Genomic DNA, 72,089 nt, shown 5'->3' on the forward strand with positions numbered 1-72,089 from the left:
AGAAGATTTGACGTATGGGTGATGACAGAATATGGTACTGAGAATTCTTGAGTTGAACAGGCAACTGCACGAGACCTTTAAGGGGTGTGCTGAAATGTGCTAGGACTAGGGGAGAATTGTTGGCTTCTTGAAAAAGATCCTATTGTTCTCTGAAAACAAAAGTGAATTCTGCAACCAGAATCTGAATAGTTGGTCCTGTTGGATGTTTTACTTGTTTTCTGCCTTCTTGGTATTGTTCATTTCTTTTCTTTTTTCCTCTTTTTTCTGTGTCTAACAGGGAATTAAATTCTATATTAAAGAAACCTTTCAAGGAGATGATTAGTTGTCTTATTCTGTAACTTAATAATTCAAAGGAAACAATACGACTGATAATCAGGAATACGAAGAAAAAGCATCCAGTTACATCTTACCATGTCATGTAATGCAAAAATAAACAACAAAGATCCCACAAAAGCAGAAGATGCTGATAGTTTGACATTTGAATGTAAGTAGTTATCTAACCATTCACTATGGAACATTTCTTCCTAATCTCTCCTTCTGATCTAGTCTTGACATTTATCTGACTTAGTTTCTCCATGGACTTTGCAAACTCAGAATAGAATTCGTCAAGTGAACCGTGAAGCAACTGTTTGACAAGAGAAAATGTAACCGGGCTCATAGTTAAAGCAGCGTCTGACTCAAAAAGGCCTCGTCTCTTGACAAGAAGACTATAGTAGCTGAGATCAAATGTGTTGCGACTGCCAGGATCCATCTCAACTATTGTGCTAGTATCAGTAGGAGTTGTGCACTTCCTGGCCTTCAGATTTGTAACATACTCGCTGTCCATAGAAGGGTCTTGATCGCCTACTCCAGTGAAGTTGAACAGGCGAGTAGAGAACGATGAACAATGAGCAACACCAATAGTGTGAGCACCTGGAAAATTTCACTCAGAAAATTGTAACACAAATCAAACTTTGCAGGTACAGATATTAAAGACAGTCTTTGAGATACCATGCAAACAACCAATTGTTATTAGATAATGACATTTCCGGTTTTACCAGAAAGCAAGGTGAGGTCCTTCAGATCAAGCCCCTGCCTGGAAAAGAAGGCCAGAAGACTAGTGATGTTTGAAAACGGCGGAGGGATGTTAGCTAAGGCTTCTGATGTTCTCGAGATTTTTCCATCTCTGCGTCCCACTGGAACTCTCCAGTAAGGTCCTCCCTGTCAAAATTAAAGTGTGTATATGTATTAAAGTTGAACTATTCCTCTTCAACTTGTGGATTTTCTGATAATGAAGCGACTCTTTTTCAGGTAAAGGAAAGGTAGTCAGCTTCTAGGACTTACAATCGACACGATTGAATCTCTAGCAACCAAAGCAATAATGTCAGCACAGGAAACAACACCAGGACATTCTTGTTCCAATAGAGTTTTTACTCTGTCAATGAAATCATAGCCTCTTACTGTCAAATTTGGAGGGGAATCCTTTTCTGCTTGGTTTTCTGAAGTTGAGTTTAGCAGCAGAGATGCATCACAGCCCTGATAATTTATTGAATAATATATCTTCAAAAAGAAAGAAAGATAGATAGATAGATGATCTAGTCTTAGGAAATTTACTAACCCCAGGAATGGGAATCATACATTCAGTATTTGGTCTATTTAGGACAATTTACATATTCTATCTGTTTTCTTAAACTTACAGAAAATCACTCAACTTATTGATTTTAGAATTTAATAATTAAATAGAATACCAGTTGTAAGTAGAATCAAAATCTTTTTATCTTTGGGCTAATTGTATTTTTGTTTTAATCTCTTAGAGAGGGATTTCAAATCTCATTTAAATATACTAGGAAAATTGATTCAAGTATAAACTTTCTAATTAAAATTCTACATGCTAATGATATTTTAACCTGATAATAACAAAAAATAAAATAAAATGAAAACTTAAGGAAGAATTGAACCAAATTGATGGTAGCAATTACTTTTTCACTCGAGTATAGAAAACTGATAATAAAAGAAAAAGTTGCCATTAACCCAACTACTAGTCTACTCTGAACAAAATATGGGTTCACACAAAAACTATTTGGTGCTTCAAAACTACATTGTGATTAATATATTTTAAATTTTATTTTTTAATTTTGAAAAATATTTAAAAACAAACTAATTATCACTTCTCCATTTAAACAAAGATTAGAATTTACAAACCCTAACAAAGCAATCATGAAAATGCAATCTTAAGAGAGCTGCTGCAAGAGATGGTGCATTATGGATGTGGGTCTGAACAAATTCCTCCACAATCTTCTCAGCTTTTGGGCAACTCTCACCATAAAAACCCATCTTGAGTTGACCTTGGACTAACCCTAAAACTCCTAAACCACATATGATTATGAAACCTAGACAATGAAACCATCCCATTTTTCCCTTAACAAAACCCTTTATTCTCCCTGAATATTGACTAAGTTTTCTGTATGGATCATAAGCCACGATTAGAATATAAAGGCAGTTGTTATATAGAGCTTTGCCATGGATTAAGTCTACAAGATTACAAGGAGAAGAGCACAAGAGCAAAGCTATCAGCTAACTAACACGTTTTATCATGGCTTATAAGTATACACATATACACACACACACTAGCAGTACAATCATAGACAAGCAAAGGTTAGGTTTCCTTTTCATTATAATAACTTTATGCTTTATCCTGGATTATGTCCATATTAAGTGTCTTATATTACTTTTAGTTGTAGTCTTGCTCTTCTTAAACAACTATTGGTTCATAATACGTATTACTACAAAAATCAAATAAGTTTACATCTTTAAAAATTTTGAGCAAAGTAGTTCGTTGATTTATCCTTACATGGTGCCTTGATGGCTGAAAAATATAAGTTTGAGAAAAGGAAAAAATATATAAGGTGCTTTCCAAGTAAAAAAAGAAGTTGTTTTTGACTTTTAATAAAGATGAAATCAAAAGTTGAGAATAGAAGTCGTTAAGTAATTATTTGTATTGTTGAAAGTGATTAATAATTTTAATAATTGTATTTATTAATGTTATGTTTCATTTGATAATTAATTTAATATTTGTTTCAAAATAAAAATATAACATTCATTTATTATCAATAATTCGTTATGTATTATAAATTATCTAAATTAATATTTATTTTCAAGTTAAACAATAATTATTATGTTGAATAAATAAATAAATAATAATCTAAAATAATTTGAATTATTAAAATTACATAACAATATTTATTATCAATCATTTAATAAATATTGTTATGTAATTTTTATGGTTTTAATATTTATTATTAATTTTATAATTTTTTTAAAAATGAATTTTACCAAATACTATATTGTTTATCACCTTAAAATTATTTTTCCTGCACTCTATTTTCAGAACAATGTTTCCTAACTCATAATATAAGTATCGGTTAGGCAAATGGTTTGTTGCAGGTTAAAATTACTAAAACAAAAGTTACATGTTTCTAAAAAACTACTTCTCCTTTCAATATTGCCCTTAAACAAATATTGCACATATAATATATATATACATATTAGTTAATGGACCAATATTATACATATTGGTTATATAATATATACATTATATAGTTAATTAAATTTTTATATATTAAAATTATTAAGAATTTTAGAAATATTATTTTATATCATTACAGTATACACCAAACATAATGATTTTTACTTTTTGAAGAAATTTTCATTAATACATAATAATTTCTTTGTTGAAAATACTTTCACTTATCAATCATTTCAACTGAAGCATCAGTTACACCAAACATGATGAGTTTATTAATAGCTTTGAGTCATTTTAATTTCTCACCTACTCCTTGGCTCATTCTTCCTCCTTTCTTATATCAATGTTTGTAAGAGATGTAGCTCTTTCTTTATGTCATAGGATGAATTCATTGATAAGACCAAACTATTTTAAAAATTAGACTTAACATATTAATTAAACCTAAATATGTTTAATATGAATTAGGGACTTTATTTTAGTGACTGCATAATTGAATAGTTTATACATTTGTTTTCCTTATAAGATCTTATGTATTCGAGTCGAATTATATTTCAATATATTCTTATTTAAATATTATTTTTTATTGTACTATAATTGATATTTATGTATCAACTAATTTATGTTAAAAAATTAATAGATAAAATTTAATGCTGATATTAATCCAAGAAGTAAACATAAAAGATTTGATATGTAATTAACTTTTGTTTCGTGTGTAAAAGTACTTTTAAAAATATTTAAGTATATATCACTTATAAAAATATATAAGGATTATGTAATTTGTTAGATAACTAAAGCAAAAAGGAAAATAAATTTCTATAAATTAATACTTTTTTTAACTTCATAATCATTTATTTTATAAATAAAAATATATATAATTTAGAAAATAAAAATATTTTCATTTACTATACGGAGCCTAAATCTTTCAATAAAGAAATAAAACATTTAATATAAATAAAAGATTTCCAAAGAAGTTAATTATAAAAAGAAAGGTCTGGAAATGTATAGGTGGTGCCTGCTACAAGGTTAATAGTCGCCTTTCAGAAAAGAACCATTCTAAAAATGAAGAACATCTTTTTTATTGATCTTTCAGAATTTATATATATGTACATATGTATAGATATATATGACCTTTTTTTTGGTGGGATAAAGCAAATAATGAAATTCCACTTGAAGAATATATATACATATTTAGATGGTATATGTGGTAACGAATACATACAATTTGAAGATATAAAAGAATAAAAAGTTGATTATATTATTAATCTTTTTAAATGTACGAATAAGAATATTATTAGATATTAAAAAACATACAATAAACCCAGCAAGACAAGGGCAAAAGTCAACTTACAATAAAGCCACCTTATATAGCCACAGTATGAATCTAAATATTAAACAATCTTACCATCCACTCTTTCATATAAGAAGAACAATAATCATATGATAGATGATCCTACACATGAAAACGAAAGAAAAACTGCAACAATACATGCACATAGATAGTAAAAAGTTAAATAATAGAAGAAACACGAAAATAAAAGAGGAACAAGTAATAGACTACCCAAATCCAACTATGATAAGTAGACGACATAATCTGCAAAGATAAGAATGTTGACTCAACACTTAGAGTGGAAAAAAAATATGTTCACTGAATCTCGTTCTCTCTCTTCACTTTACTTCTATTTTTTGCTTTTGATTTTTTCCCTTTCTAATTTTTGTTCAATTTTTTTCTTTACCTAGGTGTGTGTCAACCTTTCTCGATACATTATTACTTAATCTTGATAATCGATATTACATCTCCAATCATATTGGTCAATCCTTGATAATGTTGATTTAGAAATTTGCAATCTCAATTGCTCTTTCTTGATTTTCCTTGTTTTTGAATTTTGTCTTCTCTAATGCTTTTACTTCTGATCTTTGATAAATGTTTTTAGTCTTGAAATTTGCTTTTTCAAAGTTCCATCACATCAATAATTGAGAATATTGCTACTTGATTTTAAATATCTTCCACAAAACCTAATTATCAACCGATCCCTAGTGTTTACGTCTTTTTGAGTATGTTCTCATTGTGATCTGAGTAATTACAGTAGACATTTTCTCTTTGCTTTTTGAAACTTCTTCATTTCTTTCTGTTTTTGCTTTGTTTTGGGGTAAGCTGCGTGAAAATGGAATTCTCAATCTATCTTTATTTTCCACTAAGATAGACTGTTTTTTAGAGTTTTTTAATCTATCTTATTTTTTCCATTTAGTTCATATTTCTCTTTTCATTTTTTATTTATTTTTTGATTTTTTTATTTTGATTATCTTGTTTGTAAAACTACATTATCTAGTATGCAAAAGAATGTTTTATCAAAATGAAATATAACATGATTGCAAAAATTCAATAACGGCAACATTGAAAATCAAAGTTTTCATTTTGCAAGTTTTACTCTACAACATTTACTCCCTTAGTCTCTTAGTCTGGCAACATATTTGTGGTTACATTTGTCCTAATGTCACTATGTTGATAAAATTGAAGTATACCAAGATCCTTCATATCCTAAATTTTATGTTTTATCTTAAGACAATTATCTATGGTTTGACCTAATGCTCCCATATAATATTCACATTTAAATTAAGGTCAAATCACTTAGGTAGAATTTGGCATCGACTGAGGAACTTCTGGTTGAATTTTTCTCATGTCAATAATTAATGGTAAATCTCTATCAACAAAACATTAAGTTTATCAAAATCTATATTCTTCTTCATGGCAGGCTCTAGGTTCACATTACGAGGTTAACTTGAATTAATATTCCTTTTTATATAAGATACTGCATGTTGTGTACACAAGCTAACACGAAAGTGGATAATGGCTACGATAATAAGTTGTCATGCTTGAGTTTCCTACTTGATGGTGTATATGCCACCATATGTTTACCATATGGAACTAATCTCCATTATTTTTGTTATAATTGGGCTTCTTGTTTGATGTTAGTTCACCATGTTTTGTAAAGTATTATAATCGATTAACCTACCACTTCTCACAACATCATGAATATTTTCACTAATTAGATGTGAATTCTTAGTAACTAACATTACATGCCCAATAATTTCTTTGCATATATCTTTCTCAGCAAAAAGTATTAGTCATTTTTTTTTGTTTTTAGTGTTAATTCCAGCCAATAAATCATGGGATCTTAGCTAATGATGAAGAAGAGATCGAGTGATGGAGAATTTCCTAAGCGATGAGGAATTTTAATATAATGGAGATCAGATCGCGAGATATCAGTGATGGAAAATATCGTGATGAGTGGGGCGGATTCTCTACAACAAGATGGAGAAAAATTAGCTTTGAATTTATAAATCTTTGATTGCATTGATGAAATAGATTTTCCAACCAGAATCTATGGATCGTAACAGGCTTCCTTACCTATAAAAAAGGAGCCTAGAACAAGAGGTAAGCCAAGAGGAGTAAAAACCAAAGAAAGAGAGAGAGAGAGAGATGTTCTATTATGTGTGTGTTAAATAAAGAAAAGAAAAAGAAGAAAAGATAAAGAGAAAGAGAGAGGTTGAATAAATATATATATACATATATATACAAAGCTTGTGGCCGACTCGTGCAAAAAGAAAAAGGGCCATTTTGTTTTTATTTTATTATTCTTTTCTCTCTCATATGATGATGGTGATATCATCTATTTGGTTTTTTTAAGAAAAACAAAAAAGATTAGTCATTTATTTTTTTATTATCTCTCTACTCACTCACAGAACAAGAAAAGATATAGTTTTCTCTTGTTCTGGATTTACCTTTCGGTGGATCATCTTGTATTATTGTATATTAGTAGTGATTTTTATTCGAAGTTTTCTCCATAATTTTTTCTTTTATACTGAAGGATTTTTCACATAAAATTTTATGTCCACTATTATTTTGTGATTATTCTTTGCTTATTATTTTTCTTTGTTGTCATTAATTTGGCTTGATAATTTTATCATTTGTTCATGCGAATTAATTTGAGAACTACTCTAATTTAACAATTAATTATATTTCCTATTTTTGAACCCAACAAATATTATTAGAGCTAAGTTGATATGTGGTCCATAATTAATTGTGTGAATTAGGATGGAGGAATTCATAGGTACAATGATTAAATTAGCACCTTCAAATTATCCAATTTGAAAGTCAAAGATGGAGGATCTGCTTTATAACAAAGATTTGTATGATCTTATTGAATTAGGAACTGTTAAGCCAGCTGGGAAATTAGAAAATGACTGGGAGAAAATGCATAGGAAAATTGTTAGAACTATCCGACATTAGGTACATATTAATGTCTACCACCATATAAGTAAAGAAGTTAATTCGCAGGACTTATGGAAGAAATTGGAGGCTATGTACAAGAGGAAAGGTGTCTAGAATAAAGCATTTGTGATTAGAAAGTTGGCGAACCTAAAGTTGTAAAACAGTCAATAATAGAATACTTGAGTGAGTTCTATAATATGGCGAATCAACTAAACACCATGAAAATAACTCTAGATGATAAAGTACAAGTATTATTGCTCTTGAGTTTGTTGCTAGATAGTTGGGAGACCTTGGAGGTGCCTCGTAGCAACTCTACTTCAAACGGTGTTTTATCTCTATCCTTAATAAATGATAGTCTCTATAATGAGGAAACTAGAAAAAATAATATAGGCATTGATACTTCACAAGCCCTTGTCATAGAAGCAAGGGTAGAAGTAACAACAGAGATCCTAAAGCAAAATTTTCCTGTTATCATTACGGTAAGGAAGAACATATAAAATGAAACTGTAGAGCCTGGAAAAAGGAATAGAATAATCAGAGAAAGGTGGACGATCAGAATACCACGACAACTGTAGCCAATGATGAAAAGCTGGTTGTACTTTCTTTTATTGAGGATCATGACCTTGTTACTAATCCTAATATTGACTAGGTTGTTGATTCAACAGTCTCCTACCATACAACTCCCAGAAGGGATATCTTTACTGTCTATAAAGTAGGAGATTTTGGTAAAGTGAAGATGGGGAACACCAACTATACAGATATAGTGGGTAATGGCAATATTTGTATGCAAGCAAATGTTGGTTGCATATTAACCTTAAAAAATGTGCGACATATGTCTAGCTTACGCTTGAATCTAATTTTTACTCATGCCTGCGATTTATATTGTTATTATAACTTTTTCTGTCATGGTTGCTAGAGGTAGATTGTGCCACATACTCTACAAGACTCAAGTGAAGTTAGTCAAAGATGTCACTTGTGAAGAAGATTTGATTGATGATGTGCTAATGCTAGTAGAGGTTAATGATGATGTTGAGTCGGGGGAGCAGCCCGATCCACCTCAGATGGCAGAAGGCCCTCAGTTTAGAAGATCCAAAACATATAATTCATCTGTTAGACATCCCAGTTCTGAGTATGTGTTAGTTGCTAAAAAAGGGGAGCTGAAGAACTTCCAAGAAGTACATAATAAAAAGAGAAAAGTTTAGTAGATGTGTTTTTTGAAGAAGAATATTCACACTGATTAGCATGACATATCGACCAAGATGGTGATTCGTGACAATTATCTGTCCTATGCTAAGATGATGTGACTGAGTGACAATTGAGTAATTGATGTACAAATATTCCCCAAGGGCTAGAGGCAGAGATTGTTAATTCTAGCCCATAAATCATGGAATCTCAATTGATGATGATGAAAAGATCGTGTGATGGAGGATATCCCCAGCAATGAGCAATTTTAATAGAATAGAGATCATATCGCGAGATATCAGTGACGAAAAAATATTGTGATGAACTGGGCAGATTCTCTGCAACAGGATGGAGAAAAATCAGCTTTAAATTTCTAAATCTTCGATTGCATTGACGAAGTAGATTTTTTAACCAGAATATATGGATCATAACAAGCTTCATCACTTATAAAATGAGGAGCCTAGAACAAGGAAAGGGCAAGCCAAGAGGAGTAAAAACTAAAAAAAAAAGATGGTGAACTATGTGTGTGTGAAAGAAAGAAAAGAAAAAAGAGAGAAAATAAAGAGAAAGAGGAGGTTGAATATATATACATATATATATATACACAAAGCTTGTGGTCGACTCCTAAAAAATGTCATTTTTCTTTTATTTTATTATTCTTTTCTCTTTAATCATGATGATGGTGATGTCATCTATCGTTTTTCTAAGAAAAACAAAAAAAATTAGTCATTTAATTTTTTATTGCCTCTCTACTCACTCACGGAACAAGAAAATATATAGTTTTCTTCTTCTTCTGGATTTATCTTTTAGTGGATTATCTTGTACTCTTTTTATTATTAGTGAATTTTTTTCGGAGTTTGCCATGTGGTTTTTCCTTTACAATAAAGGGTTTTCCACGTAAAATTTTGTGTCCACTTTTATTTTGCAATTATTCATTACTTATTATTTTTCTTTGTTGTCATTAATTTGGCTTGATAATTTTATCATTTGTTCCTATGAATTCGTTTGAGAATTATCCTAATTTACACAATTAATTATATTCCCTATTTTTGGACCATATACGTAATATCATAGCCAAGTTGATGGTCCGAAATTAATTTTGTGAATTAGAATGGAGGAATTCGAAGGTACAATGATTAAATTGACGGCTTCAAATTATTCAATTTAGAAGTCAAAGATGGAGGATCTTCTTTATTGCAGAGATTTGTATGATCCTATTGAATTAAGAACTGCCAAGCTAGTTGGGAATTAGAAGATGACTCGGAGAAAATATACAAGTAAATTGTTGGAACTATCCAACAGTGGGTAAATATTAGTGTCTACCTCTACATAAGCAAAGAAGTTAATGCGCAAGACTTGTGAAAGAAATTGGAGACTATGTATGAGAGGAGAAATGCCTAGAATAAAGCTTTTGTGATCAAAAAGTTGGTGAACCTAAAGTTGTAAGATGGGCAGTCAATAGCGAAAAACTTGAGTGAGTTTTAAAATCTAGTAAATCAACTAAACACCATGAAAATAACTCTAGATGATTAAACGCAGGCATTATTGCTCTTGAATTTGTTGTCAGACTGTTGAGAGATCTTGGTGGTGTCTCTTAGCAACTATGCTCCAAACGGTGTTTTGTCTCTGATAGTCTCTATAATAAAGAGACTAGAAAGAAGGATATGGACATTGATACTTCACAAGCACTTATCACAGAAAGTAGGGGTAGAAGTAACAATAGAGATCCTAAAGCAAAATTTAACTAATATCATTGCGGTAAGGAAGAACATATGAAACGAAACTAAAGAGCTTAGAAAAAGCAACATAATAATTAGAGAAAGGCAAATGATTAGAAAACCACGAAAACTGTAGCCGATTATGAAGAGCTGATTGTACTTTCTTTTGTTGAGGATCATGATCTTGTTTGTTACTGATCCTAATATTGAGTGGGTTATTGATTCAACAGCATCCTACCATGCAACTCCTGGAAGGGATATCTTTACTGTGTACAAAATAGGAGATTTTGGCAAAGTAAAGATGGAGAACACCAGCTATGTAGATGTAGTGAGTATTGATGATATTTGTGTGAACACAAATGTTGGTTGCACATTAACCTTAAAAAATGTGCGACATGTACCCGACTTACACATGAATCTAATTTCTACTTATGTCTTAGATTTAGATGGTTATTATAACTTCTTTGGAAATAAAAAATAAAAATTAACGAAAGATTTAGTTGTGGGTACTAGAGGTAAATTATGCCACACACTTTATAAGACTCAAATGAAGTTAATCAAAGATGTCACGCGTGAAGAAGATGTGATCGATGATGTGTTAGCACCAATAGAGGTTAATAATGATATTGAGTAAGGGGAGCAGCCCCTTCCACCTCATATTACAGAAGACCATTAGGTTAGAAGATCCAAAATATATAATTCATCTATCAAGTATCTCAGTTCTGAGTATGTCTCAGTTGCTGAAAAGGGGGAGCCAAAGAGCTTTCAAGAAGTACATAATAAAAAAAGAAAATTTTAGAAGATGAGTTTTTTGAAGAAGAATATTCACACTGATCATGCTGACATGTTGATCAAGATGGTAATTCATGATATTAATCAGTCCTACACTAAGACAGTGGGACTGAGTGACAATTGAGTAATGGATGTATAAATATCCCCCAAGGGCTAGAGGGGAAGATTGTTAATTCCAGTCCATAAATCATGGGATCTCAACTGATGATGAAAAAGAGATCGCATGATGGAGGATTTCCTGAGCGATGAGGGATTTTAATAGAATAAAGATCATATTGTGAGATATAGGTGACAAAAAATATTGTGATGAGTTGGTAAAATTCTCTACAACAGGATGGAGAAAAATCAGCTTTGAATTTCTGAATCTTTGATTGCATTGACAAAACATATTTTTCAACTGTAATATATGGATCATAACAGGCTTCTTCGCCTATAAAAAGATGAGCCTGGAGCAAGGAAGGGATAAGCCAAGAGGAGTAAAAACCAAAAAAAAAAAAAAGAGATGATGCATTGTATGTGCGTGAAAGAAAAAAAAAGAGAAAGAGAGAGATTGAATATATATATAAATGTGTGTATATATACAAAGCTTCTGGTCGACTCGTGCAGAAAGAAAAAGGGCCATTTTTTTTATTTTATTATTCCTTTCTCTCTCATCATGATGATTGTGATGTCATCTTTTTTTTTAAGAAAAACAAAAAAAAATTAATCATTTGTTTTTATTATCTCTTTACTCACTGAGAGAGCAAGGAAAGATGTAGTTTTCTTCTTTTTATGGATTTACCTTTTGATGGATTATCTTGTACTCTTTTATATTAATAGTAGATTTTATTCGAAGTTTGTCACGTGATTTTTTCCTTTATGCTGAACGGTTTTCCTAAAATTTTGTGTCCAGTTTTATTTTGCAATTATTCGTTGCTTATTATTTTATTCTATTATGTATTAATTTGGTTTGATAACTTTATTATTTGCTTTCACGAATTAATTTGATAATTACCTTAATTTATACAATTAATTATATCCTCTATTTTTGGACTCAACAAGTAGTATCAGAGCCAAGTTGATATGTGATCTCGAATTAATTGTGTAAATTAGGAAGGAGGACTTCATAGGTATAATGATTAAATTGACGGATTCAAATTATTCAATTTGAAAATTGAAGATGGAGGATCTTCTTTATTGTAGAGATCTATATGATCCTACTAAATTAAAAACTGCCAAGCTAACTGGAAAATCAAAAGATGACTGGGAGAAAATGCACATGAAAATTGTTAGAACTATCCTACAGTGGGTAGATATTAGTGTTTACCACTACATAAGCAAAAAGGTTAATGTGCAGGACTTGTGGAAGAAATTAGAGACTATGTATGAGAGGAGAAGGGCTCAAAATAAAGCTTTTTTGATCAAATAGCTAGTGAACTTGAAGTTACAAGATGGACAATCAAGAAGGGAACACTTGAGTGAGTTTTAAAATCTAGTAAATGAACTAAACACCATTAAAATAACTCTAGATGATTAAATGCAAACATTATTGCTCTTGAGTTTGTTGTCAGATAGTTGGAAGACCTTAGTGATGTCTCTTAGTAACTCTGCTCTAGACAACATTTTGTCTCTATCCTTAATAAAGGATAGTCTCTATAATGATGAGGGAGAATATGGGAAGATCGAATCAACTCTTATAACCCACTCAACGTAGACAATAATAAAACTTTAACCGCCTAGATAAACATATCCCTCTGATTGAATCTACAATCCTAAAAGGAATATAAAACAGAGACTAGAGGAATAAAACAAGAAAAAGAAAAACACCATGGACTTACCGATAAGTTAATCCATGCTCTTTGGCTCAACAAGACTTCTGAAGACTCTTGCTTCCCGCAAAACTTAAAGAAGCTAAATTAGCAAAAATTCTAATAGAAGAAAAATTTAAGCTTTCAAGAATTCTCTCAAATTGGTTGTAATTGGTGTGTATAACTTATGGAAAAATTCCTATTTATAGCATTTCTCGGGTAATCTACATAAGTACAAACTCTTAGGCTAATTAAATAAAATAATACCATAAATAAAATTTTATCTAAATCTAGGATAATTACATAATAAAATAATTAGTTTATCCCATCTAAATACAAAAAAATTAATTAAATAATTTTAAGGGATAAACTTACGTAATAAAATAATATTAAAATAACATAATACTTATCCATGTCATTCCCATGTAAAACACAACGAGAAAATAATTTAGACATGTGAGATTTTAATTTAAAACATGAGTAATTTAAAAAGTGGGTCCTAAAGCCTTTTAAAAATAAAAATAAAAAATAAAATAACATTATTATTTAAAAGGTACATAATGGGCCAACCAGGTTTGGGCAACCCAAGCGGGCTGATCTGCATGGGTCATAGACAAACGGGCCTACGGGTTAGACTGCAGGTCACGCGCTAGGCCAATTGGGCTGGTTCTGAGTCTGTTTGTGGGGGGCAGGCACGTTTGGCCCTTTGGGCCTCGTGCACATGTAGGCTACACACGTTTGGTTTGCGTGGGCCATCTTCTTCGGACGTGGGCTTTCTTACAATTCTTCAAGCTCATTAATCTTACTTAGGTCTTAAGTCTTTTGACTTTAACAAACTTGGTGTATCTCTTTGAATAATCCTAATTACGAAAGCAGTCAGGGATGAAATTATTTTCTTGTTCTGGGTGTTCCTGTTTAGGAAACTGGAACTTACTTTGTTGTTTGAATCAGGACCTGCTGAATTCCTTTTTGATGTAGATTGACATCCTTAACATCAACTTTTGGCTATCCAATATCACATCATTCCCCCTTCTTAAAAAAGATTCATCCTCGAATCTTGACTTTAACTAAAAAGAGAATGGTTTGTGATAATAATAAAAAACACACCATACTTTTCTAGTATGTTTACTTTATTGATACATGTCATGATTTGATTTATAATTCCTCTAGGATCTAGATCAAATCTTCATAGCCCACTTGCCATGGTAATTACCTGTAAGAGAAAAATAGTATGACTATATAAAGAGTAATTAAGGTCAAAATGAATCTCCCTATAGGTAAGTATAATCAAACTTCCTTTTTCACAAGAGATATTTCTTAACATTCTATTCTTATCATTAGGAGACTCCCTTATTTTCTCTTTCTGTTTTTCTCTTAATGGACTATCTTTAGCTGTCTGCTGGGAAGCCTTTATGCTCAATAGGCTATTAACTTTCTCTATAGCCTTTTTTTTCTCTTCTACTCTTCTTGAATACTTATCAAAAGACTGTTTAATTTTGATTTGATCTTCATGTGCCTCTTTTAGTGATAAAGGCGTAAAGACATAATTCAAACTGTTCTTTCATAATGAATATCGGTTGGTGCAGCCGTAATGTTGTATCTATCTATCAAACTGTCAAGGTCTCCGAAGCATCAAATGACTTGGATGTATTGGTACAATATCACAACATACCTCATCGTGATATTCTCTGATTGAGAACGGCACTATGACTTGCTTGGTAACTTAGGCTTCAACACACTCATACAACCACCGTAATCAGTAAAGAGACATATACTTGATGTTTATCAACCCTGCTCTTTGCACAAATAGAATATTTGCCAAATTAGCACAACTACTATTTTCAATGATCATTCCACATACCTTACCATTGACAAGACATCGCATGTGGAAAATGTTCTCTCTCGATTTGTTGTCTTCATCCCTAACTTGTATGTTGAGAGCTCTTCGGACAACAAGGACATTATTCCCAAGTGGAGTATCTTTGATGGATTGAGATATGGTGTAGTACCTGCAAGAAAGATTAGTAAAAAGAATACATTATCTCCCTCACCTTCCCTCATGTTTACTTGACAATCTCTTAATTGATAGGTTCATCTATCGAGTTGAGTGTTCAAAATCAAAATCGCTTAAATCGGGTCTACACGTTAGTCCTTATAACACAACAAAGAACCCTAAAAGGATCTAATTTCTACGGAAACTCAGAAACAAACACACAGAAAAAGGAACAGTGTGTCTCTTGTGTGTTAAGCAACTAGTAATAATTAGTCACTTACTTTTATAGCAGAACAAACGTAAAAAATAAAAGAAAAAAATTGACACAAGAGGGTACAGAGAGGATTAAATCAACTCCTGAAGCCCACTCAACGTATGCAATACCGAAACTATAATCACTAGAATAACCCTTCCCTCTAATTGAATTTACAATCCTAAAATAAAAGCAAAATCAAATACTTGGAAAAATAAACAAGGGAATGAAAAATATCATGGACTTATCGATAAGTTAATCTTTATTCCTTGGCTTAACAAGACTTTTTAAGACTCATGTTTTCCGAAGAACTTGAAGAAGCTAATTTTAGCAAGGATGCTAAAGGAAGAAAAGCCGAAGCTCTCAATTATTCTCTCAAATTTATTGTTAAATGGTTGTGTTTACATCGTAAGGGCAAATGCCTATTTATAGTCTTTCCTGGACAAACTAGATGAGTAGAAAATCTTAAGATAATTAATAAAATAATACGTTAGATAAAATTCTATCTTAATCTAGGATAAATACATAATAAAATAATTATTATATTCCAAATAAATTAATTAAATAATCCTAAAGGATAGACTTATATTAAAATAATAATTAATTTAAATCCACATTTATCCCATGTGAAATCCATTTAAAACACATGCGGAAATTAATTTTAACATATGAGTATTTTGAAAATAGGTCCCAAGCTTTTTTAAAAGGTTTTAAAATAAAATAAAATAAATATTTAAATAATTTAAAAAGGGAAAAAGGGGGTCGACCGATTTGGGCTACCCAGATGGGTCGGGCCGGCCAATCCGTACGGGCTACGCAGGAAAAGGCCTACGAGAGTTGCGAGCTTGTGAGCTTGGGCCATACGCGAGCCCATTCATGCAGGGTCCAAGCGTTCAACCCATTGATTCTGTGCACGTGCGATCGGTTCAACACGGCCAAGAGGGTCGTGTACGTGGGCGCTCTCAAGCGCTCGTGCACGTGGTCTGTGCAGGCACGCGTGTGTGTTTGTGGGTTGTGAGGGCGTATGTCTGACGCACATGTGGGCCTCCTCCTCGAGTATAAGCTTCCTTATAATCTTCAAGCCCATTAATCATACATGGGCCTTAAGTCTTTTAGCTTGGATAAACTTGGCCCATCTCTTGGAATAATCCCAATTAAGAAAGCATTCAGGGATGAAATTACTCTTATATTCTGGGTGTTCCTCATTTATGCAAGGTTGCATCTTTGGAACTAATTCTAGGCTGTCTAGGATCACATCATCTCCCCCTTCTTCAAAAAATTCATCCTCGAATCTGGATCTTCATCATAAAGGAAAAGATTAGTGATTACAATAGAAAACATTCCATACTTCCCTATCATGTTTACTCTATTATTGGTGTATGTCATGGCTTGATTTAAAATTCCTCCAAGATCTAGATCAAATCTTCGTAGCCACTTGTCATGGTAATTATCTGTATGAGGAAAACAGTACGACTTTGCAAAGAGTGGTTAAGGCCAAAATAAATCTCCCTATAGGTAAGTACAATCGAACTTCCTTTTTCATAAGAGTATTCCTCAACATTCTGTCCCAGTCATTAGGACAATCCCCTATTTTCTCTCTTTGTTTTTCTTGCAGTGAACCATCTTTAGATGTCCACTGGGCATCCTTTATGCTTAATGGTTCATTGACTTTCTATGTGGTCTTTTTTCTCTCTCCTACCCTTCTTGAGTATTCATCAAAGGATCATTTAATTTTGACATGATCTTCATGTGCCTCTTTTGGTGATAAAGGTGTAAAGACATGATTCAGACGTCTTTTTATAATAAATATCGATTGGTGCAGCCGTAATGTTGTAGCTGTCTATCAAACTGTTAAGGTCTCCCAAGTATCAAGTGACTAGCATGCATAGGTACAATATCACAATATACCTCATCGTGATATTTTCTAATGAAGAATGGTACAATAACTTGCTCGGTAACTTGAGTTTCACCACACTCATTCAACCATCGTAATTGGTGGGGATTTGGATGTTTGATGCATGTTAATCCTATTCTTTCCACGAATAGAGTGCTTGCAATATTAGGTTAGCTTGAATGCACTATTCAAACATTGGAAGACATGTTGCATGTTTGCGTCTTCAACTTTAGCGATAACTAGTATGAGTATCTTTTCCGGTATGAATTTTCTTATAATAATAGTTATCATTCTAGCATCTGCATGGCTCCGTACGAAACCTTATATGGTATGCATTGTTGTTCTCCCACTTACTGGAGTGAAGTTCGAAACCAGCATCATTTAGGACCAGACTTCATCTAGGCGACAATTAAGAAGGTTGCAATCATCTATATGAACTTGACTACCACCTAGAGTCGCTAGAAAAGTTATGCTGATAATCGTAGAAGACCTCTGAAATTCATCGTTAGAGACTAAACCTTCCTTAAGATTTTTTCCTACAAGGAAAAAATGCGATTCAGGAAGAGAAGGAAGTTGAGCCCCTGTTATGTGGGAGATTTTTGGATCATGGAGCGTATTGGACTCATAGTGTACTACCTTACTCTACCTCAAGAGTTTACACGTCTACATGATATTTTCCACGTCTCCATGCTCAAAAGGTACCACCTTGACCCTTCTCATATTATTCCTAACGATGAAACGCATATACAAGCCGATATGACTTACGAAGAAGTCCCCATGGAAATTCTTGGTTGGAACAATAAAGTTTTGCATAACAAGACGATCCCCATGGTGAACGTGTAGTGGCAGCAGCACACTCCGAAAGAGACGACGTGAGAATTGGAAAGTGAGATGAGGGATAAAATTTTATTTGAAAACTCCTATTTATTCGGACCTGAAGGCCACTCGAACTCATTTAAATTTATCTCGTGGGGGGGAATGTAACACCCTGCTCACCACCACACTAAATTTTGTATTTGAAAATTCCTATTTATTCGAGTCTTAAGGCCACTTGAATTCATTTAAATTTATCTCGTACTTTATATCTTTCATAATTTAAATTCATAATTTTAATTTATTCACATTTTGTTATTTTATTTATTATTATTATTTTATTTTTGTTACATTTTTACTTAAAAATAATTTTCAGAAGAAAAATGGGAAAATGGGGAAAAATCCCGCGAGAAAACGCCACAAGAAAGGCTTATCTACGCGGGCAAAGCCCGTTGTGTGCGCGCGTGCACGTGCAGCCAGCACAGGACGTGAGCGTTGTGCGCATGTCCCATCCACGCAAGGTGCAAAACTAGTCTATGCACGCATCCCATCATGCGCAGACAAAGTATGCACGTGCGTCACATCGCCTGCGGATAAGGCTAGGCACCGTGCCCCTTATGCACGCATTGTTTGCGTAGTAGACCTGCGTGGATAGATGTGTCTGGGCCTATGCGTGGGCTATCTACAGCATGCGGCAGGATAGGCCAGTGCTTGCAGGCGGTGCTTGCAGGCTAGGCCTGCAACATGTAGCCTGCCTAGTGAGGTACACAGTTGCCTCAGGTAGTGTGTCACCGTCCTTTGGGCATCGTGCGCCGCCTTGGGCAATAGGCCCCGTCACCTTGGGTTGAGAGCCATCGCCGATGGAGGATTCTTCCTCCATTTTTTGCGTTGTCGCCGCATTGCATCAAATCACTCATCTTCCACTCAATTTTTTCTCTCCTCACCGAATTTTGCCACTTGGCTTAAATCCAACTGTCCCCATTTTCTATAAAAAGGTACCCTTTTCTTCCATTGTTCTCATCACTTCCATTTCATTCTTCCATCTTCTAAGTACTTAGAGAGATAAGGAGTTATCCAGAGAAAGAAGAAGAGGAGAAGAAGAAGAAATGTGTAGGAAAACTCCAAGGTTTTGGTAAGGAATTTTATACTTTCTTAAATATCTTAAGGAGTATTTCTAGAAAATAAAAAATTATGAAGTTTGTATTTTGTGTTTTGCATAATTTATGTTTAATAGTTCCAATAAAGTGATTTTTTCTTGATTTCAAGCATGCTATATGATTTTATAGACATTTGATGATTTACATATAAATTAAATAATATAAATCTGGTGATAATTGCCTGAAAAATATATAAAAGAAAAAAAAAAGAATGAGCCTGAAATGGTTCAACAAATAAATGTATCTATATTGATATGCATAATGTATCAAGTGTCTTATTAGGCTTTTTATCTCTGAGAGGTTTCTGTTTTTCCCTCCCCTATCTTGTCTGGAAAGACGTAAGAGGATTGCTCCTTGTGAATGATGACATACTATCTGATGAGAGCGGTGACGCGAATATCTATTAGGGGTCATTTTTAGATAAGTATTGTCATGGCTATAGAATATCTGATAGGACCATTGTGGTTAGTACGATCGTAGTCATAGATCGTACTATTGTTTGGAAGTCATAAATATGTTTGAGTAAATTACTGTTATATATCTAATCTAGTTATTCCACATAGATAATCAGAAATCCGTATATGCCCTCATATATAGAAGTCGGAACGACTTCGCAAAGTATGACATGAAAATCTGAACATTTCATTATTGTTACTGTGACATAATATTTCTTTTAATAAATAAAATTATTTTCATAAAATAAGATAAGGCTCTGACGTATCCTGATCGTAAGTATTAATGACATAATTATTCACTTTTAAAATCTTATGATGTTATTTAAATTCTGTTTTCCTTATTGAGTATATGGAACTTACCATTTCCATGCCCCTCCCCCCCCCCCCCCAAGTAAGGAAGATATTGAAGAATTGATCGCTGACTTACCCCTTAAAGTCTATGAGGATCTCGTAGATCTACAAACCTTGAATGCATGACTTATCCCATACTCTGATGTGTCCAATTGCATAGTGAAAGATGGTCCTTTGTATTTTGATATTTTGTACTTTATTGCCACTTCTGCCCTCAGTTATATATACGTGTAATTGGAACTCATATATTTTGATAAAAGATTTGTAATAATTTGCTCTGCTGTATAAAATTTTTATCATACACTCATAATCTGTTTTTGTATCTGCCACCTTTATGTCTTAATTTGCATTGGGGATGTCACATGAGTTGTATGAAACTTGGTAAAGAAAGCAGTATTAGATCCATACTATCAACATTTTAAAAAGGTTATTAATATAGTTAGTGAAACACATATTTATCATCTTAAAATATTTGTTTGCATAATAGAGACTGCTGAAAATTTCATGCAGTTGTAATTGATTTTAAAAACTATTGAAAATTTTATAGTAAAATTTTTAATTTGAATTCATTTAAAATAGTACTTTTAAATATGTCCCTAACTATAGAGTCCAATACAAGAACAATCAAGCTATTCAAGATAATCACAACTGATTATCATCATGACAATTTAGACATTCTTTCATAGTCTTACCTATTCTAGTTATTTTGGCTCAATTAGGTTTTTACTAGTTGCAGACCTTCTCGCAAAGCCGTTTAGAGCTATGTCAACAAAGAGCAAAGGGGATTCTCGACTACTGCCATAAATGGGGAAACAATTTGATTCACAATACAATAAATCTATGACCATGGAAATACTTCACCACTATGACCTTTAACAATCAATCGCGATCCACTCTCGTTAAAGGGATGCCAATATGGTATCCATTTACAGGGAGTGGTTCACCAACGGTTGGTAAGCAGACATAAAACAGTAACTCCTCTATGATAACGATTAAAAGGATTTATAAATTTCTTTGTTGATTAACTTTTTAAGATAATAATAATAATTTAATCCTAAAGCTACCCCTGAAACCCATCGTTCGTTTATCTTTCTAACAGATAAAACATGTACATTCACTATCCGACCCATCGGGCTCATTAAATGCATTGGATTACTAAGGCCCATTAGACACATTTCGGCCTATCAATGAACAATAAGCATACTTCGGCCATTAAGACCCATTAAACCCATTTTAGCCCACTAAGTAAACCTGGGCACAACAAGGCCCATTAGGTAGACCGAGGCCCATGAAGGGGGAAGCCCTTCCTACACCCAACAACCAAGTGATATAGAGATCACCCACATGGCCCAAAAATTGAAATTTTTATTTTTGATTGGCAAAATCCTAGAACATAGATAAGACGATGCAAAAAGTATTTTTATGTTTTTAACATTCCAGAAGATAGTAAAGTGGAAACAAGCTCTTTGTATCTTGGGAACAAGGCAGAGATCTTGTTCAATGGATTAAAAATGACTCAAATATGTTTGAATGGAAAATTTTTTAGGTGGAACTTTGTAAAAGGTTTGGAGGATTAATCGAAGTTAATATCATTGAGGAGTTCAACAAATTGATCCAAGAAGATATTGTCTTATAATATCAAGAAAGATTTGAAAAAATGAGATCTTTTCTATTAACAGAGAATCTAGGATTTTTCAAAAAATATTTCATCTCTAGTTTTATTAGTGGTCTAAATGAGGATGCACAGACCACACACCTTGACTCAAGCATTTGAGTTGGTTTTATGGTAAGAACAAGTAATTGATGCTATCAACCGCCACAATAAGTCGAATCACTCTACAACTTCTTCTACAAAAAGTGTTCCCATAATTGAAAATTGTTCTAAAATTCAAAATTTTCAAGAAACATCACCCTTAAAGAGTCCAAAACATATAAAATTGAGAAGAAACAATCTTTGCTAAAAATATAGGAAAAAATACTCTCCAAGAAATTAATGTAAAGAAAAAGTAGTCATGACAGTTGAGACATGTGAGGAAGAAGAATAAGAAAGTGAAGAGAATCAACCTTCATATGACAAGCAAAAGAATAATGTAAAAGATCCATAGGGAGTTCTTCGATAATATGGTAAAAAATATATACATATATATAATATAAAGATATAAATATATAATATAATATAATAAATAGTGATAATAATATCCTTTGACACCAAATATTTGAAAGTTGAATCATAACCTTAAGGGCAAGTTTAATGTCTAAGGTGAGGGAATTATTAAGAAACCCAACAGTTGCAATGGTTAATAAGTTATGTACCCAAACAGTTGCAATAGTTGGTAAGGATTCTCATTTATCTGGGTGGTAAAAATTTTATGTATCCTTTCATGTTTATAAATATTAATTGTAAATCAAATCTAATACATGTAACTTTTGGAACAAAATAGCATATTATTTCTTTTTTTCTCTCTTCTATCTCTCTATATTTCACTCTCTCTCTCAAACAACTCTCTCTATATATATTTTTCTCTTTTTCTCTCTCTAACAGTCTCTCTCTCTTTTTAAAATATTTTTCTGTTTTCCTCTAAAATCTCCACACGTACACACACACACACACACTCACTCACTCTCTCTCTCTCTCTCTCTCTCTCTCTCTCTCTCTCTCTCTCTCTCTCTCTCTCTCTCTCTTTTTCTCAAACTCTTTTCTTCTCTCTCCCCGACTTCCTCTCTTTTCTCATTCTAGAACTCCTCTCTTTTCTTCTAAATTCTTGTTCTATTCCAATCTTTTAAATTTTTTAAAATTACCTCAAACTTGTTTCAACTTTAATATTTTTTCCTAAATTAAGGTTCTGGTGAATTACATGTCAAAGTCAGATCCTAACATAATGATTTAGTCACTAATCCCCAAATATGTGATTTAGAGTATTTAACTAAATCTGAATTATTTGTTTAATTCTAAATATAGAGATTGTAGATCTATAACCCCGTATGTTAGGAACATGAAATCCTATTTGTAAAGTTAATTACATTGATAAACGATGATGTTAGGATTAATGAGAGTATGACCCAGTGAATAAAGGCTTAAAGGAGAGAAAAGAGTATGAATAAATAAATGTATTCAAAAGTGCTCAAAGGAGCCAAAACAAAAATATTAAATTGGTTGACTAAGTAGTGTTGGGCTACTAGCCTAAATAAAAGTAGAACTGTGTAAATAATTAATTGAATTAAGAAATATGGTAATGGGCCAATATAAAATTCTTAAATGGACTAAATATTAGTGGAATAAATAGTGTTGAGTTACTGGGCCAAAGAAAGAGAATTCTTAAATGGGGTAAAATGAGGTGGAATAGTAGTGTTGGGCTACTGGCCCAAATAAGAGCAGAACTAAGTAAATAATTAATTAAACTAAGAAAGGTGGTAATTAGCCGAAATAAAATTCTTAAATGGGTGGGCTAAAATAAGGTGGAATAGTAGCGTTGGGCTTCACCTAGAGTGTAAATAGTTAATTCAATTTCGAAATGTTGTAATAGGCCAATAAAAGATTCTTGAACAGGTCTAAACAAAAGTGAAATAGTAGTGTTGAGCTCTTAGCCCAGAGTAAGGGAAGAATTTTATAAAATAATTAATTATATATTAAGAAATGTTATGATGGGCCAATTATAAAATATTTAAATAGGCTAAATATGGGTATTGGACTATTATTGTTATTGTGTTCACAGATGAGTGTATTTTTGTATGACTGAAATTCAATCGATTAGTAAACCACATCCTGTGAATAGAAAAATCAACTATACTATTACTGTTGTTGTGTTTATAGAGGAGTGTGTGTGCGTGTGGCTAGAATTCAGTCGATTGGTGAACTCCATCCCGTGAACAAAAAAAATCGATTGTACTGTTACTGTTACTGTTACTGTGTTCACAAAAAGGTAGGTGTGTGTGGGGCCAAAACTCGATCGATTAATGAACTTCATCTTTGTGGACGTAAATAATCAACCATAATATATTGTATTGTTCTACTGTTATTGTTACTGTGTCCACGTAATAGTGTGAATTTCTACTACTCTCATTAATAGTAATTAATACAACATCATACGATGAAATATCAGTATCTAAGGTGTAAAAGTATAAACTTATTGTTATTATGTACTGAAAAAATATAAATTGTACTATTATTATGAACTATGAAAGTAAACTGTACTATTATCTTGTATTGTAAAAGTAAATTATATTGTTACTAAAAATCATGAAAGTAAAATATAGATACAAGTGTAACTATAAACCGTATTGTTAGTTGTATCGTTATTATAAAAGACTGAAATCATTTAAAAATAAATAAAAGGTGGGTAATATTGTTAAAATAAATTAAACATATAATAGATAAACATCTAGACTCGAGAATTAAAGTTAAGAAAGAAAACATAACTTCACACGTGCGTAATTCTTCTAAATTATGGGAAAGAAAGTAAGAATAGATAAATATCTAGACTCAAGAATTAAAGTTGAGAAAGAAAACATAATTTCACACTTATGTAATTCATCTAGATTATGGGAAAGAAAGTAAAAAATAGATTGTAGTTACAATGTTTTGGTTTATGAGATAACACCTATCATAGATGCATTAGTCGTAATCCCTAATAAGTAATTGAAACAAATCCAGTAAAAATTAAATTAAATTAAAGAATTATTACCTTATATTATTTTCAGTTTTGTAGATTATATTATTATTTTGTTCTTATTGAACACTTATAACTCATCCCACTCTATTTTTTTATATAAGAAAAATTAAGAGCAATTCCAAAACCAACAAAAATAACGAAAAACTTCTCAATTTCTACAAAAGTTGTATTATCTTGAAAAATGTTGATTTAATCTCCGAACTCTATATCTATTATTTGGTTTTTGAATTAGATAATGTCTCATATAACATATCGAATATTTGGACTTTTCATATCGTTGCAAGTGATGGAAATATAGAAAATTTTAATTTACTGCACTTTTATATTAATTTGTCATGATATCTATCAATGGATGAAATGCATGGAGTTTCATGAGTTTATCTAAAGCATAAGTCATCACATCTATTCATTTTAGCATAAAATTAATTTAGAAATATTCAGTTATATTAGATAATATTTTTAAAATTTATAGATATCAAAATTTTTCAATCCAAAGTTGACTAAATCTATTAAAAATTTTATGTATACAAATCATAATTCTTGTAAATACATAGTAAATTTAAACCAAAAATATTTGTTTTTATTTAAATATATAAATTATTATTGACTTGTCTTTAAAAAGATATTCAGAAAAGCTTTACGTCAAGAACTTATTTAAGAAATTAAAATGTTTATTTTACATAATTTTTAATTATAAATTTATTATATATGTTAGAATAACTCATAATTTGTCATGATTCATAATAAATTAATGTAATTTATTTTTATAAAAGTATATATTTTTAATAAAAAAATAACTGGGAAGGAATATACGCATAAATATATATATATATATAGCAATAAAATTTGAAAATGCACAAAATAAAAAAACCACTAAATCAAATAAAAACAAAAGGTAAAGAACCTTTTCTTTTTTCTTTTTCTTTCTGATTTCACCTGAGCAAAGAAAACCATACTCTCTCTCTCTCTCTCTCTCTCTCTCTCTCTCTCTCTCTCTCTCGCTCGCTCGCTCGCGCCATGAGTCTCTTTGGGCTGGGCAGGCAAGTGACATCTTCATCTGTTTTTTTTCTTTGGGGTAAAAACTATATATTTTTTAAGATTTTGCATTCAGTTATTGTGAATTAACTTTCTGTGATAAGTTCATATCAGATCTGTTATTATAAATTAGCCTTTTCGTTGGATCTTTTCGGCTTATTTATTGATTGCATGCGCATACGTATACGTGTAGGTATACGTATTTTTCGTGTTCGTCATTTTCTATTCGTGGAATTTTCTGGTTATATTTTGATTATTCTTTCTTTAAATTATGGAGCTTGGAATTTCTTTGGTTTGTGCAAATTATGCGGTTGAGCCTTTAGGATTGTTCAGATTGTGTTCGTTTGATACTCATGCCTGCTCCTCTGTTTAAGTGATTTGTTTGTCTTATTTACCGATCAATTTTCTGATGATGGATAGCTTTAGACTAGATTCAAGGGTTTAAGCAGTTACTAAGGCAATCATGGTTGATTTGCAGCACAAATGTTATTATAATGTGAATAAAATACTTTTTAATGGTGGTTATTTTTGAGTTCTTGGATTACTGTAGAAATGTAATGGAAAAAGGACCTTATGGGTTAACTTCTAACAGGGAATATTGATTGATTCTGACCTTGAGCAAAGGGATATAATTAACCATGTAATTAGATTCTGAATATGATGGACTAAGCTCTACTTTTTGAAGCAAATAAGCTGTGAAAAGAGCCATGGGATGTCCCTTTGTGTGGTCTTGGAATTAAGTTAACTCCATAAGATTTGACAATCCAGATATCATATAAGATTCAAAATGGTTAGATTTTGATTATACATATTCAGAATAATTTTGAGGTTAATGTACTTTTAGTAAGATGCTAGATTCTTGACAGATATTCAATACTCATTGGTCAAGCACAAAAGATAGTGGAAAGAAAATAATCTTGCAGATTAAATTAAAGCTTTTGGGACGTTGATCATATCTATTTGTGAAAGTTGCTATTTCGAGTTTGATTTGGAACTGCATGTACAATCAGCTACCTGAATGCTTGCAAAAACCAAACTTTATATTTCTCACTCTCTCTCTCTTTGTCACATGTTTTTATCCATATTGCATGTAGCGCAATAGTTTGTTTTCCATGGAGCAGGAAAAGAACAATCTGCATTTCAAACATGATGTCCTTTATGATGTGAAGAAAATTGGGAGAAAAAATATTTTTCTTCTATTTCTTAATGAATGATTTACACATATATATATATAAATTTACTACTTCTAACAGCCTAACAAATTCTGGATAAATCTTAATAAAATTCTGGTTTGAAGAAGAAATTTGTTGGTGATACCCTCCATGTACAACACATAATAACTGTAAATAAACATATTTAATCTTAATTTATTATTCTAATTATTTTATTTTCTACACTCCCCCTCAATCTAGTTTACGTATATGTTGAGTAAAGCTAGATTGGATATTATGTCATCAAAGGTTCTCTTGGGAAGAGTTTTAGTTAGAATATCTGCGATCTATTGATTCGTTGGAATGTGCATCAGAGTTATAGTCCCATCTTCCAATTTCTCTCTAATGAAATGACGATCAATCTCCACATATTTGGTTCTATCATGACATACTGGATTTTTGGTCATAATAATTGTTGATTGGTTGTCGCACCATACTTTCATAGGCATATTGTTGAGTACTTTTAATTTTTCAAGTATTCTCTTCAACCATACACCTTCACAAATACCATGAGCAAGTGCTTTAAATTCAAATTCTGTACTGCTGCGAGACACAACAGACTGTTTCTTGCTTCTCCAGGTAACCAGGTTACCCCAAACATAGGAACAATATCCTGATGTAAATTTTCTGTCATCTGTATAACCTGCCCAATCCGCGTCCGTGTAGATTTCAACATCCCTTCTGTCTGTCTTCTGAAAGAATAAATCTTGTCTTGGAGTCTGTAACGACCCCGGAAATAAAAATGAAGATGTATGTATTAAAAATTCTAAGTGCGGAAGCGAAATAAAAATTCTGATTTACATCCCTTACACAATAACCATAAACGTATTCAAACGTATGAAAGAATAAGCTAATTAAAGAAAATACTCGAAATGAAAACTATAAATAAAACTATAAAATCTTTAGGCGTCTAACTTGCCGTATTCCTGCGGAACGGGTTCGGGAACCACGTCTTCCTGATATGAAATGGTTAAGTAAGGAATGAGCTACACTAACCCAGTAAAGACATCACACTATCTCACTGCCACAGAATTAAAGGTTGGTAGAAAACAAAAACGACCAATGGAGCATAATTTATAACAAATTCATTTATTAATAATAAAAACTTTTACTGTCCATTTATCTCGGTGAAATTCGTGAAAATAACATATGAAAACAATAACATTATAACCATCATAAAATCATATACACTTTGTAACGTAATACATGTTATACTTTTGTACGTCAATAATCAGATAACAAATTTCTTCTTTTACCAGCCTACTAGTTTTCATGGGGATCCATAGGGGGTCCCCGCTACACGTGAACCATTAACATTAATAACTTATTCCAGGGTTGTCCCCATACCCCGTCCGGTATGGGCGCCTAAAAACCATGAACCTCAATATCCCGTCCGGTATGAGGGTGAAACGGGCCGTCCCCATACTCCGTCCGGTATGGGCGCCAAATCATAAAGTCTCCATACCCCGTCCGGTATGAGAGATCACGTTCCCGGTAGGGTTCCCTACGGACCCGGTCCGTCCACCATCTCCCAGGATATCTAGTTAGACTGTCGACATTATCCATTTATCAATTCACATACATTTTTTCATTTTTTTTGGTCTCAATTATCCAATCATACACAAACACGTAAACCAGTTATGAACACCAAACAAAATAACACAACATCGGGTTCACCATAATTCAAATTATAATAAATGAAATTGGGATTCATGCATACGAAACCATAAAATAAACACATCAAGTACCATACTGCATTTAAAACTGTAAAATAGATCAAACAACAATTGACCGACAAATAAACCAGATTCGGGCTGCATTAGCAACCTTAAGCAATTATACACATCTATTAATTTATGAAATACCGTTTTATCATTTATTGAGCTTTAATACCGTGATAGAAAATAGAGTGAGAGATCTTTACTTGTTTCGGGGTCTGAAATCGGCTTTATACTGCGCCTACGGGCAGTCCTTAGATTCCCTGAATTTTCTCCTGGGAACTGAAACACGCTTCCGGTACCTGCACGTGTCCCCAAAAAACCCCAAATCAGACCCAAGGCCCTTTCGGCCAATATCGAAATTCCGGCACGGCGGCTCCGCCGTGCTCCGGCGACGGCACCGCCACTTGCGGCGGCAATCTGCCTCGGGTTGGCCGTTTTCGGCCAAACTTGCATTAGTTCTTGCGATAAAACAACCCTAGGGCCCTCGGTGGACCAAAAAATACAAAAAATCGAGACTTACCGGCGGCGGAGCTTTCGGGTGCGGCGGCTTCTCCGGCGTGAATCGTGATTTGATGTTTTGCTCCGATCAACCTGTAGAGAAAAGGACGGCGATCACAGTGGTGTAAAAATTGCATCGAACGGGAACCGGGAAGGGCCTCATCAGAGGCAAAAACCGAGGGAAGCTGCGGCGGCGCCGCTGGACTTCGGCGGTGTTTACCGGCCGATTGACCGGTAGTTTGGCCATAGGCGGATTCAACATCGAAAAACGAGCCAAGAAGAGAAAATTTACCTCGTTTGGCGGTCGAAAAATCCTCCGGTGCGGCGGTGGGTAGCGGCGACCGGCTCATCCGGTGACTGGTTCTTCTTCTCCGGCGAGGGTACTGGCGGCTAGGGTTTGGGGTTGGGTGTGGGTGAGGTTATTTATAACCTTCCCTTTTTAATCTGGGCCGTCCGATCGCGATTAAAATGGGAATAAATCTGGGCCGTCCATTACGATGAGATCTGGGCCGTCCGTGTGTGATTCAATCTGGGCTGTCCGCACGCGTGAGATCTGGGCCGTCTGTGCGCGTGAGATCTGGGCTGTCTGCATGCGTGAGATCTGGACCGTTTGATTGCGTGCACGCAGATCGCCCACGTGGCTTCCCGCGTCAGTGTCCTTGCCACGCGGTGTGTTCTGGTTGGTCGGGGCTGCTGACTGGGCTGCTGACTGGGTTGCTGACATGACAACTTTTCTAAATTGCGTTTTGACCTCACAGTTTTCGATTTTCTTTTCAAAAACACCCCCAGAATTCAAATTTTCACCCATTTTTTTCAAAATCAATTTCAATTAAATTCTAACAATAATTTTACCCTATTTTATTATTATTATTATTATTTTTATTTCTATTAAATTAAATTAAAATCTTATAAATTAAATATTAAAATAGAATAAAATTGAACAAAAATTTCTAATAAAAATTAAAATAAATTAAAAAATAAAAATACAAATTTTGGGTGTTGCAGAGTCTGCTTGAGATACCTCAGAATCCGATACATAGCACTTATGTGATCTTCAGTTGGTTGATGCATGAACTAACTTACTGTACTTACTGCAAAACTGATGTCTGGTCTTGTGTGAGCCAAGTAAATAAGTTTCCCAACAAGCATTTGGTATCTCCCTTTGCAACCATTTTATCACTGATTTTGGATCCAAAGTTGATGACTGAATCCATAGGGGTGTCAGTAGACTTGCTTCCTAGCATTCCAGTCTCTTTTAGGAGATCCAAAATGTATTTTCATTGAGAAACTGAAATCCTTTTTTTTGATTTAGCTACTTCCATACCGAGGAAGTACTTTAGTACCCCAAGATCTTTTATTTCAAATTTTTTGGTCAGGAATTCTTTAAGTCTTTGAATCTCCTCAAGGTGATCTCTTGTAAGAATGATATCATCAACATATACAATCAAAATAGATTTCTTACCTGATATGCAGTGTTTGACAAACAATGTATGGTCGGATTGACATTGTTCATATCTTTTATGTTTTACAGCTCTTGTGAATCTGTCAAACCATGCCCTTGGAGATTGTTTTAAGGCATAGAGTGATTTCTTTAATTTATACACTTTCTGAGAATTGTCAGTTAATTCAAACCTTGATGGTATATTCATATACACATCTTTTTTCAAATCGTCATTAAGAAATGCATTCTTTACATCTAATTGACACAGTGGCCAGTCAAGGTTATATGCAATGGAGAGGAGTACCCGAATGGTATTGTATTTGGCAACTGGTGCAAACGTTTCCTGATAGTTTACGCCATATGATTGTGTATAGTCTTTGGTTACCAAGCGGGCCTTAAGTCTGTTCACACTCCCATCCAGATTATATTTGGTTGTAAAGACCCATTTGCCTCCCACTTGACGCTTTCCTGGGGGAAGATCAGTTAGTTTCCATGTCTCATTCTTTTCAAGTGCCTTGATCTCATCTAGGACAGCTAACTTCCATTCTGGAATTTCCAAGGCCTCATGTATTGTTCTGGGTTCAGATGAGCTGCTGTCTATCCTGCACAGAAAAGCATGATGTTCCGAGGATAATTTGTCCAATGAAACATAGTCTTGTATAGGATGTTTAGTGCATGTTCGAATACCATTTCTCAAAGCAATAGGAATATCAGAATCAACAAAATCAAGAGTTGGTACAGAGATTACGTTACCTGGATCAGTGGTGGATTCATGGCAGTGCTTGGATGATTCAGGTGCTTTTCTTTTATTTCTTTTTGTATAGACACGTAGCTCACTCGTTGCAGGTAATGTGCTTTTTGTAACTGGTTTTGGTTCTGATTTCTTTTGTGAGGTTTCGAATTCAGTCTACAGGGAAGGTTTGTCCGGTGATGGATTTTGTGGGTAGAGAATAAGTACACTCACATCCCACAACTGATATTTCTGAGTGAATGTCTCTCCCTAAATATCAGTAGTAGGATAAAACGGTTGATTATAAAAAAATGTGACGTCCATGGTATTATAAAACCGGCGGGTTTCCGGAACTAAACATTTGTATTCTTTTTTATTTGCTGAGTACTTAATAAAAATACACTTTATTGCTTTTAGGTCTGATTTCCCACGAAGATGTTTATGAATATGGACATATGCTAAACAAACAAAAACTTTAAGTGGTAAAGTGTTTAAGATGTGTGAATCAGGAAAGATTTTTGAGAGAATAGTGTACGGTGATTGAAACTGTAGGATATGGGAGGGCTTCCGATTAATCAAATAGGTAGCTGAGAGGATAGTCTCTCTCCAAAGATATTTTGGTACATGATTGGTCAACATGAGAGATTTGGCAACCTCAAGGATATGTCTGTTTTTCCTTTCGGTTATGCCGTTTTACTGTGGAGTATAAATACAAGAACTTTGATGAATCATGTTCAATAAAGTATTTTTCAAGAGTATTTTCAAAATATTTACAAGTATTGTCGGATTTCAATACTTGGATGGTAGCATGAAATTGAGTTCGAATCATTATATGGAATTTTTTAAATAGGGATCCCACTTCAGATTTTTCATTCATGAGACATACTCAAGTAATTCTTGTATGGTCATCAATAAAAGATACAAATCACCTAATTCCGAAAACATTAGAAACCCTGGAAGGGCCCCAAACGTCATTGTGAATTAATACAAATGGTTTAGATGGTTTATATGGTGGGTTAGGGAATGAACTTCGAGTATGTTTAGAAAATTGGCAAACTTCACACTGTAATGAAATTGGATCTTTTCCTTTAAATAGTAGTGGGAACATCTTTTTCAAGTACATGAAGTTTGGATGTCCTAATCTATAATGGCACAACATAATATCATGGTCATTATTTCCGGAAATAGAAACAAAGTTTTCACATTGCATTGTGAGCTTGTCTTTTAGAAGTGTAAGCAAATATAATCCTGAGCTCATCATAGCACTGCCAATCGTCCTCCCCGAGTCTAAATCCTGAAAATTACACATTAGAAACAAATTTCGCAGCACATTTCAAGTCTTCACATAGCTTGCTGACAGATAACAAATTACAATCTAAATTTGGAACATGTAGAACTGAACAGAGAGTCAAATTTGGAGACAAATTTATAGAGTCCATTCCTGCCACTTTTGAGAGAGAACCATCTGCAATTCTAATTGAAATATTTTCTTTACATCTTTTGTAATTTTGGAACATTGAGAAATCGCCACTCATATGATCATATGCTCCAGAGTCTACACTCACACTTGTCCTTTTTCTGAAAGAACAGATAAGTCATGAATATTACCTCTATGTGCCACAGAGGCACTGACCGGGTGAGATTTCTTGGACAAAATACGTTGGAGGGCTTCCAACTGCTCAGGGGTAAATGGATCTTTTCCCATCTCCTCAGAAATTATTTCCTCAGCCATCACGTGATTTCCTTGAAGCTTGTTGGAGGTCTCTGCTTTCGATGTTTTTCACTCACCCGAATGTGGTTTCCAGTCACTTGATTTGCCGTGAAGCTTCCAGCAACGTTCCTGAGTGTGCCCTAGCTTCCGACAGTGGTTGCACCAGGGCCTTGTCTTTTTCGTTCGACTGTCAATCGCTCGGATTGTGAAAGCTGAAGAGTTTTCAGTCGGGTAAGGTTGGTCATTCTCTCCCATCATGATCTTCCGACGACTCTCCTCACTTCGAACTTCAGAAAACACTTTTCGAAGACTCGACAAAGGTTTGGTGCTCAGAACATGTCCCCGAATCGCGTCGAGATTTTTGAAGACCCACTTTTCTTCCACGAAAGCTCTGAAGTTTTTCGCGTCCTCGGGGCAGTTCCAGCGACGCTCCTCGAAGGTGTCCATCTGTTGCCAACTTCGATTAAAGATACTGTAATACTGGGTGACATTGAATTCTTCTTACCGAAGATCATGAAGAGTTGACTCGATTTCGAATATTGTAGAGGTATTTTGCTTGCTAGAGTAGAGTTCTTGTGCTGCCTTCCAGATTTTGTGAGCAGTTTCGTAGAGAAGGAAATTCTTTTCGATTTCAGGGGTCATTGAGGTGATAAGCCAGGACATGACCATACTGTCTTCGATTTCCCAGGTTTGTGCATTTGCATCGGACGCTGGAGGAGGCATGAGCTCGCCAGTGAGGTGCCCATAACGCCCCCTTCCGCAGATGAAGAGACGGACAGACGACGACCATTGAAGGAAGTTTATGCCATCGAGTTTATGTCCTACAATACAGGATGATGGTAGCTCACTCACAGCTCTGGTTGTTGCTGGTTGTTGCTATATAGTGATAAGAACTAGAGGAAACTTGGTGGAGAGGATAGAAGCTCACCTGAGGCCATTTCTGATTACGGCTCAGTAGGGTTCTATTTCTTCTTGGATCAGATAAGCTCTGATAACATGAAGAAAATTGAGAGAAAAAATATTCTTCTATTTCTTGATGAATGATTTATACATATATATACAAATCTACTACTTCTAACAGCCTAACAAATTTTGGAGAAATCCTAACAAAATTCTGGTTTGAAGAAGAAATTTGTTGGTGATACCCTCCATGTACAGCACATAACAGCTGTGAATAACCCTATTTAATCCTAATTTATTCTTCTAATTATTTTATTTTCTACATGATACGGTATTTTAGTCCTCTTTTCTAATGCCTAACAACATTTTGATGGGTGTGTTCTAAAACAGAAATCAAAGAACATTCCGCCCTAAAAAGAGTGCACCTTCTGGGAGTAAGGTTAGTTTCGATTGAATTCTCTGTTTTCAGTTTCATGATAATACTTCATAGTGTCTTAAAATGGTTTTTTATGGGTAATAGGATACTTGTATTTGTTTTCCTTTGATGTTAATAAACATTTAACATAATTTATTGTTCTGATTACCTGAGACATACATGGAATGATAGTTTGCCTTACCTTCTGATCCTATTTCAAACAAGTCTTTCTTATGGTCTTTGGTCTGCAGGTTCTCTTTAGAAAATAATCAAAGTAGTTGATTTATAAAAGATTTCACATGTGACAGTTGAATTTGAATTTTAGAACCCCACTGAGTAAAATGTTGTAGGTGTATATGTACATCTGCACACAGTAAGTAATAAAGCAGAGGAGATTTGGATAGAACCTCCAATTCCCTAGAGATGGCCATTTAATCATGGGGGACAAGATATGTGGCTAAATGAGGCCAGTTTATAACTACTAACATCTTGTCATTATGCTGTGATTCAAAAAACACATAAGGACTTTGCTGCAAGCTGGGGATTGTTCAGGTATATGGGCTACTTTGGGTTGCTACCTTCTGCATGCTGGCATAGACCATTTCTGCGTTGTGTTATCACAAGCATGTCCCTGGTGACCCATTTTTGCATTATGATCCTGTAGGCTTTGCAGAGTTTGTCTGATACTTCTGTTATTCATTGCCGCCCACCAACACAACCTCTTGAGTTTTCTCTTTCTCTCTCTTTGGTTTAGGGGAAATAAGGAGACTCGAATGCTTTGTATAGGCAATTTTTGCAGAGTTGTAGAGAAATGGGACAGAATTTTCTCTTTGACATCTCTTTGAGCTAAGGCTCATGGCCATTATACCATATCTTTTTTTTTGAAAATTATACCATATCTCTTTAACTATTTTGCAAAAAGATGCATACCAGTTTTCTATTAATTTTGTTTATTTTTTTTCCTTTTTCTGGAGGTTTTCTTGCCTTCTGATGATGTACCTTCTTCTATTCTCTCTCTAATAATATCATTTTTTTTTTAAATTAAGACCTTTTGAAAATAATTTTTTTAATCAAGAAAGGCCTTATGACATTAATCAATAAGTGGCTTGATTCTTTTGGTACTGCGAGCAGGAAAGTAGAGAGAAATTCTTTATTAAGTATTGAAAAATGAATGCTACAATACTAGTTCTGTAGTGTTATATAGTGTGGACCTGAAATAGGCTCATAGTTCTCATAGAAATTCTAGAAAGGTAGTCGTAACTGAAAAGGACACTTACATGCCTTGTAAATAATCTACCTAAACTAGAAAACGATATTAGGAATTCTAGAAAAGTAGTCCTAACTGGAAAGGACATTTATATGCCTCGTAAATAATCTACCTAAACTAGAAAACCAACTTAAAAAGGAAAATCCTTAATAACACTAAAAAAGAAATTTTAAGGAGACTTAGAAGCAAAGAATCCTAAATCCTTAGGAACCTCTTATTTTTCCTGCATCATTTCTCCCGGGGTTGCAGAAAATTGTCCTCAAGTTGCTTTCATTTCCAGCTATGAATTTCATTTCTGAAAATCTTTTTCATCTTGGTTTTGTTCCTTGATCCTTGTAGATAGTAGATTATTGTATTCACATTTGATGCTCTTCAGTTGTCGATATACTCCAAGGGTTCTGTAAAACTATGGATTACTAGAATCCCTTCATGAATATTTTGTCTCGCTTCTTCTGGCATGAAATTTTCCCATGTCTTATCAAATTCTGTGGTATCTGCAATTATATTGACTTGGAGAGTTTAGAAGTTTCATTAAATTCTTGATAAACAACCTTGTCCAGAACATTTGACAATCTCATTGTTAGCATACTTATCATAGATTGGTAGCTTGTTCCTTATCAAAGCAATCTTCATCATTCTCTTGACTGCTTCCAATAGATCTAAGTGATCAGGGTTATCCACTTCTACCTTCATTTCAACTCCAACATGTATCCCTCTATTGTCTTCCAGAACATCCATTTGGACATCGACTTGTTCTCTGGGCAGGTTATATATTTCTTGCTTGGTCTGATCATATTCTTTTGGATCTCAAAAATCTGTTGGGCTTGAGTTAGTCTATAGACTTGTTTGCGTTTTTGCCATGACTGAACCAGATTTGTTTTTGGCATTAACATCAATTTGATGGTATGAAAGATAGTGATATCTAGAAAGAGAGAGAGAATAGGGCAGTGCGTATGATGAAATGAGTAGTGACTTGACTCTTCTACATAGCGAGAAATTCTATCAATTTTTATTTAGTATTAAAAATTGAATAATATGGTGCCAGTTATCAGAAATAGGTCACTACTAGTTCTCACAGGATCTAGAAAAGTAGTCCTTACCAAAAAGGCAAACTTATGTCTTAGATATCCAACTATAATAGAAAAACAACATAAATAGGAAGATGCTAAATAGCAATGTAGGCAATCCTAAGAAAGCATACATACAAAGATTCCTAAATCTTTAAGGATTTAATTTTTGGTATTAATGCAACCTGTAGTTTATTTGACATGTTAACACTTGTCATGATGCAGGGTGCACAGCTTAGAAAGCACATTGATGCCACCTTGGGTAGTGGAAACCTGAGAGAAGCAGTAAGGCTTCCCCCTGGGGAGGATTTAAATGAGTGGCTTGCTGTCAACAGTAAGTTCTCTCAATCCCTGTCAATAGTGAAAACACTCTTTCAAAAAAATAGTGAAAACACTCTTTCTGTTCTTTACTGCAAAATAATTTATTCTTGTGCAGTCCCTGGAGAGATATGTTATTTATTTTTAAGCTAATTCAGTTAAATAAGAAAAGGGAAAGTAACATTTACGACTAAATATTTTGAATCATGCTGCAGTATCTTCATGTACATTTAATTCAGACAATTAACTTATTTGTACTTTTTTCATGTTTCAAATAGCACCTTCTGTTAGAATTATCTCTATTAATATCAAATCACAAGGTCAAATGCTGCAAATCTAACACAACTAATAATTAATTTTTTTCCTTCCCCTCCCAATTTAGCTCCTTTTCATGTCTATCATGCAAGGATGCATTTTGCAACTTTCAGAAATCATGTCTTTGCCTCATCTTGACCTCTCTCAGGTTTCTCTAATTTTTCACTGCAAATCTTCTAGCTCGTCAATCTCTATGCAGTTGTTTTTTTTTTTCTTCTTTCCATAATCATGGATCTTGCATTCACATTTCCAACTGTGTAGGCAGTTTGTGACCTTCCATATTTTAATGTTATTTTTATATTACCAAGACGTAAGCTTTAATTTGGTTGTTGTAAGAGCGGATGAGGAGATGGGAAAGAAGAAGAGAAGAATCAATATCCTTTTGCATTCTCAAGGGACTTTGATTCTGGGTATAGGATTACTTGACTTGAGAAGTAAGAGAGTGGAAACAAAAGACTCGGAAGGAGATATTCTGTGGAGACACTTGATGAACTTAGAAATATACAATGGAGTCTAATATAATCATTGCGGATATTGTTATAACAAGGAAATATGTGAAAATGATAAGAGAGGAAAGGTGATGTGGAGAAGATGAGAGAGGAAAAATTGATGTATTTTTGGTGGAATTTCGGGATTTAGGTGTTGAGAAGGGAGGCAATTAGGGATTTTGACTTTTTTTCTATTAAATGAGAATAATAATATTAAATGAAATGGTAAATTACTTCATTATCCTTAGAGATACTATCGTGTAATGCAATTATGTTTAACATTAACAGTCGTTATAACAAAAGTTGCTATTTGAAGTGTGAGTAAAGGTGATTATTGTCTCAATTAAAATCCAGCATTGTAATTGCAATATTGCACAAAATATAGGGTGGAAATGTAACTTGCCGTGAAAAGAGTAAACAGTTTTTACTCCTCCTGCCTGGATTATCATATAATTTGTTTCTGATAAGGTTGTATTTTCCGAATGTCAGCCGTCGATTTCTTCAACCAGGTGAATCTGCTCTATGGTACTCTCACAGAGTTCTGTACACCGGAAAACTGCCCTACAATGACTGCTGGTCCCAAGTATGGCTCATTATATGGTTATATTTCTTTTTTCATTTTCTTTCGGAACTAAAATTACGAGGTTATTTCAAATGCTTCATCTTTTGTCCTTTTTCATTTCAACTTGTTTTTTTATTAAAGCATTTTTTTCCCCTAATGCTTGAAACACTGGTTTTTAGAGCTTTTTTTTTGTCCACATTTAATCTGCCAAAGTAGTTAGAAAGGCAGGAGGCCAACTATTCTAAATTCTAATAATTTTTAGGATCTGGAAGGACAAAACTACTGAAATATTTATATGTTAGCCATGGGCAGTCAACTAATGGATAATTAATGATCATGTTGATTCTGGAAGAACATTTTTGGGCTCTTTTCTTATATAGATCAAGTGTAGTAAGTGGTCTTGTATATAAGGTTGCATGTGGTCTTGATCGTTAGGGTACTCATTCTGGGGGCTACTCAGGACCCCTTCGGATATGCTCACTTCCTTCCCCTAATGCTTTCACATATTAAACTGCAAAAAGAGAAAGAATATATGTTTCTTGCATCTTTTCATTATAATCTTTGGACATGGATTATAACAAACAGAATGTCCACCATATTTTTTGGGCACTGTAACAGGGTTTTATTTATTTATTTATTGTATTATATATATTAACTGCCTGTTTATGCTCCCTATTTACTTGGCCAAGCCTTGAATTAACTTCTGTTATTCTCTATGTTTTCAATGATTTCTAGACTCAGAAGTTCTTTTGTAGCTTTTGTTTCATTTTAGTTAACCTTGAAGTTTTTTTTTTTTATTAAAAAAAGAAAAAGAAATTCCTGAAATTTTAACGTTTCCCTCTCCATCTCTTCCTCCTACTTTATAAACATGCATGCACACATGTAAGTTGCTTCTGAATGCTATTTCTGGTGTATTAATTGCCTGTTTATATTTCTTTTTTATTTGGTCAAGCCTTGAATTAACTTGAGTTATTCTTTGTATTTTCAGAGATGTGTAGACTGAGAAGTTCTTCTTTAGCTTCTGTTTCATTTTGACTAACCTTGAATTCTTTTTTAATTTCCTGATACTTGCCCCTCCTCTCCCCTCCTCTCTCTCCCACACACCCGCATACACACTCATGTAAACTGCTGTCAGTTGCCTGAGTGGTTAGTTGATTTTGAGCAATTACTTGCATGGAGGATAACCTTAAGTTGGTCAAGCTTTTTTTTGTTTACCCTATGAACTATTCAAATATTTGTCTTGCTATGTTTGTGTTGTTTATTAATCAATACAGATGTAAATTTACAGGTATGAGTACAGATGGGCAGATGGCGTACAAATCAAGAAACCAATTGAGGTGTCTGCTCCAAAATATGTTGAATATTTAATGGATTGGATTGAAGTTCAGCTTGATGACGAGTCCATATTTCCTCAAAAGCTTGGTAATATATGAAAGATTCTTTAAAAAAAAAAGAAAATTCCTTCTAGTTCCTTGTCTTTCTATCTGGCAAATGTGGATGGTTTGAGTTGGCTTAACTCAGGTGATCATATTTGGGATTGAAAAACTCAAACTGGAGTCAATCAACATGTCAAGTTCAGTTTGGAGTACTTTTCAGGGTGCATGAAATTGACACTTAGCCCATTAAATTAATTGGGTTTGAACAGGTGCAAGTAGAGATAGTTGAAAAGGCTAAATCTGGAAGCTATCAATTGATTTGACTTGGTTCGGTAGGAATAGCTGTGTAGTTATGCCTGCTCAAAATCCTTTCAATGTGGATCAGGTTTCAAGGGGGCCTGGGTGGTTAATTTTTGTTAGATTTTGCTGCATGTAGTTGTGCTAAGGTCAAAGGTTGATGCCATTTGGTGGAGCTATGTGAAATTATCTACGTTTTGATCTATAGTATGGTGCTATTTCATTTAGGTCTCGTAGCTGCAGGTGTGGCTACAAGTTTCTTTGCTATGAATATATGCTTATTCCTGATTGTGTCTCTTAAATTTGTTAGGTGCACCATTTCCTGTCAACTTCAAGGAGGTTGTGAAGACAATATTCAAACGACTTTTCCGTGTATATGCCCACATATATCACTCTCACTTTCAGAAAATTGTGAGTCTCAAGGAGGAAGCCCATCTAAATACATGCTTCAAGCATTTCATACTATTTACACATGTAAGTCCTTTTTTTAAATGTCTTGATGATTGACCTGTATGTTCTCAAATTCTAAATTTATTATGTTTCTCAATTCTCTTGTTTGAAAATTGACAAATATCAATATCAAAGACGCATATTAAGCTTACTTAGATTATTTGTTCCTTCTATATCATCCATCAGGATCTCATATAAAGCTTTATCACTGTTTAACCATTGTGGTTGTATGTAACATATTCCTCTCCAACTTGCCATTTTCATCAACTGGTTGATTATAACCATACTTCCTGGGTCTTTCGGGCATCTGTACTACATCCTGACTTAACATGTTGATGAGTTTGATTGTCTTCTTTTCATCATTTTGAATGGTGTCTATCTTAAGTGTCACAATATGCTCTTAATTGGACAATATATGGAGTTTTTATGTATTATTTGATAAGTTGCATTCCTTACCTGTTTGATATCAAGGTAACCTTTTTTCTTTTAAGTAGAATTAGGATTGTCCAAATACAAACTTCCAGAGCTAACAAATTCCACTAGAAGGTTTCAAACAGATCAACTTACTAATATAGCATCTTACAACTACTGCAACATAAGCCTAGGGAAATTGCAAATTCACCTGCTCATGCTATAGACAACCGAATACAGCTGCTAGAATCATATCTACCACTTCAGAATCCTAGTGAATCTGCCAATCATACACTGACAATATACATCTATACAACCTTAAAGGAGCAGCAATAGAATCTTGAAATCCTAAAATGATCCCTGCAAAATTGAAGGAAGATCATTGCATTCCAGTACCATCATACATATCCTAAGGACCATAGAAACCTACCAATCAGCCGGCCCTGCATATGAAATCTGATTGCATTTTGCTGCATGAGATGAACCTTTATAGGTTGCAGTTCAAATAAGAAACAACATTCAAAACTTGGGATCAAATGAATTCTTGGGAGTAATTTGCAAAGTCTGGGAAGACTATAGAATCAAGAATCATGGAGGCAACGGAACTCATCAGGACATACATTCTGCAAAACCTGGGGAGACTTCTCAATCTGCAGCCAACCAATGAAGGATTGAATGGAGGGAAGATAGAAGTACGTGAAAAAGCATTTTTCAGAAGTATGAACAGGAAAAAAACATTAATTTCCATATCCAGATTGTATCACCAACACCAAACCACAGAAAACCCACTCATAAAACAACTCGAAATTTCCATATCCAGATTCCAATAAAACAAAGCCCCTTCCACATGAAAATGAAGCAAGCTCAGAGAGAAGCCAGAACACAGTATGAGAGCCTGCTCAAGATCAGCTCTAGATTCCTGAAGTAACAGCCATGCTTCTGCAGCCCGACCAACAACCAAATTGGCTGAAGAATCTACTAATGCATTTTATTCTCTATTGACATTTGCAAATTCAATTCCTCAGATGTATTCCACCAAAGATTGAATTTCATTAATTTCGGGGTTAAGAGGCAAAGGTCTCAACCCTGTCAATCATGGCTGCTACACAAGTGACTTTTCACCACCCAGCCACCCACATACCCCATCCTTGTGGACCAATCCTAAGAGCTTCCTTTTTTGCCAATTCGGTTGTATTAAGATACACAATCCAAATGGTCAAGGAGAATATACTTCTTCAACTGTTAGCTGCAAGTCTCAAAGTACCCCTCCAAGTCTTGTGGGACTTGACTTCCCTTGCACCAAGACATCAACATTAAATTTCCAACAATTTAAAGGACACCATATATCAGATTGAACCAACCTCTCTCCTTGCCTTGCAGAGTATCTACTGATGTTATAGAAACATAAAGATCATTTATTGGGACTCCTGAGAGAGCTGGGAACTCAGCTTTGACCCTAAGTCGACTAAGATCCATAAGATCAACATCAGAAATGGACTTTTGCATAAATACCACCTCATTTCTAGCCAACTAAGTTGACCAAACTACTATGGCTATGTTTGAAACAAGAGTAGAAATTCAAACATTTCAATAATTGGGTGACATTTATGCACCAATAATAACACAATCAACCTCCTAACCTACATAAAAGAGCACGGGTCGATTCAGACCCGCATCTTCATAGAGAAGAGTTGATGTATCAATCATCCAAGCTAAAGGATGACTGGTATACTTGGACAATTTAAGATTTTTGTAAAATTAATTTGTAAATCTACATATATTTTAATTATAAGTCCTTTAAAAAAAATATTTTAACTATAAGATGATGAGAGTTTTATTTAAAATAATAAACATTGAGTTCACATTAAATTTCATGCGGAACTGAATATATACTTTGAATTTCAACAGTTTTCGTGGAATTTGTAATCATTTGTTTTTTTCCATATGGAATATCATATGAATTCAAATATTTTTGTCATCTTAATACAATTTAAAATATCTCCTAGTTGAATTAGATTTAGATTTATAAATGGATTCCACTATATTTTGGATTTGTTCTTAATATATTCTACATAAAATAGAATGTAAATATTTCCCTTTTATGATGATACATAGGATGAAAACTACCTTATGCTGCAAATAACCCACCCAGGTCTCCTGGTACTACTCACCTAAATTCCGACCACCTAAGACAGGTTGACCAGACGGACCAAAACCAACTACAGAACAAGGAAAGGTTATTAACTGATTCTTTTCCGAAGGATGATTATAGAAAACCTTAAGTTTGAGCTAGATGAATGTTACAGCTATACCTCAAGCTGACTAACCTGATAACTGTTAGAACACAAATTTTACACTGTTCTCAAGCTCAAATTTCTCTTCCTTGGGCTCTAGTTGGTAGGAGGGGAAACTGAGGGAATAAAGAGGACAGAAAAGTGAGAAGGAAGGAGTAATCTTTCCAGTTCCACTATATATTTGGTAGAAAGGAGCGAAATTTGAAAGGAATAAGTAAAATAATAATTAAAAAAATCGTTTTAGTTTCTTCCTTTCAATCTTCCCAAGTTAGGAGGATTGAAATGGAAAAAGCATGCATATCTTTGCAATTTTCCTTTTTCTCCCTTTTAGCAAGATGTTTGCACTTCTGCCATGTCTTTCCAGAATTTATTCGAGAGAAGGAATGGAAGCCTATCCCCATATTTTGAGTTGGTTTGTAATTTGGCTAACGGAGTCAAACTGGTTACAAGCAATCATGGTTCCACAACATTCTTCACCAAAATCCTAGAGACTGTAGGTAGGAAATATGGTAATTTCTAGTCACTATCACTGAGTGCCATAGTATTGCTGCAAAATGACATTGCTGAATGGAGTCTTGTGACAGTTGGGTGACTGTTGTTAATAAATATTCAATAATTAGGAGCAAATAAGATCATAAGTTTAAGCAACTTTTTTTTAATAATAGTCGCATGAGAAAATACCTGAAAGGTAGTGAAACTTTATGTCACGGAATAATTCAACTATTAAATCCTGATGAAGCAGTTAATTTCTTGCTGGCTTTTAGGTTTGCTTTATTGAGTACCTTGTTTTTGTCTGCAGGAATTTGGGCTAATTGACAAGAAGGAGCTAGCACCTCTTCAAGAGCTTATAGAATCCATCATTGTCCCTTATTGAATGGATGCAGTGAGAGATTTTAGCAACATGATAAACATAGATGAATAATGTTAATAAATAATGATTTGCTGCTGATTATCTTATTCTATAAAATGACTTATGGGGTATGTATCGATAACTCTTTAATTGTTTAAAGTTTGGATGGAAAAGTTTCTTCTATAAATCAAGAAAATTGCAGAAAGACACTAGTTCAGGCTGAGCCTTGTTTGCTGCAATATTTACATGCCTGCATTTTCAGGGTGACCCGACATTCAAGTCGAGGATCTTTCGTGGTACTGGAAAATTATGATTGTTATAGACGATTTTCTTTTTCCTATTGTATTAAACTAGAAATATTATTTAAAGAATTTTTTTTAAAAAAAGAAAATTATATCCTCATATTGTTTCATATTTATACTGCCAGATTGTCACACAAACACACATGCATATATAAACCGATTTTCTTGCAGAATTTTTAAATAATTGACATTCTTTCCTTTTCTTCTTTTGTGTACTATTCATGTGAAGTAATATATGAATAGTAAAGGCATGTTGGGTCTTTGTGAGTCATAAAAAAAACATAGTAAATGATTAATTTGGTTGTTTTAGCTAGTAGGTAGTTAAAAAATTTGATGTTGAACTGAATGGTCAGCAAATTTTTTTTTTTTTTTTTTTTAATAAAAAATTATGAGTTTGAATTAAATTATATTCTTATATTTATTTTTATTTAAAAGTTATTTTTATTTTATTATGTTATAATTGATATTTGTATATTAATTTATTGATATATGTATATATTTTTTACTTGAAAAAATTAGTTGACTATTTATATCATGTTTTATATAATTGGGATCATTTGTGATTCATACCCCATTTTTAAGTGGAGTATTTTGAGAAGGACTAGAAAGAAAAGCAGGCATGGAGAAGAACTCATAATCACCCACTTGCCTCCTCTTCTCTCCTTTTCCTACTCAGACCAACTCTAAAAAGAACTTTTCCAAAACGAGTGTCGCTTTGAGGGTTCAATAGTGAATTTGTTCTGAGTTTATTGTGATATGGGCAAAACCAAGATCAAGGGCCATTAATTGTTGGGCTTTTCAATTTGGGTCAAACAGAAATAAAGGATTAGGCTGAGGCTTTTCTTTGGGTTTAAGGGTTTCAGCAAAACTTTAAGATGTATGTTAAAATATATGGATACAATAGTAATAATGACTACAATAGTATAGATAAATTTGTTTTTCTTCAGAATTTAATTGAAATAAAAATTAATCTTAAAAAAAAATTAGAATATTACACTTTAATGTAGAGAAAAAATTAATTGATTTTCAAAGTTGCCTCCTGATGGTATTTAGGTTAGTATTTGGCATGATCACTAAGTGTAAAATCTAACAACATCAACTTTTTCAATAACTAAATCTTAAAAATAAGAAATAATGCAAAGAAAGAAGCGAACAAAAAGTTAATGAGCATGAACTACTTACCTATAAAAAGAAAAACTTCTAGAAATCAGTTGTGCATAGCAAATTTTGCTATGTCTAACCTAATAATAATTTTCATGAGAAGAATTAGGATATGAACTTTTTTGTCATCTTTTTCTCGACTAACATTAAGAATACATTAGGCTCCCATGTGTCTTTCATAAATCAAAAGAAATTGGACAAAGAGACAAGTAAACAACATGAAACTAGGATGGTGAAGTACAATCTTTTTCTTTTCATAGAAGAATCCAAGTGAAATTTAGATTAAGGAAAGAATCTTAATAAGGGAAATAAAAAGGCATGAAAATGTCTGAAACCACAATTTGATTTTCTATAGGAAAAGGAAGTCAAGAATTGTGTTGAATTGCTCATAAAGATAACATGTTTATTAGTTATTAATGGAAACATGCTCTCTGGTTCCCATTAAATGGAAATAGTATGGAGGAGTTTATGTCAAGTTGAGGAGAGCCTAATCTGTCCCATAAGAACTTCTCTAAGTTTTTTAAGGTTGAAAAGAGTCATGGTAAAAGACTATGCAAGTTCTAATATGACTTTTAAGACCATAATGGTTTTATTTATAAAAGTTTAAAAAAGTTAAATAGATAAAAATAAAAAAGAAATATCAGCTCTACTTACAAGTGGTACATATAAAAGTCTATATAGCATATACTAAAGCTAAATGAAACTTATTGTAACATCCCAAAAATTTAATTGAAGGATAATATTGCATTAATAAGATATTAACATAAATAATTAAGAATTTAACATTTACATTACTTACTCAGTTTAATCAGAATGCCTAATAGGGTTACAGAAATGTCATTTAAAGGAAATTAAAATAATAAAATAAAAGTACAACTAAAAACCTATAGGGTCGACCTCCGTACCGCAACTGGTAGGAAACGGGAGGTAACATTTAATCACTAACTTTCTTACTGTTCCAGATCCAGATCTTGATCGTTTTGATATGAAATGGTTAAATAAGGGACATGAACTATATTAAGCTAGTAAGAATATCAATCATTTACAATCGATACGAAAAATCAAAGGTTGGTTAAAATAGCAAAACAACTAATAGAGTTATTTTTTTTTATAGGTAAATTCATTTTATTTTAAAAAAACGTTAGTTTCATACTCACCTTTTAGGTTCCCAAATACGACTTGTGAAGGAAAGAATCAAGATAGCAATCCATTAGACATACTAAGAAACCAACAATAATCAATTTTTACCTTTGTACTTACTTACCGGTGTCTCTAAGGGTCCATAGGGGTTCTCACTATATGTGGAGCCAATATCCAATCTATTAATTAACCGGTCATCATCATACCTTGTCCGCTTATGGGCACCAAACATATCACCGTCTCAATATCCCATCCGGTATGAGGGTGAATAAATACTTTCCAACCTCTTCTGGTATAGGACTTTTTAGTCCTGTTCGACTGAAGTAGCGTTCACAGTAGGGTTTGCCCTATGCACCAGGTCCGTACATCCTTTCCCATGACACCAGGTAAGCTTTTTACATACACATCCTTATCATCAACCAGCCATCAGTTACATACAACAATCTCATTTCATAATTACAGGACAATGGAACAACAATTAAGCAGATAATATAATTTGATACTTTAACAAATAAGAAAAGTGTAATAAGGACATTTATTTCAAAACAATTAACAAATATGGATAAAAAAGTTAAGTAAACTAATAAATGAGAAGGCCATTGAACCAATGAATTAAAGTGCATGTGGTAAGCAATCAAGGACAACCTAGCAATAAATGAGCAATACATATAAAATAAATAATTTCATACTGACTAGTTATCGGCTCCATCGATAACCTGTATTTAATTTATTAGAAGTTGGTAATATTCACAAATTTCACCGTTTATTATTTGTTAAATTTTAATTAACGATAACGGGAGAAAGGATGAGGGATTCTTATCACGGATCGGCATTTGAAACACCATCTTTTTTCACTGTACTTCTTGACAGTTCCCAAATTTCTTGAGTTTTTCTACGAAAATCAAAAACACGTGTTACATATCTCGAAATATCCAAAAAGGGCCAAAAGAAAGGGTTTTAAAATTTTTCAGGCCGATTTAAGGTTTCAGCGTGGACTCCGACGCCCACAATGGCTCGGTCTGGCTAGTTTCGGCCGATCTTGTGCGAAAACCTACAAAACTTGAGGTTAGGTGACATTTGTTGGTAGAAAAAAGAAAAAAAAATGAAACTTACCGGCGGATGGGTTTTCTGGTGCAGCGGCTCCGTCGTTCCTCCCTCGTGGCTGGGGGTTTTCTTCAATCATTCTGCACCAGAAAAGAGTTAGGAATCTAATAGTCGGAAAATGAAAGGAAACGGGAAGGGGATTCAAGCTCACTGGAGGGTTTTTGGGTCGCGGGTGCGGCAGCTCGGCCGATCTTCGCCCTCTGTTTCTGACTTCCCTTTTTGTCTTTCGACGCTGAAATGGATTTGGGGTGGCTTAGAATCGAAATGTGAAGCGAAAGGGGTAAAAAACTCACTTCTGGTGTCGGTGACAAGCTCTGGTCTTTGGTGCGGCGACGACGATGGTCGATCTTCTTCTCTGATAACTGGTTTGCTTCTGGCTGCCCCTTTTCTTCTTCTCTGATTCCCTTTTGGCGACTAGGGTTTTTGGTGTCCAGGTAGAGAGGTTTAAATACCTCTTCACTTTTGATCTAGGTCGTATATTCGAGGAGGTGTAGCTCAACCTCAACTGTTAGATTTGTCTTATTTGGATAATGAATCTGGACCACACAATCGAATGCAATCAGGATCGTTCAATAGCACCTGAAAAAGAAACGAATTTAGACCGTCCATGCGCGCTGGAGTAAATTTGGATCGTCGGATCCGTTGGCACGCAGATTGCCCGCGTGGACGCGTGTTTGCCACGTAGTGGATGGTGACTAGCTACGTTGTTGACTATGTGATGTGGCCACTTTTTCGATTTTTTTCATTTGTGCTCAAGTTTTGCAGATTTCTTTTTAAATAAATCTTTTTTTATTTTCAGTTTGGTCCTAATTTTTAAAAATTATTTTCAAATACACCTAAAACATATATTTCTTCAAAATTTTATGAAAAATTAAAATTAAAATTTTTAAAAATTATTTATTAATATAATTTAATTATCTCAAACCTAAATCTCAAATCCGAGTATTACACTTATAGAGTCTTCAAATTGATATATGCCACTTACGTAGAGCTATCCCTACAATAAAAAAAAAATATTACTAAAAAGATAAAAAAAAGTAAAAGAAATAATCAAGATATCTAACGAAATTAAGTAATAATTGTAAAGGTTGAGTAGCTAAACGATTATTTACAAAGAATATATATAGGAAAATACACAAGCATTCATGTGATTCATAAGGTACAAAGTACTTAGAGCCTTAACTTCCTTGTAAATGTGAGAGTAAATATTACTCAAATCATTGTCTAATACTTCTTGTATGTGTAATTTTTTCAATTATCATTAGATTTTCTATTTGTTTTTTTTTTCCTAATTTAACATAAATAAATAAATCTTTACAATGCAAATAATTCTCCATCATTTATTTCCAAATTTAATAATTTTTATCCAATAATTCTATATCATATTAATTATATAAATTTAATTAAACTCAATCACAAAAATAAAATTGGTCTCATTATGAGAAACAAAAAGATGTAAAATAAAACAAATAATTATTATAATTAAACATTTTAAATTTTTTTAATTAAATATAATATATTTTTTTAAAAAAAAAATACACTAATATATTTGGTTTTTCATCAGCTTCAGTTTTCAAATTTTGCGAAAAAAATCAATCGAAAGCTGAACAAAACCAACAATCAAGTAAACTGAACATAACTAGAAGACCTATAATATAAACATATTATGTGTAATTAATATTTTTAATATTTAATTAAATATAATTTAAAAAATATTGATACATTGGTACCTTGCCACTTATTAGATCTTGGTAGATGCCAGATATTGATGTTATCATACACTTTCCATGTATCCATCAACCTCATCATACACATCAAGGAGCATTAGATATTATTATGTATTATCTTCCTATATCTCTTAAATTCCAAAAAATGGACACAGCAAAAGAAAAACCTGTGGAACACCAAAGAAATGCTTCCCCTCATAATCAAAAAGGAGAATGAAACTCTGTAAATGATATTATTTATCATTACAAATCCGGATTATTATCCCAACAATGCACTAGTTTAAAAGATATTCTGCAAATAGTGTGTCCTGTTAAAGCAGTATCTCTAATCTTTTCGACGAACAAATTTCTATTTATAAATGAGCAATTCTGCATTGTATGGCAATCTTCCATATGAACAGACAATAAGTACGACCATGGAGGTTTCGAAGGTCACAGACTGGCAATATAGCAAACAGCCTCCTTAGGGAGAGAGCACATACCATCGTAACATTAGTCAGGACCTAAATGATTCTGAAACCATCTGTGAGCCCCTAAGATCACGGTAACCATATCTTGAAGCTGCAAAAATATATAAAAACACCACAGCAAAAAGGACGCCAAGGGTGATAGCAAAGAGTTGGAAGTTGGCAAGCAACTCGCCTCGAACTTGACTATCTACTGAACGACAAGCGATGGTATTTTCTTTGAGCCAGCAGCCATCTGGCATCATAGGGCCATAAAGAGCGAAAGCAGTCTGATAAAACCATAGTCCTTGAAGGGTTATAGCAATTCCATTGCATAAATCAATCGGGAAGCTGGTACTGAAAAGAGCTCCAGCAACAGATGATAGAACACAAAACCCAATTAGGAGAACAAGGAGAAGATGATAATACCCTTCAAGGCCTTTATGAGTTGTTGAGTGGAAGTAGAATAGAAGGTATTCTGCACAGAATGCTGTTGCAGCAATCAAACAAAGGGCACCATCTGGCAGGGGAAGAAACCTAGAGAAACCCGAAGCAGATTCAATAACATTTTGTTTAATTTAGCTATAATCGATTGAAATAGCAAAATCCTAATACTGCAAAGTAATTTTTGAGTGAACAAACAATTAAAAAACAAATAAATTGATGCGGCCGGGGAAGCCTCTATATAAAAGTTTTTATGTAACTTCTAGTCAGCATTCTTTCTTTACCAATAACTTACACAAGCAATTAAATAGATAAGGAAACCAGCTATATAAGTTAGCTTAAAAGAAAAAAACTATAACTATAATATGTACCAGAGAAATATGTATATACATATATGTATGTATATTAAATACAGCACATACTACCATATAAGTTAGCTTAAAAGAAAAAAACTATAACTACAACATGTACCAGAGAAATATGTATATACATATATGTATGTATATTAAATACAGCACATACTACCATATAAATGTAGGAGTGATCAGACAAAACCATTATTATCAACATCTTCAAAGATCATTTAGCAGTGAAGATTATTAATGAGCCATCTAAAAACAATTTCTTTATCTTTCTCACCAACTCTTAATAATTTCATTTAACTCTTTTGACAGTCATCACGACAATAACTTGGTGAAACTTAAATCGACCTATTAGTTCATGTCAGAGAAAGGATAGCTGAAGTTTGGTTATAGAAAAGCATCAATAGAAATGAAAATGAGAAAGCCAGCTAGAAATGATAACCTTTCCAGCTTTTCAAGCTACTGAAACATGAAATTACCAAGCCAATCAAGTCATATAGTCAAATTATTTAGTTCAAAGGAAGCTTTGGTTTTAACAATCCAGAATCAAAATTTTATCATTTTATTTTCTTTTGCATTTTTAAGGGAAAAAAATTCTCTTACATACTTCTGTCAAGATTTAACAAACAGGTAGTGTTAAAAAAAATATTTAAAACATATGTAGAAACAAAGTTCAAAGAACACAATGGAAAGAGAAGAAAAAGAAAGAAAGAAAGAAAGATGAAATGTTTTGGAGCAGCAAGTTAGAATGATAACAAAAAGTTTATGCTCTGCCATTCTCTGTTCTCTTCCTCTGCACACCTCATTCTCAGTAATGTGCCACCTAATAATTTAAATTATAGTAATAGTCTCCAATTTTTCGATATCTCTAGTTCCGATCTTCCATCTATGTCACAATTTATGCAGAATTACTGTATAACCAAACAGATATGAAAACAATATCTTAATTCTTATGCAGAATAATCAAAAAGAGACTCCTATTCCTAAAGTTCTTTTGCTTTGCACAGAAGGGACAGACCCATGTTGAATTAGGCATGGTTAGGTGAACCTGTCACTTCAATCAGTCCCAAACCATAAATAAGAAAAAGAAAAGAAAATTACAAAGTTATACAGCAGATTGTTACACAGCACTACATAACAGAAGGCCGTTAAACATTACAAAAGAATAGTTACTAACCTTGTTTTCTCCGACAGTAGAGTGATTACACCAAAAGTAAAGAACATGAGAAGCATCCCTGAGTGCTCAAAATCATTCATGTGAGAGGGATTCAAGACGCCATTCACAAAAAACTTGAGGTGAGTTGAATATAAAAGCTCAATGCACATGTCTACAAAAGCACCAATTGCCACCACATAAAGTTCCAAGTACTTCAACTTTCCATTAAAACCCGGAACTGGGTTCCAGACCTGGACCCGGAAAGATTTGGGATTCGACACATATCTAAACACGGAGCTCCATATGTGCCACAAACCAACCACAAGAAACAACGTCCCTGGTAAAGCATGACCTTTGAAAGATCCCATTCCCCAGAAGATATTTATATAGACCAGTCCACCTTATGTTTAGCTTCTAGTTTGATCAACAAAGAGTTTGATCAGCAAAGCATCTACTAGTCCTTTGCAAGGGCTAAATACGGCTACATCCGACACAAATCAAGAGATGCTTCTGTCTCAGGAATAGTTCCATCGTTTCGTAGACCTTCAGAAAATTAGAGGAACTATGCTTTTATTTTTCATAACATTAAATATAAAATGGAAAAATAAATCCACACTGGAAAACAAACAAACCCATGGATCAACTGACTCTGCTGCAATTAAGTAACTCCAAATTTGATTTTGAACATTTCATCAACCAGAGCAATAAATATAATCAAAATTTCCCTTCAAGTTTCTTCTCTTTAGTTCTCACGACAAGCAAAGGGAATCAGAAAGAAAGTAAGCATCAGAGGTTTTGTCTATCGAGATTTTGTTAAAGAAACCAATTTTGAGAAGTCAAATTTCATAACAAGGAAAAGACGCCCAGTTAATCATGATTTCAAATTGGTGAAAAGAAACTTGTAGTGGAAAAAGCCGTTAGAAAAAACTGAATAAAGCTCCAATCCCTTTTTTAAAAAAAGTCTCATCATAGTTAAAAAAAAAAAAAATAGAAGATGAGAAATCCGACGAACGCCCTTACAAACATGGAGAACGAGAGAATCCATATATATATAGGTCATGGCCGAAATTTATCTAAAAGCACGTTTCAGAAAGCATATTTTTATATAAAGGATGAATTGATCGAGTGTAAAGAGAAGTAATGATAGTGTAATAATGGAGTATTGGACGTACTTACATGATATGATTGAGTAGCGAAACATGGGATCGGGTTGCCGTGCAGAGAGTATGATTATGCTTCCTCCTAAAAATTCAAAGTTTCAAAAGATAAAATTAAAAAAACCCTTTGAATGTAAAGGAAAAAATCTGAAAGTTTGATGAATATGATGGTGGTGCGATCTGAGAAAAGAAGTCAGCAGTCTGAAAAGGAGAAGGGCAAGACGCCAAAAAGGCGACGAAGGACTCTATACAATATTTCCGCCATGTGTGTTTATGGCCCTTTCTCTCTTTTCTTTCTTTTTTAAAATTTCAACTTTTTACGCTATTGTTTAAAAAATAAATAAATTCAGAATAATAATAATTTTTTAATTTTCAATATGTACATTTTTTAATTAGTTAATAAGTTAAAATATTTTAGCATAAAAATATAAGATTGATTAATTATTAATAACTTTATATTAAAATAAAATTTACTTTAATATTTATATTAGATAAGACGAATAAGAATTTTTTAAAATTTTAAAATATTAGAGAAATTTTGTTAAAAAATAATATTAATTTAAATAATTATATATTATTTCTTATTTTAATATTTTATCATTAATTTTATAATATAAGTAATGGAATATAATAACGTTGAAGTAAATTTTATTAAATATTATATTTTAGTGAAATCATTTTTTATCAGAACCTTGTATTAAATGTTATATACTTTGTATTAAAATCATCATAAAAGCTTCTCCTTCACTCTCTAAATAATTATTTAAACATGTGCAGTCTGCTACTGTAGCTATAAATTAATATTATTATTTTCAATTCAACAAACACAACAAATTATTTATATATATATATATATATATACAATTTATAATTATGAACGACTATACAAGAAGAGTATTTAAATTAAAATTAGAAAAATGATAATTTTCAATTTTTCCTTTTAAAAAAAGATTGAATTATAATAAATATAATATTTATAGTTTTTTAACAATTTAATTTTAATGCTGATAAAAGCCTATACAAACTTAAAATTAAGCTAACTAGTCTTTTAAAACTGCACAACAAGTATTAAAAGATTAATTAAGCTAGTTAAATTGTATTTTGCACAAATTTAATCATTAAAATGTAAAAAAACTTATCATTTTAACTTGTAAATTTTAATTTAATTAAGTCTTTTTTTATTAATTTTTATAATTTTTTTTAATAAGTATCAAGTTTGGTATCATTCTGTCTTGTCTTAAACCATATTAAAATTAAAGATATTAGTTAATAAAATTTAAAACAGTTATTTCTAATTATCAAATAAAAAGAAAATAATTTAGTCCAAAAGAAAACAGTATTTTATATTTTGATGCGTCTCCTTTTTCTTTCTTGATTTTTTTTAATTATTTTTCAGTTTAGGTCATTTTTTAGGTTTTTAACCTACCTTTATTTTCCCTCTTTAAATTTTCCTTCTTTTTTTCAATTTTTCTTTTTTGATTTTCTTTTACCATTTCTCTTATTTTTTTTAAAAAAAATATCTTCAAATATATATTAATTTTTTTTTTAGAATCAAATATTATTTCTTGATTAATGTCTCTGAGCCCTTCGCCCCATTCACAAAATTGTATAGATGTGGCCCTACAGGTTGAGAATGTTGATTTTTCTTTGTTCTTATTTATATTTTATCAAAATTTGTTAAATGCTCTGATACTTACTGTAACGGCCCCGGAAATTTAAATGAAATGTATGTATTAAAAATCTCAAATGCGGAAGCGTAATAAAAATTTTGATTAACATCCCTTACACAATAACTAAAACGTACTCAAAACATGAAGGAACAAACTAACTAAAAGAGATACTCGAAATAAGAACTATAAATATAACTATGAAGTCTTTAGGCGTCCCCTTCGTCGTCTTTCTGCGGAACGGGCTCGGGAACAACGTCTTCCTGATCTGAAATAGTTAAATAAGAAATGAGCTACATCAGCCCAATAAAGACATCACACTATCTCACCGCCACGGAAGTAAAGATGGATAGAAAACAAAAATGACCAATGAAGCATAATTTATAACAAAGTCGTTTATTAACATAAAAACCTTTACTGTCCACTTACCTCGGTGAGATCCATGAAAACAACATATGAAAGCAATAACATTATCATCATCATGAAATCATATAGACTTTATAACATAATACTTACCACGCCTTTACATTTCAATCATTAAACAACATATTTTCTTCTTTTACCAGCCTACTAGTATCCATGGGGATCCATAGGGGGTTCCCGCTACCCGTGAACCATTAACATTAATAACCTGATTCCAAGGCTGTCCCCATACCCTGTCCAGTATGGGCGCCAAAACCATAAACCTCCATACCCGGTCCGGTATGAGGGTGAAACGGGCTGTCCTCATACCCAGTCTGGTATGGGCGCCAAAACACATAAGGTCTTCATACCACGTCCGGTATGAGAGACCACGTTCCCGGTAGGGTTCCCTACGGATCCGGTCCGTCCACCATCTCCCAAGATATCTAGTCAGGCTGTCCACATTATCCATTTTGCCTTTTTTCTTGATCTCAACCATCCAATCATACACAACATGTAAACTAGTAATTGATACCAAACAAGACAACATAGTATCGGGTTCACCATAATACAAACCATAAAAAAAGAAACCATGATTCATGTATACGAGACTATAACATAATTACATCAAATATCATACTGCATTTAATACTGAAAATTTGATCAAAGAACAACTGACCAATAATGTATCAGACTCGGACTCCATTGACAACCTTAATCAATTATACATCTATAAAGTCACACAGTACAGTTTAATTATTTATTTAGCTTTAATACCGTGATAGGAAATAGGGTGAGGGGTCCTTACTTGTTTTGGGGTCTGAAATAGACTCTACAGTGCGACTACGAGCTGTCCCTAATTTTTCTGATTTTTTTTTCGGAAAACTGAAACGCGCTATCGGTACCTGCACATGTCCCAAAAAATCCCAAATAAGACCTAGGGCCCCTTCCGGCCAATATCAGAATTCCGGCATGACGACTCCGTCGTGCTCCGACGACGGCGATCCGCCTCGGGTTGGCCGTTTTCGGCCGAATTCGACCAAACTTGTATCGGTCCCTGCGATAAAACAACCCTAGGGCCCTCGGTAGGCCAAAAAATAAAAAAAATCGAGACTTACCGGCGGCGGTGCTCTCGGGTGCGGCGGCTCCTCTGGCGTGAGTCGCGTTTTGATGTTTGGCTTCGATCAACCTGTAGAGAAAAGAACGGTGATCACAGTTGTATAAAATTTGCATTGAATGGAGGCCGGAAAGGGCCTCATCGGAGGCAAAAACAGAGGGGAGTCGCGGCGGTGGCGCCGGACTTCGGCGGGATTTTCCGGCAGCTTGGCCGGTGGTTTGGCTCCGGTTTGGTGATAGGATGATTCAGCATCGAAAAATGAGACAGGGGGAGAAAATTTACCTCGATTGGCGGTCAGAAGCTTCTCTGGTGCGGCGACGAGTGGCGGCGACCGGCTTCTCCGGCGTCTGGTTCTTCTTCTCTGGCGAGGCACTGTTGGCTAGGGTTTTGTGGTCAGGTGTGGATGGGGTTATTTATACCCTTTGCCTTTTAATCTCAACCGTCCATCAAGATTAAATCTGGACCGTCCGATTGCGATTTAATTGGGATTAAATCTGAGTCGTCCATCGCGATGCGATCTAGGCCGTCCGTACGCGTGAAATCTGGGTCTTCCGTGCGCACGGGAACGGATCTGGGCTGTCCGATTGCGCGCACGCGGATCGCCCACATGACCCGTCCCGTGTCAGCGTTTTCTTGCCACATGGCGTGTCCTGGTTGGCCGTGGCTGCTGACCGGGCTGCTGATGTGGCTGCTGACATAGCACAACTTTTTTAAATTGCGTTTTGACCCCTAGTCTTCGATTTTCTTTTCAAAAACACCATCAGAATCCAAATTTTCACCATTTTTTCCCAAAATCAATTTCAATTAAATCCAAATAATATTTTTACCCAATTTTATCATTATTATTATTTTTATTTTCATTAAATTAAATTAAATTAAATTAACTTAAATTAAATTAAATTAAAATCTAAAACATTCAAATACAAAAAAAGAAAAATAAATAAAAATAAAAATAATATAAAAAAATATTTTGGGTGTTACACTTACACTCTGTTTGGATCATAGTAAATGATAGAAGTTTAATGTATGGTATTCTACGTGAGAAAATTATATTTGTTTTAACTTCCAATGGTAACAAACGGTATCTGACTTACAAATTTGAGATAAATTTTAAAACCATCGAATTGGTGGTATGTGAATGACATGTTACTTTTTTTTCTTTATATCCCCATATAATATACTTAATTCTATTTTTATCCTCATAATTTATTATTTATTTTATTAAATATAAAAACTTAATTTATAATAATTATTTATTTAAATACAAATGTAATTATATTAGTAAACAATTTAATTTTTTTGTATTATATACTTCTTATATACTACTTACTATTACATAAATAGGTGTGGATAAATTAGTAATTTGAATGAAACTACAATCATACCGTCCTATCATCTAAATAAAAATATTCTATTAATATACATTAATATACAATCATCTAAACGTAGAAAAATTTTGTCATCTCCATCATATGTCATTATCATCCAATTATTGTCATTACCATACATTAATTAACCATCACTAAAATTTATCCAAACATGGTGTTATTTGTTCTTACTTTTGACTTTCATCTTACTAGTCTTTCTTACATATTCTTATTTTATACTGGAGTTTCATAAGTAAACTTTGAATATCATCATCTTTCTTCTTTATTTCCCTTATTTTTATTCTTTTTTTTTTACTTTTTTATTATTCTAATTTTTTTATTTTAGTTTTTTATTTTTCTTTTCCACCAAAAATAGATTATCTTGATACTCATCTAAATTTTAATAAGTAAAACCTCGCACACAATGATTTGGCTTGTCATTTCTCAATACATCTTCTTGTTGTTCCATACCTTTAAAACTAAGTATATCTTTCTAGTTTTTAATTACAATTTATTCTCGATTCTGAGTCATATATATTAAAGCTTCTCATAGAGTATCCATGGCAAGGATACTTCTTGTTCATCATTATTTATTGTTAGAATAAAAATTCTTTTTAAATATGTAGATCTATAAAAATTAAACATACATTCTCGTACTGAATTAAAGAAAAATATAAGCGGAAGTGTAACTGAATTCATCGCAAAAAATTTGTTCGCGTCCGACAGTAGGATCTTCTGAATCAACATGACGCCTTGAAACTAGTTTTTTTTTTGACGAGATTTCAAAAATATAAAAATAACAACCTTGTAATTCGGGGACCACAACTGCCTTTATATCGACAAACTTTTGTAATTCTCATTTTGTCCATAATAAAATGAGAATATTACAAAAATGGTATCTTCACGTTACAAGCCAAAACTTAAACTTGATGCATTAAGACCGAATATTGTTTAACTATATTTGATCACTTTTAAACGAGCTCAGTAAATTGATAGCCTAATACGTATACCAAGGTCCACATTAAGCCCACATGTTAGAAAAATTCAACAATCTTCCACTTGAACTTTATGTGATACCTACACTATGCGTTAAATAACTGTAGGAGTATTCGAAACTGTGTTATGAATACCTGAATGCATCACTAAATAATCTTTTCCATCAATCATAAAGATATAGGATTAAAGTGGCCTCTGCTACAACCAACGTAGCTAAATCATAATGATCATATATATTAGTATAATCGAACGACAATGATCAAGCATAGATGTGCAACATAGAAATTACATGTTATGTGATTTAAGCATGCCTATTTTCAACTGGTCTTGCCTTAGCCTTAGTGAGATCAACTGTAAAAAAATTCAGAGATAATAATATATATAAACATAAACATACACAAAAATTAAAATGAAACCATATATACATAAACCAAACCAAATTACAAAGTTTAGGACATGTCTTATAAAATAAATGCAACTATGGTATAAGACTCCCACTGAAACTATACATCATCTAGGGATACAATACTCATATGAATAGTGTGTTTATGAGAGACCTTAGGTGGTAATCCAGGTGAGCAGATCCACAATCATGAAATTTGTTCCAATATACTCTATCGATATCTACTTATTTTAAAATCTTTCTTTAATAATAAGGAGTTTGATATCTATATGTTTTGACTTCGTCGAGCTCCTGTTGTTGTTGGAATACATAACTGCAGATTTATTATCACAAAATAACTTTAATGGTCTTTCTATGCCATCAATAATACGCAGTCCAATGACAAAATTTTACAGTCATATTCCATGATTGGATGCCTCAGAACAAGTTACAAATTCTACTATCATAGTAGAAAAGGTTACAAGTGTTTGTTTAACACTCTTCTACGAAGTAGCTCCCCTAGCAAGTAATTAAATAAGTGTGATGTAGATTTTCTATTGTCTTGACATTCGGCAAAATCAGAATAAAAAATAACTAATGATCTCAACTGATTTGACCTCCTGTATGTGAGCATATAACTTTTTGTTCTCTGTAGATACCGCATGACACGTTTGACTGCTTTCCAATGATTTATATCTAGATTGCTTAAATATCTATCTAACATCCCAATAATGTATGCAACATCTAGACGCATACAAACTTGTGCATACATAAGACTCTCTACAACAGAAGCATAAGGAATCTTTTGCATCTCCATAGTCTCTAAATAATTCTTGAGACATTCACTTAGAGTAACTTGTCTCCTTTAGACAAGGGAGTCACCTAGTTTACAATCCTGCATGCCAAACTTTTTAAGAACTTTTTTGATAAAACTCTTTTGTGACAATCTAAGAATAATCCGAAAGCGATCCTGGTGTATCTGAATCTCTACTATAAAAGAAGCATCCCCAAGATCTTTTATCTCAAATTTCTTTGTCAGAAATCTCTTGATTTCGTATAATAAGCCTAAATCACTGTTGACAAGTAGTATGTCATCGGTATATAAAATCAAAAAAATATACTTACTCCCACTAAACTTGTGGTATACACAATCTTCTACTAAATTCATCTCAAAATCAAACGAAATGATAACTTGATGAAATTTTTGATACCATTAACGAGGAGCCTGCTTAAGTCCAAAGATGGATTTCTTTAATTTACAAACTATTTGATGTACATCTCCGGATATAAAGTTTTCTAGTTGCATGATATAAATCGTCTCATCAATGTCACCATTGAAAAACGTTGTATTAATATCCATATGATGTAACTCAAGATTAAAATGTGTCACTAAAGTCATTATAGTCTTGAAAGAGTCTTTTAACGAAACTGGAGAGAAAGTCTCTTTATAATCGATGTCTTCTTTCTATGTAAAATCTTTAGTAAGAAGACGAGCCGTGTACCTCTCCACATTACCTTTCGAATCTCTCTTAATCTTAAATATTCATTTGCAACCAATAACTTTCGCATCGTTAGGCAATGGAACAAGATCCCAAACGTCATTGTCCTTAATGGACTTTATCTCTTCATTTATGGTATCAATTCACTTTTGAGAGTTATAACTTTTCATGGCTTGATGGAAGTTGACAAGATCATATTTCACTATGCCAAAATCAAATTTTGTTCTTAGAGATATACGATATAATCATATGAAATTGCATTTCTCCTCTCTCTAGTGGATCTCCTTAATGACATAAGTTATTAAAAGTGTGAAGTTTGCGCTTCAGGAATAATTTTTTGAATAGGAATGGGAGATACTATGACATTGTCTTGATATGGAGTTGCTTCTTGAAGAATGTTAGGTATAAGAACCTGATCTTGATCATTGTCAAGAGTAACTGAGGGAATAGGAATATCGACCCATTCTTCTTCAAAAATAAGGTCGCGGATTCTTTCTCCCCCAGCAAACTCCACATTCTCAAAGAACTAGACATTTTCCATCTCAAAAATTATCTTAGTAGTAGGATCATAAAACTTGTAACCCCTGAATCGCTCAGAATAACCAATAAAATAACAACTAACAGCTTTGAAATCCAGTTTCTTTTCCTATGGCCTATAAGACTTAATATCAGCTAGACAACCCCAAATGTACAAATGTCTCAAACTAGACTTTTTACTCATCTAAAAATCATAAGGGGTCTTTGTAGTTGCTTTATTTAGAACTCTGTTTAGTAAATATGTTGCGGTCTTTAATGCTTCTCCCCAAAGTAATTCAAGTAAGGTAAAATGACTAATCATATTTCTCACAATATCCTTAAATGTTATGTTTCACCTTTTAGCAATACCATTCATGTTAGGAGAACCTGACATGGTGTATTATCGGATGATATCGTATTTTTCTAGGAATCAAGCAAATGGCCATGGACATTGTTCACCTTATTCGTCAGATTCTACTATAGTATTCACCACCACGGTCAAATTTAAATGCCTTAATTCTTTTATTGAGTTGATTCTCAACTTCTATTTTAAAACTCTTGAACACATGCAGGAACTGGGAATTCTCATGAATGAGATTTAGGTAGTCATATCTTGAATAATCATCTACGAACGTTATGAAATATTATTGACTATTCTAAGAAACTATAGGGAACGTTCTACAAATATCTATATGAATGAGTTCTAATACGTCCATAGCACTGTTGGCACCTAATCTCTTAATATTTGTCTGTTTTCCCTTGATATAATGAACACATTTATCAAAATCTAAAAAATCAAGAGAATTTAAATTTTTTTTTTTGAGACGAGTCTCTCAATTATCCTTTAGAAGATATGAGTTAATCTCTTATGCAATAATGAAGCAGAATTCTCCTTGGTTAATTTTCTCTTTATACCTCTTGTACCAACGTATAAGGATTCATTATAAGAAGTAATTATATCAAGCAAATAAAGATTATCATGCGCTGATAAATAACCAGAACAAACTATATCTGAATTAAATTTTTTTTTTCTACTTTTAAATGAACATAAATAACCAAATTTGTCCAATAAAAAAAATTACAATCTTTCTAAATGAAGGTACAATAAAAGTCTCTTCTAAATCCAAATAAAATCTAGACCTGAACAACAATCTAAATTTGCCAATTGCTTCAACTTTGACTAGTTTGTCATCGCCCACATAAATAAATCTGGCACCATCACTTGGCTTGCGACAATGATGGCAACCCTGCATAAAGACACTGATGTGACTTATGACACCAGAATCTATCCACCAAGTGTGTGTAGGTATAGAAACTAAATTAATCTCAGAACAAATAAAATTAAGAAGTATACATTTCTTTGCGCGCCACGCATGATAGTTAGCACATTGCTTCTTTTGGTGTCCCAAAGCTTTACAGAAGAAACAAACATTTTTGGTCTGAACCTTATGTTGTTTCTTCTTTTGTACTGGAACCGCAACAGATTTGCATGTTTTTTTTTCTTATTTTTCTTATCCTTTGAGATCACTGCGAAATGAGTACTCTCTATCATCTCATACTTGAGCCTTTCCTCTTCTTGAACATAATGTGAAATGTGTTCATTCAGATTTCATGATTCTTTTTACAATTGTATGTCACCTTAAAATGATTGAATTGTAGTGGAAGAGAAATTAAAAACAAAGTACACAAGTACTTCTTCTAACAATTTTACTCTAAGTGTCTTGAGCTTTGCATGCACATGTAACATCTTCATTATGTGCTCTCTAATTTTTTTATTTCCCTTATACTTTATGGAAACAAGAGTCGACAGAAGTGTACATGCTTCGGCTTTATCACTTATGGCAAAACGTTGTTCTAGAAAATGAAAAAAATCTCTAGTTATTGTGATTTTATCGGACATAATGCCCCGAAAAATATTTAGAATGACTTATTCTGTAACTAACATACTCATACGGTTTGACCGATCTCATCTTTCAAACTCCTTCTTTTCCTCAAGGGTGCTGTTAGGAGTAATTGGATAAGTTTGATCAACCTGTAAAACCTAATCCAGATCCATAACTCTACGTACAAGTCGAACACTATTCTTCCATTGCTTGAAATTCGTGTTGTTCAATATTGGGATGGAATTAACATTCGCAGTGATACTTCCAGTAAAAAAGAAAGCTGAACAGAGAATATATAAAAAATAAATTAATTAATACTCACATAAAACTATAAATCATAAAATTTAATAATAAATTTTAAATAAAGATATATTCTCATATCAAGATACCGAGTACTCTGTTAATACTCTATCTTTGGACAAAATATTAACTTATAAGTGGTACCTTATAATGGTAATTAAATATAGATAGAGAAACACATTAAATAATAAACTTTCTTTTGAGCCGATTTAAAGTTCATATGTTATACTGAATAATTATAACGTATTCATTATCACAAAAATAGAATATAATAATGTTAAATATTAATGTTCATTTGGGGCGATTAATATTCACATAAATTACACCCATATAACTGTTTATATTGTGAAATAAATAAATTATCCACAGAATAGATAAATTTGGTGACATGTTGTGTAAATTAATTTATTTTAGTATGTATATGCACATAGCAATATTAAAATTTAAAATTAAAACCAAATTAAAACCAAAATAACCAAAAATATATTTAAATTTTTTTTTTTTTTGGTCAAAAGCATATCCTTTAACCGGTCAAAATTAACATTGACTGTTGACCGATCAACTATTGATCGGGTTGGTTCAATACCCATCAAGTCCAAGCTGGGTTGGCCCAGCCCAACAGAGCCTGGGTTTCGGCCTAGCCAAAAAGGCCTCTCCTTTTTCCTTTTTTTCTTAAGTTTCTTCTAATATTGTGGACCAAGAGCACATAACTTAATTTTAAAACATAAAATTAAAAACCCAACGAGCCCAAAACCCTTTCCCTTTTTTTTCTTCTCCTTCTTTCTCATGCAGCCTGTAATGACTAATTTCTTTCTTAATTGCTACAATAATGGCTAAAAATTTCCAGTCGTTATGCATGAAATTCGGCAGCCAAATGGTTGCGTAACCGCCGGACTTTCTTCCTCATGTAGTGGCGGTCGGTTGCTGTTCTTCTTTTTCGTTTTTCTACTTCATATACATATATACATCCTTAAAATATTTATATAAACATATATAATACTTAGTTCTTGGATATATATACATATATATTTCTTAATTTTTTACATATATTTTTCTGATATTCATATATATATATTCGTAATACTTATATATATACATATATATATATATTTATGCATATATATATTTAACTCAATAAAAATTGAATCCAAAATTTAAAATTCTAAATTTAAAATCTAAAATTATATCACAACAAAAAACTTTTACAAAAATCTAATACGAAAAATGACTCTAATATCAATTGTTAGAATAAAAATTCTTTTCAAATTCGTAAATCTGTAAAAACTAAATATACATTATCGTACTGAATTAAAGAAAAATATAAATAAAAACATACCTAAATACACCGTAGAAGATTTGTTTGCATCCAATGGTAAGATTTTCTGATTCAACACAGCATATTGAAACTAGTTTTTTCTGGTAATGAAATTTAAAAAAAATAAAAATAACAACCTTGTGATTTTGGGACCATAACCGCATTTTGTATCTAACAAACTTTATAATTCTTATTTCATCTATTATAAAATGAGAATATTACAAAAATAGTATCTATACATTACAAATCAAATTTAAATCCAATACATTAAAACTCAAATTATTTAATCATATTTGATAACTTTTAAATGAGTTCACTAAATTAATAGTTTTAGACGCATATCAAGGTTTACATTAAACCCACACGTTAGAAAAATCCAACATTTATATTGTGCATAAAAGAAATTAAGTTAAATAAGTTTAAAAAATAAGAGTTGTCAACAAATCATATTGGAAACGGATTGGATAATAACAAAAAAATCATTTACCAAAATTAGATATTTAAAAATCAAAATGGTATAAGATAAAAAAGTGTAAAGCACTTATGCTTTGGTGTAGACTAATCAACTAAATGTGCTTTACATGCATACATATTACCTAACTCTTGTCTTGCACTTCGTCACGACATTCATAGATAAAAGTTTACTAATTTTAGTGTTTGCATGGTATAAGAGGGATGGGGAATTGAGAAGATATCAAAGAAATTAATAATAATAGTAATAATAATAATAATAATAATAATATCTTCTGTTTTGCTTCTCAACTCTTCCCTCGTTCCTCTCACTAGCTCTCTCAAACCAGAACCTCACTTCCCAATCTGCATCCCTCTCTCTCTCTCTCTCTTAACTCTTCCCTCGTTCCTCTCACTAGCTCTCTCAAACCAGAACCTCACTTCCCAATCTGCCTCCCTCTCTCTCTCTCTCTCTCTCTTAACTCTTCCCTCGTTCCTCTCACTAGCTCTCTCAACCCAGAACCTCACTTCCCAATCTGCCTCCCTCTCTCTCTCTCTCTCTCTCTTAACTCTTCCCTCATTCCTCTCACTAGCTCTCTCAACCCAGAACCTCACTTCCCAATCTGCCTCCCTCTCTCTCTCTCTCTCTCTCTCTCTCACACACTCTCACTCTGTGCAAAATCCCCAGAAAATCCTCTCCTTGTTTTAAGCAAGAGTTTATAGAGTTGGGCTTGAAAGTGTTGGACTCTTTTTAGTTGGGTTAGTGTCATATGAGAATGTATTAATTTTCTGTGTAATTGGCTTAGATTCATCTTAAAAGGCTTAAGCTTTTTTTTTGGGTTGGATTTAAATTTAGGCTTTTTAATCATCTAAGCTCTAAACAAAACTCTGGGTTTCTTAATTTTATTTGGATTTTAAATGAACTCCAAACCATTTTTGGCCTTTTTTCACTTCTTTTCTTTCTTTTTTTCCTTTTTTCACTTCTTTTTTCACTTAATTTTTTCCCCATTTTTCCTTGTGTAACAAAATAAATAAAAAATCAAAATGTAATAATAATGACGATATCTACCAATTGTAATAAATCTTTTCGTTTGAATTTTTTATTTATTATTTCATGATATTTTTATTATCACTATTATTTTTTAATATTTTAGTCCATTTTGATCCAAATTGATTAATATTTTTAATACTAAAAAATCAAATAATAAATATAATTATATAAATAAAATATTAAAATATATAAATAATACATATATGTTCTTTACTATTTAAAATTAAAATTCAACTGAACTAAAAAAATTTTATATAGACTGGTCCAATTTTCGGCCTAATTTTCTTTTTCATTTGGCTTTGATCCACTCCCTTACAAATGCTCATTGATACTTGTTGTTGGTCTACTGTATTTCTAAAGCATTGTATTAGCTTTCCATTCTTTACCGTATCATGAATGTTCTTTCTAATGAGTTTAATATCTGAAATACTAGCATTTAAGTGCCCCAACGACTTGTCTGCACATATTTTTCTTAGAGTTTTAATAAAAGTATTAGTCATTTTCTTTTCCATCATTGGAGAGTAGACTTGAGAAGATAAATTTCTTTAATGTGTTGCATACACTCTGAAACTTTTATGTTCTTCTTTTCTTTCCTTAGTAGTTCTTTTATAACAGGAGCTACTTTGTCTTCAGTGTGCATTGATTTAAACATATTTTTCCTGGTTCCGCCCATAAATTCGTTTGAGTAACATCTATGTGGAGAATCACCTTTTCATTACCTCTATGAAACTTTTCTGTAAAATAATACATCATCAATTTTGCATTAAAAGTATATTTTGTATTGAGATTTTTTCTGAATGAAGAAAATCTAAATTTTCATTGACTTAACTTATCCAAATTAACAACTTAAAGTGTTTTTAAATAAGATTACGTCAAATTCAATTTTTTTAAAATAATCTACACTATTTAAGAGATAAATATAAATTAATTATCATAAAAGATAAACTTCTACTAATAACATGATTTTTTTTTAAAAATAAACATATTCTAAATCTAACTAAACATAAATCTTATTTGCATTTAAATTAATAAATAAAATAAATTATAATTTCTATATTTATCTTAAACACTCTCCCTCAATGTAGAAATTATAATAACAAAATTTATTTTATTGGAGTACTTCTTTCCAATATTTCTTATTTGATCTCCATTTTCTAAAGCACTTCTCTTCAATTGTTGATGCACTTCTCTTCAACCTCTGATTATTGATGTACTTCTCATCAATTTTTAATTATTTGATACACTTTTTATCAAAACCCTTTGGAGCACTTCTCTCCAAATTTTAAAGAAGAATTTCTTCTTCTTCTTCAACAATATTTATTTGCTCATTCTTCAACTTACAATTTTTTTTGTATATGTCCAAATATTTTACAATAAAAACATTGTGATTTACCTTTATGGCAGCAATTTTTTTTATTATGATTATTTCTCTTGCATATTTCGCATGGTGGAAATTTTTTTCTTTTTGATGTTGATAAAGACATCTTTGACATCTTCGCAATGAAGACTCCATCCATAATTTTTTTTTCTTCTTTTTCTCATTGCTCTTCTCTCTATATTATTTTTTTTTCACATACTTATAACCAAAAAAGGTTCTGACACCACTTGTTGGAATTTTTTCTAGGTGAAGAAAAGCTAAATTTTCATTGACTTAACTTTTTCAAATTAATAACTTAAAGTACCTTTAAATAAGGTTACATCAAATTCAAATTTTTTAAAAATAATCTATTATTATTTAAGAGATAAATATAAATCAAATATCTTAAAAGATAAATTTTTACTAATAACATGATTGTTTAAAAAATAAATATATTTTAAATCTAATTAAAAATAAATCATATTTGAATTCAAACTAATAAATAAAATAAATTATAATTTTTCTACATTTATCTTCAATGTTTTGTCATTTTAACATGGTATCCCTTCAAATGTGTTATCGGGCATCATGTCCTATCATATTTAACAAAGTTTGATATTTTAATTTTTTTTTTAAAATTCTACATTTGTTAGTAGATATAAAGAGGATAAATAGGAGGATTCGTTCATCCTTGCCCCTTGCATGATCTTAATCTTTTCTTCCAAGTATTGCATGTGCCTTTTCATTTAGTTTTTTCTATTTTCAGTTAGTTAACAATATTATTGTTTAGCTCAGTAGTTCTAATTATAGTAGGTTATGTGGCGGAGGAAGTGATCTTAATCAAACAATTGAGCTAAACCGTGTGAACTTCAAAGGCATTTGTGTAACCTTGGTTAAAAATGGAGACGATATGATTTGTGTGACAATTGTGAGAATACATGGAGATGTGGAAATACTACTTGTTGCCAATAAGTTCAGGTTATTAGAGACAATGAATGTCCAAGATTCTGATGGAGCAAAAGAAATAACATTTGGGAATAGGAATGAAGAGGTTAATTATGTATGCTCTTATTGAGGTTATTCATATATAGGTGAATTATTTTGGGTATTCAAGAATGAATAATGTTGAGAAGTTTGCAGTTCTAGACAAAAGGTTCCTTAATTTTTAGGGCACTATAGCCTGCCACAAGTTCTTGAACAAGATATCTTCAACAAATCTAGCTGAGAAGACACGAGAAAATAGCCAAGGCCACAACAAGGGTGATGATTTTGACTAGTGCGGTTATAGGAATGGATCATACCCAACAAATGCTATGGGAGTAAGGTTAAGAATCAAACTCCCATATTGGTATAACTATTATGTAATGACTTTGATTAATGAAATTATAATTTAAACCCACTTTAAATACGTAAATTAATGAAGTATCTATGAACATGTGTTTTGTCTTAAAGTAGTTTTTTTGTTTTTTTCAATTCAAAGCTCTAGTTGCATGATATATAAACACACACACACACACACACATATATATATGCACATACACATATATATACACACAGGCATATACCCATTTTTTTCATAGTAGTGATCGTCAATAAACTGAAAAGGGTATTTTTTAACTTATGAGACGCCAACAAGAGAACATTCACGTCTCTTGCCATTGTGAATCAATATATCATGCTCTTTTCCGCTTTAACATTGGAAGCTAACAAGCATTTCACAGCTCTTTATTACGTCTTTCGGTACCCAAAGTAGATTGAAAAAAGGTTAGACTTGCGCTTCTCTTCACCAGTGAGAAAGTATTATTTCTCGTTCAAAAAAGCCTATGAAGCATGTATCAGTCAAGTCAATAATTCTTGTATTAAACTTTCCATGATAAGGGGAAAAAAGAGAAAATATGATCAAGATTATGAGAAAGATTCTAGTGATGGGCTTATTGATGATCAAGCTAACAACCTATAAGAGCCAAGAAGATAGAAGGTGATCAAGAGCTCTTTTTCAAGGGGTTCATGCATGAACAAGCCAAGAACATCAAGAACCAGATTCTAGTAAGAAATGACATCATGTTTTTGGAGACGAAAGCCTAAAGTGCAGTTACAATTAATTTTCAACAATTATTAGTAGAGGGGGAGATAACCAGAAAAGAGATGAAGTGCAGTTATTGTTCAACTATTTACTCTCATTGGATTCGAATCATATACCGAGATCACAAATCATCTGTCATTAGCTAAAGTTTTATTGGAATATAGCAAATCTTTGTCAAACATCAAGTTCAAGTGACTCAAAGGATCAATACCATAATTGATGATGATGAGCGTATAATCGGAGACGTGAAAGATAAAGTTTGTTATAATTGTATCTTTAGGGTTTTTTGTTTGAACAATATTTTTTTTCAAATTTGTTAATCGGTAAAAATTAAACATACATCCTCGTACAAAATAAAAGAGAAATATAATCGGAAGCGTACCTAAATCAATTACAGAAGATTTATTCACCTTTGGTAGTAGGATCTTTCGAATCAATACGACACCTTGTAATTAGTTTTTTTTTATAATGGAATTTTCAAAAAATATAATGATAACTTTTTGATTCAGGAACCATAACCACTTTTTATATCTACTAACTTTTGCAATTTTTATTTTGCCCATTATAAAATGAGAATATTACAAAAAAAAATATTTGCACATTATAAACCCATACTTAAACCTGATGCATTAAGACCCAATATTATTTATCAATATTTGATCATTTTTAAACGAATCTATTAAATTGACAGCCTGATATACATACTAAGGTCCACATTAAGCCCACACGTTAGAAAAATTCAACAATCTCCCACTTGGGCTTTATGTGACACCTGAATTATGCGTTAACAACCATAGGAGTACTCAGAATTGAACTATCAATACCTGAATGCGTCACCAAATGATCCCGTCGATCAATCAAAAAGACATAGGATCAAAGCGACATTCGCAGCAATTAACTTAGCTAAACCCATAAATGGTCACGTATATTAGTATAAACGAACGACATGCATCAAGCATGAATGTGTAGTATGAAAATTACACGCTATGTGATCTAAGCATGCCTATTTCCAACTGGTCCTACCTTAACCTTAGTGAGATCAACTGTAAGAAAATTTAGAGATAATAATATGTATAAACATAAATGCAAAAAGCAAAAACTTAAATGAAACTACATATTCATAAACTAAACCAAAATACATAATTTATGACATGTCTTATAAAATAAACGCAACTATCGTACAAGACTCCTACTGAAATAACACATCATCTAGGGATATAATACTTATATGAGGAGTGTATGAAAGACCTTAGGCGATAATCCCTTAGTGAACGGATCCGGAATCATTGAGTTTTTTCCAATGTGCTCTATTTATATCTATTTACTCTGAACTCTTTCTTTAACAATAAGGAATTTAATATCTATATGTTTGACTTTGTCGAACTCCTGTTGCTGTTGAATTATATAACTGCAAATTTATTGTCACAAAATAACTTTAATGGTCATTCTACGTCATCAACAATACGCAATCCAGTGACAAAATTTTACAGCCATATTCCATGATTGGATGCCTCCTAACAAGCTATAAACTATGTTGTCATAGTAGAAGAGGTTATAAGTGTTTGTTTAGTATTCTTCCAGAAACCCCAATAAGTAAGTAAATATAGCATGATATAGATTTTTTGCTATTATGACATCCGACAAAATCAGAGTCAGAATAATCAATGATCTCCAACTGATTTGACCTCCTGTATGTGAGCATATAATCATTTGTTTTCTGCATATATCAAATGACATGTTTGGCTGCTTTCCAATAATTCATATCTGGATTGCTTAAATATCTACCTAACATCCCAACAATGTACGCAATATATAGACGTGTATAAATCTGTACATACATAAGACTCCCTACAACAGAAGTAAAAGAATATTTTACATCTCTGTAATCTCTAAATCATTTTTGAAGCATTAACTTAGAGTAAACTTGTCTCCTTTAGACATATTGGTGTCTTCTAGTTTATAATTCTGCATGTAAAACCTTTTAAGAACTTTTTCGATATACCTCTTCTGTGATAATCTAAGAATAGCCCAAGAGTGATCCTGGTGTATCTGGATTCCTAATACAAAAAAGATATCCCTAAGATCTTTCATCTCGAATTTTTTTGTAAAAAATCTCTTAGTTTCATGTAATAAGCCTATATCACTGCCGGCAAGCAGTCTGTCATCAACATATAAAATTAGAAATATATATTTACTTCAACTAAACTTATGATACACACAATCTTTCACTAAATTCATGTCAAAACTAAACGAGATGACAACTTGATGAAATTTGTGATACCATTGATGATAAGCTTATTTAAGTCCATAGATGAATTTTTTTACTTTGCAAACTATTTGTTGTACATCTCTGGATACAAAATTTTTTGGTTACACCATATAAATCGTCTCATCAATGTCACCATTGAGAAATATTTTCTTAATATCTATCTTATGTAACTCAAGATCAAAATGTGTCACTAAAGTATTATAGTCATGAAAGAGTCTTTCGTTGAAATCGGAGAAAAAATA

The 72,089-nt window shown here is 32.7% G+C and overlaps 4 protein-coding genes across 16 annotated transcripts in view; 2 read left to right on the forward strand and 2 right to left on the reverse strand.

The window, feature by feature from the left end:
* LOC110824525 (Putative membrane lipoprotein) overlaps positions 1-1,758 on the forward strand; it is a 5,718-nt gene extending 3,960 nt beyond the window's left edge. For 5 of the 11 annotated variants that reach the window (XM_088216286.1, XM_088216287.1, XM_088216293.1 and 2 more), the window contains 4 exons: positions 1-484; positions 595-959; positions 1,041-1,188; positions 1,291-1,758. The exon at positions 1-484 is cut by the window's left edge. The gene's annotated coding sequence lies outside the window, so the exon portion shown is untranslated. Of the gene's footprint in view, positions 485-594; positions 1,194-1,290 lie in introns of all 11 variants that reach the window. The other 6 variants (XM_088216289.1, XM_088216295.1, XM_088216290.1 and 3 more) reach the window with 4 other exon arrangements.
* Positions 491-2,639, reverse strand: LOC110807856 (peroxidase 3-like). Its single transcript, XM_088216285.1, has 4 exons — positions 2,182-2,639; positions 1,324-1,515; positions 1,038-1,200; positions 491-912 (listed from the first exon to the last, which is right to left on the reverse strand). Exons 1-4 carry the CDS (start codon positions 2,389-2,391, stop codon positions 497-499), a joined length of 981 nt encoding a protein of 326 aa, XP_088072411.1. The 5' UTR covers positions 2,392-2,639; the 3' UTR covers positions 491-496.
* Positions 2,640-25,727: 23,088 nt separating this feature from the next.
* Positions 25,728-44,399, forward strand: LOC110818501 (MOB kinase activator-like 1A). The gene is made up of 7 exons (XM_088216297.1): positions 25,728-25,877; positions 34,475-34,523; positions 37,059-37,167; positions 38,444-38,537; positions 39,805-39,938; positions 40,500-40,663; positions 44,144-44,399. The coding sequence occupies exons 1-7, from the start codon at positions 25,855-25,857 to the stop codon at positions 44,216-44,218; spliced, it is 648 nt and encodes a 215-aa protein (XP_088072423.1). The 5' UTR covers positions 25,728-25,854; the 3' UTR covers positions 44,219-44,399.
* A 5,415-nt stretch (positions 44,400-49,814) lies between these two features.
* On the reverse strand, positions 49,815-53,476 carry LOC110818509 (plant viral-response family protein). 3 transcript variants are annotated; one of them, XM_088216298.1, is made up of 4 exons: positions 53,213-53,476; positions 52,058-52,579; positions 50,504-50,611; positions 50,225-50,364 (listed from the first exon to the last, which is right to left on the reverse strand). In XM_088216298.1, exons 2-4 carry the CDS (start codon positions 52,402-52,404, stop codon positions 50,337-50,339), a joined length of 483 nt encoding a protein of 160 aa, XP_088072424.1. In that variant the 5' UTR covers positions 52,405-52,579; positions 53,213-53,476; the 3' UTR covers positions 50,225-50,336. The 3 variants fall into 3 exon arrangements, with proteins under 3 accessions (XP_021903103.1, XP_021903104.1, XP_088072424.1); XM_022047411.2 differs by having other exon boundaries at positions 49,815-50,611; XM_022047412.2 differs by having other exon boundaries at positions 49,815-50,611; positions 53,209-53,476.
* Between the last annotated feature and the right edge of the window lie 18,613 nt (positions 53,477-72,089).

The sequence above is a fragment of the Carica papaya genome, chromosome 3, assembly GCF_054855325.1.
Source record: "Carica papaya isolate Zhongbai chromosome 3, ASM5485532v1, whole genome shotgun sequence".
Classification (NCBI taxonomy): Eukaryota; Viridiplantae; Streptophyta; class Magnoliopsida; order Brassicales; family Caricaceae; genus Carica; species Carica papaya.

What these genes read in the sequence shown, in the direction of transcription:
- LOC110807856 (XM_088216285.1), bottom strand. Translation starts at nt 2,391, where the DNA reads ATGGGATGGTTTCATTGTCTAGGTTTCATAATCATATGTGGTTTAGGA. An exon ending in TTCATGATTGCTTTGTTAGG is followed by an intron (nt 1,516 to 2,181) that starts GTTTGTAAATTC and finishes ATAAATTATCAG; the next exon opens with GGCTGTGATGCATCTCTGCT. An exon ending in GAGATTCAATCGTGTCGATT is followed by an intron (nt 1,201 to 1,323) that starts GTAAGTCCTAGA and finishes TAATTTTGACAG; the next exon opens with GGAGGACCTTACTGGAGAGT.
- LOC110818501 (XM_088216297.1), top strand. Translation starts at nt 25,855, where the DNA reads ATGAGTCTCTTTGGGCTGGGCAG. An exon ending in CATATTTCCTCAAAAGCTTG is followed by an intron (nt 39,939 to 40,499) that starts GTAATATATGAA and finishes TAAATTTGTTAG; the next exon opens with GTGCACCATTTCCTGTCAAC. An exon ending in ATTTCATACTATTTACACAT is followed by an intron (nt 40,664 to 44,143) that starts GTAAGTCCTTTT and finishes TTTTGTCTGCAG; the next exon opens with GAATTTGGGCTAATTGACAA.
- LOC110818509 (XM_022047411.2), bottom strand. Translation starts at nt 52,404, where the DNA reads ATGGGATCTTTCAAAGGTCATGCTTTACCAGGGACGTTGTTTCTTGTG. An exon ending in CTACTGTCGGAGAAAACAAG is followed by an intron (nt 50,612 to 52,057) that starts GTTAGTAACTAT and finishes GGGTTTCTCTAG; the next exon opens with GTTTCTTCCCCTGCCAGATG.